Genomic DNA, 72089 nt, shown 5'->3' with positions numbered 1-72089 from the left:
GATATAATAGATAAAGGTATAAAATATAGATATAATAGACATAGGTATAAAATATAGAAATAATAGATATAATAGATATACGTATAAAATATAGATATAATTGATATAGTCATAAAATATAGATATAATAGATATAATGGATATAGGTATAAAAGATAGATATAATAGATATATGTATAAAATATAAACATAATACATGTAATCGCTACAGGAATAAGATATAGACATAACAGATATAGGTATAAAGATTTGACATAATAGATATAATAGATATAGGTATAAAATATAGACATAATACATACAATAGATACAGGTATAAAATATAGACATAATAAATATAATAGATATAGGTATAAAATATAGACATTATAGATATAGTATATGTAGGTATAAAAGATAGACATAATAGATATAATAGATACAGGTACAAAATACAGATATAATAGATGTAGGAATAAAATATATATATAATAGATATAGGCAAAAAATAAACATATAATGGATATAGGTATAAAATATGGTTACAAGAGATATAGGTATAAATTATAGATATAATAGATATAATAGATATAGGCATAAAATATAGACATAATAGGTATGATAGACATATGTATAAAATATTGACATAAGAGATATAATGGATATAGGTATCAAATATAGATATAATAGATATAGGTATAAAATATAGATATAGTGGATATAATAGATATAAGCATAAAATATAGAGATAATAGATATGATAGATATCGGTATAAAATATAGACATATGAAATATAATAGATAAAGATATACAATATAGACATAATAGATATAATAGATATAGTTATAAAATATAGACATAATAGATACGGGTATAAAAGATAAACATAATAGATATAATAGATATAGGTATAAAATATAAACATGAGAGATATAGTAGATATAGGTATAAAATATAGATATAACAAATATAATCGATACAGGCATAAAATATAGACATCATAGATATAGGTATAAAATATAGACATAATAGATATAGGTATAAAATATAGACATAATAGATATAATAGATATAGGTATAAAATATAGACTTAATAGATATAACAGATATAGGTATAAAATATAGTTATAATATATGTAGGTATAAAATATAGATATAATAGATACAGATATAAAATACAGATATAGATATAATAGATATAGGTATCAAATATAGATATCATAGGTATAGGTATAAAATATAGATATAGTGGATATAATAGATATAGGTATAAAATATAGACATAATAGTTATAGTAGATATAAGTATAAAATACAGACTTAATAGATATAATAGATATAGGTATAAAATATAGACGTAATAGATATAATAGATAAAGGTATAAAATATAGATATAATAGATATAGGTATAAAATATAGATATAATTGATATAGTCATAAAATATAGATATAATAGATATAGCTCTAAAATATAGATATAATAGATATAATTATAAAATATAAATCTAAAGGATATAATAGATATAGTTACTAAATATAGATATAATAAATATAGGTATAAAATATATTTATAATAGATATAGGTATAAAATATAGACTTAATTGATATAATAGATTTCGGTATAACATATAGATATAATAGATATAAGAGATATAGGTATAAAATACAGATATAATAGATATAATAGATATAGGTATAAAATATAGACATAATATATATAGGTATAAAATAAAGACATAATAGTTATAATAGATATAAGTATTAAATATAGACATAATAGATATTATAGATATAGTTATGAAATATAGACATTATAGATATAATAGATATCGGTATCCAATATAAACATAATAGATATAGGTACAAAATATATACATAATAGATATAATAGATATAGGTAAAAAACATAGACAAAATAGTTATAGGTATAAAATATAGACATAATAGATATAATAGATATAGGTATTAAATATAAACATAATAGATATAGGTATTAAATACAGACATAATAGATATAATAGAAATAGGTATAAAATATAGACATAACAGATATAATTGATATAGGTATAAAATATAGACATAATAGATATCGGTATAAAATATAGACATAATAGATACAATAGATATAGGAATAAAATACAGACGTAATTGAAACAGGTATAAAATATAGACATAACACATATAATAGATATAGGTATAAAATATAGACATAAGAGATATAATAGATATAGTTATAAAACATAGACATAATAGATAAAATAGATACATGTAGAAAATATAGATACAATATATACATGTAAAAAATATAGATACAATACATACAATGGATATATGTGTAAAAAAAGACATAATAGATACAGGTATAAAATGTAGACAATAGATATAATAGATATAGGAATGAAATATAGATATAATAGTTATAATTAAAAAATATCAATATATTATATATAATAGATATAGGAAAAAATATAGATATAATCAGTATAGGTATAATTATTGGTTAAAATCGATATAAGTATAAAATGTAGATATAATAGATATAATAGATATAGGCATAAAATATAGACATAATAGATATGATAGATATATGTATAAAATATAGATATAATAGATATAATGGATATAGTTATAAAAGATAGATATAATAGATATATGTATAAAATATAAACATAATACATATAATCGCTACAGGTATAAGATGTAGACATAACATATATAGGTTTAAAGATTAGACATAATAGATATAATAGATATAGGTATAAAATATAGACATAATACATAGAATAGATATACGTATAAAACATAGACATAATAAATATAATAGATATAGGTATAAAATATAGACATAATAGATATAACAAATATAGGTATAAAATAGAGACATAATAAATTTGATAGATATAGGTATAAAAAATAGACATAATGGATATAATAGATATAATTATAAAATATAGACATAATAGATATAATAGATATAGGTATACAATACAGACATAAGAGATATAATAGATATAGCTATAAAATATAGACATAATGGATATCATACAGTTATAAAATATAGATATCATAGATATAATAGATATAGGTATAAAATATAGACATAATAGATAAAACAGATATAGGCATAAAACATAGACATAATAGATATAGTTATGAAATACAGACATAATAGATATAATAGAGATAGTTATAAAATATACATGTAATAGATATAATAGATATGGGTATAAAATATAGACACAATAGATATAATAGATATAGGTGTAAAATACAGACATAATAGATATAATAGATATAGGTACAAAGTATAGACATAATAGATATGATATATAGGTATGAAATATAGACATAATAGATTTGATAGATATAGGTATAAAATATAGACATAATAGATATAATAGATATAGGTATAAAATATAGACACAATATATATAATACATATAGGTATAAAATACAGACATAATAGATATATATAGGTATAAAATATAGATATAATAGATATGATAGATACAGATATAATATATAGATGTAGATATAATAGATAGAGGTATCAAATATAGATATAATAGACATAGGTATAAAATATAGATATAGTGGACATAATAGATATAGGTATAAAATATAGACATAAAAGATATAATAGATATAGGAATAAAATATAGACATAATAGATATAATAGATAAAGATATAAAATATAGACATAATAGATATAAATGATATTGGTACAAAATATAGACATAATAGATATAGGTATAAAATATAGACATAATAGGTATAATAGATATAGCTATGAAATATATACATAAGAGGTATTATATATAGGTATAAAATAGAGACATAATAAATATCATCGATACAGGTATAAAATATAGACATAATAGATATAGGTATAAAGTATAGACATAATAGATAAAATAGATATCGGTATAAAATATAGACATAATACATACAAAAGATATAGGTATAAAATATAGACATAATAGATACAATAGATATAGGTATAAAATATAGACACAATAGATATAATAGATATAGTTATAAAATACAGACATAATAGTTATATATAGGTGTAAAATATAGGTATAATAGATATGATAGATATAGGTATAAAATAAAGACATAATAGATATAATAGATATAGATATAAAATATAGACATTATTGATATAATAGATGTAGGTATAAAACATAGACATAATACGTATAATAGATACAGGTACAAAATATAGATATAATAGATATAGGTATAAAATATGAATATAATAGATATAACAGATATAGGTAAAAAACACACATAAAATGGATATAGGTATAAAATATGGTTATAATAGATATAGGTATAAAATATAGATATAATAGATATAATTGATATAGGCATAAAATATAGACATAATAGGTATGATAGATATATGTATAAAATATTGACATGAGACATAATGGATATAGGTATCAAATATAGATATAATAGATATAGGAATAAAATATAGACAGAATCCATACAACAGATAGAGTTATACAATATAGAGTTAATAGTTATAATAGATATAGGTATAAAATATGGAGATAATAGGTATAGGTATAAAATACAGACATAAAAGATATAATACATATAGGTGTAAAATATAGACATAATAGATATAATAGATATAGGTATAACATGTAGACATAATAGATATAGGTAGAAAATATAGACAAAACTTATATAGGTATAAAATATAGACATAATGCATATAATAGATATAGGTATAAAATATAGACATAATAGGTATGGGTATAAAATATAGACATAATTGATATAATAGATATAGGTATAAAATATAGATATAATAGATAAAATAGATATAGGTATAAAATATTGACATAAAAATATAATAGATATAGATATGAAATATAGACATGATAGATATAGGTATAAAATATAGACATAATATTTATAATAGATATAGGTAGAAAATATAGACATAATTGTTATAGGTATAAAATAAAGACATAATGAATAGAGTAGATATAGGTATAAAATATAGACATAATAGGTATGGGTATAAAATATAGACATAATAGATATAATAGATATAAGTATAAAATATAGATATAATAGATATAGGTATAAAATATTGACATAATAGATATAATAGATATAGGTATAAAATATAGACATAATAGATACAATAAATACAGGTATAAAATATAGACGTAATAGATATAATAGATATAATCATAAAATGTAGATACAATAGATATAGGTATAAAATATAGATATAATAGATATGATAGATACAAGTATAAAATATAGATATATTAGATATAATGGATATAGGTATAAAATGTACATATAATAGATATAGATAAAAATATAGACATAATAGATATAATAGATATCGGTGTAAAATATAGATATAATAGATATAGGTATAAAATATAGACATAATAGATATAATAGAAAAAGTTGTAAAATATAGACATAATATACATGTATAAAATTTGGTCATAATTGATATAATAGATATAGGTATAAAACATAGACATAATAGTTATAATAGATGGAGATATAAAATATAGACATAGTAGATATAATACATTTAGGTATTAAATATAGACATAAAAATTTATTAGATATATTAATAAAATAGAAACATAATCGATATAATAGATATAGGTACAAAATATAGACATAAGAGATGTAATAGATATACTTATAAAATATATACATAATAGATATAATAGATATAGTTTTAAAATATAGACAAAATAGATATAGGTACACAATATAGACATAATAGATATAATAGAATTAGGTATAAAATATACACATAATAGATGTAATACATATAGGTATAAAATATAGACATAATAGACATAATAGATATAGGTATAAAATATAGACATAATAGATATAGTAGATATAGGTAAAAAATAAACACATAATAGATATAATATATATAGGTATAAAATATAGACATAGAAGATATAATAGATATATGTATAAAATGTAGATATAACATATAGCTATGAAATGTAGACAAAATAGATATAGATATAGGTATTCAATAAAGATATAATAGATATAGGTATAAAAAATAGATATAATAGATACAATAGATATAGGTATAAAATATAGACATAATAGATGTAATAGATATAAGTATAAAATATAGACATAATAGATATCATAGATATACGTATAAAATATAGACATAACAGATATAATAGACAAAGTTATAAAATATAGACATAGTAGATATAGTAAATATAGGTACAAAATATAGACATCAGTGATATAAAAGATATAGGTATAAAATATAGACATAACAGATATAATAGATATACGTAATAAATATAGACATAGATATAATAGATATAGTTATAAAATATAGACATAATAGATATAATAGATATAGTTATAAAATATATACATAATAGATATAAAAGATATAGTTATAAAATATACCCATAATAGATATAATAGATATCAGTATAAAATGTAGACATAATAGATATAATAGATATAGGGATAAAATACAGACATAAATGATATAATATATATAGGTATAAAATACAGACATCATGGATATAATAGATATAGGTATAAAATATAGACATAATAGATATAGTTATAAAATATGGACATATTAGAATAGAGGTACAAAATATAGACATAATAGATATAGGTATAAAATATAGACATAATAGATAGAATAGATAGAGGTATAAAATATAGACATAATAGACGTATAAAATATAATCATAATATATATAAGAGATATAGTTATAAAATATAGACATAAGAGTTATAATAGATAAAGGTATAATATATAGACATCATAGATATAATATATATAAGTATAAAATATAGACTTAATAGATATAATAGATATAGGTATAAAATGTAGACATAATAGATATAGGTATAAAATGTACACCTAATAGATGTAGATATAGTTATAAAATCTAGACATAATAGGTAGAATAGATATACGTATAAAACATAGACATAATAAATATACATATAGATATAAAATACAGACATAATAGATATAATATATATATTTATAAAAGATAGACATAATAGATATAATAGATATAGGTATGAAATACAGACGTAATAGATATAATCGATATAGGTTAAGATATAGACATAATAGATATAATAGATATAGGTATAAAATATGGACATAATAGATATATGTATAAAATATGGACATAATAGATAGAATAGAGGTATGAAATATAGACATAATAGACATAGGTATAAAATAGAGACATAATAGATATAATAGATATACGTATGAAATATAGACATAATAGATATAATAGATATAGGTATAAAATATAGACATAATAGTTATAATAGATATAGGTGTAAAATATCGACATACTAGATATAAGAGATATAGTTATAAAATATAGACATAATAGTTATAATAGATATAGCTATAAAATATAGACATAATAGATATAATATATATAGGTATAAAATATAGACTTAATAGATGTAATTGATATAGGTATAAAATGTAGACAGATACAATAGATATAGATATAAAATATAGACATAATAGATATAGGAATAAAATGTAGACCTAATAGATATAGGTATAGGTATAAAAGCTAGACGTAATAGGTATAATAGATATACGTATAAAACATAGATATAATAGATATACATATAGATATAAATAATAGACATAATAGATATAAGAGATATATTTATAAAATATAGAAAATAGATATAATAGATATAGATATGAAATATAGACATAAAAGATAAAATCGATATAGGCATAAGATATAGACATAATAGATATAATAGATATAGGTATAAAATACAGATAAAATTGATATACGTGTAAAATATAGATATAATAGTTATAATAGATATAGGAATAAAATATGGATATATTAAATATAGGTATAAAATATAGATATCATAGTTAAAATAGATATAGGTCTAAAATGTAGATATAATAGATATAGTTACAAAATATAAATATGTAACAGATACAATAGATATAGGTATAAAATATCGATACAATATTTATAGGAATAAAATATAGACATAACAAGTATCATAGATATAGGTATATAGTATAGACACAATAAATATAATAGATATAGGAATAAAATATATATATAATACATATAGGTATAAAATATTGATATAATTGATAGAGGTATAAAATATAGACATAATATATATAATAGATACTGGTAGAAAATATAGATATAATAGATATAGGTACAAAATATAGATAAAATAGATATAATAGATATACGTATAAAAAATAGATATAATAGATATAGGTATAAAATACAGATATAATAGATATAATAGATAGAGGTATAAAATATAGACATAATAGATATAGTAGATATACGTAAAAAATATGGACATAATAGGTATAATAGATATAGGTATAAAATAAATACATAACAGATATAATAGATATAGGAATAAAATATAGACATAATAGATATAATAGGTATAGGTATGAAATATAGACATAATAGATACAGGTATAACATATAGACAGAATAGATATAACAGTTATAGTTCTAAAATATAGACATAATAGTTATAATAGACATAGGTATAAAATATAGACATAAGAGATATAGCTATAAAAAATAGACAGATATAATAGATATAGGTATAAATTTTAGACATAATAGATATAATAGATATAGGTATAAAATATAGTCATAATAGATATAATAGATATAGACATAATAGATATAATAGATACTGGAAACAAATGTAGACATGATAAATATAACAGATATAGTTAAAATATAGATATAATAGATATAATAGATATAGGTATAAAATATAGATATAATAGATATGGATATAGGTAAAAAATATAAACATAAACATATAATAGATAAAGGTGTAAAATATAGATATAATAGATATACGTATAAAATATGGATATAATTGATATAATAGATACAGGTATAAAATATAAATATAATATATATAGGTATAAAACATAGATATAATGGATATGATAGATGTAGGTATAAAATATAGACATAATAGATATAAAGGATATAGGTATAAAATATAGACATAACAGTTATAATTAATATAGTCATAAAATATAGACATAATAGATACAATAGATATAGGAATAAAATATAGACATAATAGATATAGGTATAAAATATAGAAATAACTTATAATAGATATACTCATAAAAAACAGACATAATAGATATAGGTATAAAATATAGATATAACAGATATAATTGATATAGGTATAAAATATACACATAAAGGGTATAATAGATATAGGGATAAAAAATAGACATAATAGATATAATAGATATAGGTATAAAATATAGACATAATAGGTATAATAGATGTAGGTATACAATATAGACAAAATACATATAATATTTATATATATATATTATAGACATAATAGGTGTAATTGATATAGGTATAAAATATAGACATAATGGATGTAATAGATAGAGGTATAAAATATACAATTAAAAGACATAATAGAAAGAGGTATATAATATAGACATAATAGATATAGTAGATATAGGTATAAAATATAGACATAATAGACATAATAGATATAGTTATAAAACATAAACATAATAGATATAATAGATATAGGTATAAAATATAGGCATAGTAGATAAAATAGATAGAGGTATAAAATATGGACATAATAGATATAATTAATAGAGTTATAAAATATAGACGTAATAGATATAATAGATAGAGGGATCAAATATAGACATAATAGATATTATAGATATAGCTATAAAATAGAGACATAATAGATATAATAGATGTAGGTATAAAATATAGATATAATAGATATGATAGATATAGGTATAAAATAGAGACGTAATAGATACAGGTATAAAATATAGACATAATTGATATAATAGATATAGGTATATATTAAAGACATAAGAGATATTATAGTTATAGGTATAAAACATAGACATAATAGATATAGGTATAAAATACAGACAGAATAGATACAACAGATATAGTTATACAATATAGAGATAATAGGTATAATAGATATAGGTATAAAATACAGACAAAATAGGTATAGGTTTAAAATGCAAACATAATAGATACAATAGATATAGGGTAAAAAAAGACAGAATAGATTTAATAGACATAGGTATAAAATATAGACATAATAGATATAATAGAAATACGTATAAAATATAAATATAATAGATATAAAATATAGATATAAGAGATACAGGTATAAAATATAGATATAATAGATATACTTATAAAATATAAATATAATAGATATAATAGATATAGGTATAAAATATAGACATAATAGATATAATTGACCTAGGGATAAAATATAGACATAATAGATATAATGGATACAGGTACAAAATATAGATATAATAGATATAGATATAAAATATAGATATAATAGATATAATAGATATATGTATAAAAATTAGATATAATAGATACAGGTATAAAATATAGACAATAGATATAATAGATATAGGTATAAAATGTAGATATAATAGATATAAATATAAAATATAAATAAAATGGATATAATAGATACAGGTAAATAATATAGATATCATGGATATAGGTATAAAATATGGTTATAATAGATATAAGTATAAAATATTGATATAATAGATATAATAGATATAGGCATAAAATATAGACATAATAGATATGATAGACATATGTATAAAATATAGATATAGTAGATATAATGGATATAGGTATCAAACATATATATAATAGATATAGGTATAAAATATACATATAGTGGATATAATAGATATAGGCAAAAAAATAGGCATAATAGGTATAATAGAAATAGGTGTAAAATATAGACATAATATATAGTTATAAAATATAGACATAATAGATATAATAGATACAGTTATAAAATATAGACATAATAGATATAATAGATACAGGTATGAAATATAGATATAATAGATATAGGTATAAAATATAGATATAATAGATAGACATAATAGATATAATAGATATAGGTATAAAATATAGATATAATAGATATAGGTACGAAATATAGATATAATAGGTATATTAGATATAGGTATAAAATATACATATAATAGATATAGGTATAAAATATAGATATAATAGTTATAATAGATACAGGTATAAAATATAGATATAATAGATATAGTTATAAAATATAAATAAAAAAGATAAGATAGATTTAGGTATAAAATATTGATATAATAGATATAAGTATAAAATATAGACATAATAGGGATAATAGATATAGGAATAAAATATAGACATAATAGATATAATACATATACTTATAAAATATACACATAGTTTATATAATAGATATAGGTATACAATATAGACATAATTGATATAGGTATAAAATATAGACATAATAGATATAATAGATATAGGTGTGAAATATAGATATAATAGATATAGGTATAAAATATAGATATAATAGATATAGGTAGAAGATATAGACATATTAGACACAGGCATAAAACACTGACATAATAGATATGATAGATATAGGTATAAAATATATTCATCACATATATAATAGATATAGGTATGAATTATAGACCTAATAGATATAACACATAGAGGTATAAAATATAGATATAACAGATATAGGTATAAAATATAGATATAATAGATAAAATAGATATAAATATAAAATATAGATACAATAGATATCGGTAAAAAATATAGAAATAATACATATAATAGATACAGATATAAAAAATAGACATAATAGATATAATAGATATAGGTATCAAATATACACATAATGGATATAACAGATATAGTTATAAAATATAGACATAATAGATATAATATTTATAGGTATAAAATATAGTAATAAAAGATATAATACATATAGGTATGAAATATAGACATAATAGATATAACACATGTAAGAATAAAAAATAGACATAATAAATATAGGTGTAAAATATAGACATAATGCATATAATAGATATTGGTATAAAATATAGACATAATAGGTATGGGTATAAAATATAGACATAATTGATATAATAGATATAGGTATAAAATATAGATATAATAGATAAAATAGATATAGGTATAAAATATTGACATAAAAATATAATAGATATAGATATGAAATATAGACATGATAGATATAGGTATAAAATATAGACATAATATTTATAATAGATATAGGTAGAAAATATAGACATAATTGATATAGGTATAAAATAAAGACATAATGAATAGAGTAGATATAGCTATAAAATATAGACATAATAGGTATGGGTATAAAATATAGACATAATATATATAATAGATATAAGTATAAAATATAGATACAATAGATATAGGTATAAAATATTGACATAATAGATATAATAGATATAGGTATAAAATATAGACATAATAGATACAATAAATACAGGTATAAAATATAGACGTAATAGATATAATAGATATAATCATAAAATGTAGATACAATAGATATAGGTATAAAATATAGATATAATAGATATGATAGATACAAGTATAAAATATAGATATATTAGATATAATGGATATAGGTATAAAATGTACATATAATAGATATAGATAAAATATAGACATAATAGATATAATAGATATAGGTGTAAAATATAGATATAATAGATATAGGTATAAAATATAGACATAATAGATATAATAGAAAAAGTTGTAAAATATAGACATAATATACAGGTATAAAATTTGGTCATAATTGATATAATAGATACAGGTATAAAACATAGACATAATAGTTATAATAGATGTAGATATAAAATATAGACATAGTAGATATAATACATTTAGGTATTAAATATAGACATAATTTAATAGATATATTAATAAAATAGAGACATAATCGATATAATAGTTATAGGTACAAAATATAGACATAAGAGATGTAATAGATATACTTATAAAATATATACATAATAGATATAATAGATATAGATTTAAAATATAGACAAAATAGATATAGGTACACAATATAGACATAATAGATATAATAGAATTAGGAATAAAATATACACATAATAGATATAATACATATAGGTATAAAATATGGACATAATAGATATAGGTATAAAATAGAGACATAATAGATCTAGGTATAATATATAGCCATAATAGATATATCTATAAAATATAGACAATACAGATATAATAGATATAGGTATAAAATATAGACATATTAGATATAATAGATATAGCTATAAAATATAGATATAATAGATATCATAGATATACGTATAAAAAATAGATATAATAGATACAGGTATAAAATATAGACAGTAGATATAATAGATATAAGTATAAAATATAGATATAATAGTTATAGGTATAAAATATAGCTATAATAGATATACGTATAAATGATATATATAATAGATATAATAGATATAGCTATAAAATATAGACATCATAGATACAATAAATATACGTATAAACTATAGATATAATTGATATAAAGGATATAGGTATCAAATATAGATATAATAGACATATGTATAAAATATAGATATAGTGGATATAATAAATATAGGTGTGAAATATAGACATAACAGATATAATAGATATAGGTATAAAATATAGACACAATAGATGTAATAGATAACGATATGAAATATACACATAAATGATTTAATGGATATTGTTATAAAATATAGACATAATAGATATAATATATATAGGTATACAATATAGACAGAATAGATATAATAGATATAGGTATAAAATATAGACATTATAGATATAATACATATAGTTATAAAATATAGACATAATAGGTATAATAGATACAGGTATAAAATATATACATAATAGACATAGGTGTAAAATACAAACATGGAGATATAGTAGGTACAGGTATAAAATATATACATAATAGATATAATAGATATATGTATAAAATACAGACATAATAGATATAATAGATATAGTTATAAAAGATACATATAATACATATAGGCATAAAATATAGATATAGTAGATATTGGTATAAAATATAGACATAATAGATATAATAGATATAGGTATAAAATATAGACATAATAGATATAATAGGTATGGGTATAAAATATATGCATAATAGATATAGGTATAAAATATAGACATAATAGATATTATAGACATAGGTATAAAATACAGACATAATTGATATAATAGATATAGTTATAAAATATAAACATAATAGATATATATAGGTATAAAATATAGACAGAAAAGATATGATAGATACAGATATAAAATATGGACAGAATAGATATAATTGATATAGGTATAAAATATAGACATAATAGATATAGGAGTAAAATACAGACATAGTAGATATAATAGTTATAAGTATAAAATATAGATATAATAGACATAATTATAAAATATAAATATAATATCTATAATAGATATAGGTATGAAATATAGATATAAGAAATATAGGTATAAAATATAGTTGTAATAGATATAGGTAAAAAATATACATATAATAGGTGTGATAGACAGAGGTATAAAATATAGACATAATAGATATAATAGGTATAGCTATAAAATATAGACATAATAGATATATATATAAAATATACACATAGATGATATAATAGATATAGGTATAAAATGTAGACATAATAGATATCCATATAAAATATAGACATAATAGATATAGGTATAAAACATAGACATAATAGATATAATAAATGCAGTTATAAAATATTGACTTAATACATATAGGTATAAAATGTAGACATAATAGATATAGGTATAAAATATAGACATAATAGATATAATAGATATAGCTATAAAATATAGACATAATAGATATATATATAAAATATACACATAGATGTTATAATAGATATAGGTATAAAATGTAGACATAATAGATATCGTTATAAAATATAGACATAATAGATATATGTATAAAATATAGACATAATAGATATAATAAATGCAGTTATAAAATATAGACTTAATACATATAGGTATAAAATATAGACATAATAGATATAGGTATAAAATATAGACATAATAGATATAATAAATGTAGGTATAACATATAGACTTAATACATATAGGTATAAAATATAGACATAATAGATATAATAATATATAGGTATAAAATATACACATAAGAGACATAATAGATATAGTTATAAAATATCGACATGATAGATATCATAGATATAGGTATAGAATATAGACATAATAGATATAATAGATATAGGTATAAAATAAAGACATAAAAGATATAATAGATAGAGGTATAAAATATAGGCAATAGATATAATAAAAACAGGTATGAAAGTTGGATATAATAGGTATAACAGATATAGACAAAATAGATATGTTATAGGTATAATATATAGACATAATAGATATAATAGATATAGTCATAAAATATAGACATAATAGATATAACAGATATAGGTATAAAATATAGACATAATAGATATGGCTATAATATATAGACATTAGATATAAAAGATATAGGTATAAAATATAGACATAATAGGTATAATAGATATAGACAAAATAGATATAATAGATATAGGTATTAAATATAGACATAAGAAATATAATAGATATAGTTATAAAATATAGACATAATAGATATAGTAGATATAGGTATAAAATATAGACATAATAGATATCGGTACAATATTTAGACATAATATATATAATAGATATACGTATAAAATATAGACATAATAGATATAATAGATATAGGTATAAAATATAGACATAATAGATATAATAGATAAAGTTATATAATATAGACACAATAGATATAATCGATATGGGTATAAAATATAGACATAATAGATATAGGCATAAAATATAGCCATAAGAGATAAAATAGATAGAGGTATAAAATATAGTCATAATTGATATAATACAGGTAGGTATAAAATATAGACATAATAGATATAATAGATAGAGGTATAAAATATAGACATAATAAATATAATAGATATAGGTATAAAATATAGAAATAAAAGATACAGCTATGAAATCTAGACCTAATAGATACAGGTAAAAAATATAGACATAATAGTTATAATAGATATAAGTATAAAATATAGACATAATAGATATAGGAGATATAGGTATAAAATATAGACATAATACATATAATAGATAGAGGTGTAAAATATAGACATAATAGAAATAGGTATAAAATATTGATATAATATATATAGTAGATATAGGTATAAAATATAGACAGAATAGATATAATAAATATAGGTATAAAATATAGGCGTTGTACATATATGTATAAATTACAGACATAATAGATATCATAGATAAGTCGTAAATTATAGAAAAAATAGACATAATAGATAGAGGTATAAAATATAGACATAATAGATATAGGTATAAAATATAGATATAATAGATATAGTTACAAAATATAAATATTATAGATATAATAGATATAGGTGTAAAATATAGATAAAATAGATATAGGTATAAAATATAGATAAAATGGATATAATAGTTATAGGTATAAAATATAGATAAAATACACATAATAGATATAGGTAAAAAATATAGACATAGGAGATAAAATAGATATAGGTATAAAATATAGACATAATAGATATAATAGATATAGATATGAAATATACACATACTAGATATGATAGATATAGGTATAAAATACAGATATAATAGATATAAGAGATAGAGGTATAAAATATAGACATAATAGATATATTAGATTTAGGTATAAAATATAGTCGTAATAGATATCGGTATAAAATATAGACATAATAGATATAATAGATGTAGGTATGAAATAGAGACATAATAGGTACAATAGATATAGGTATAAAATATAGATATAGTGGATATAATAGATATAGGCATAAAATATAGACATAATAGATATAATAGATATAGGTAGAAAATATAGACATAAGCGATGTAATAGATATAGGCATAAAACATAGACATAATAGATATGATATATATGGGTATAAAATATAGACATAATAAGTATGATATATATAGGTATAATAGGTAGATATAATAGATATAACAGATATAGGTATAAAATATAGACATAATAGATATAGGTAAAAAATATAGACATATTAGACATAATAGATATAGGTATAAAATATAGACATAATAGATATAAGTAGAAAATATAGACATAATAGATATAATAGATATAGTTATAAACTATAGACATAATAGTTATAATAGATATAGGTATAAAATATAGATATTATATATAGCTATAAAATATAGATATAATAGATATAATAGATATACGTATAAAAAATAGATTTAATAGATACCGGTATAAAATATAGACATAATAGATATAGGTAAAAAATATAGACATAATAGAAATAATAGATATAGGTATAAAATATACACATAATAGACATAATGGATATAGGTATAAAATATAGATATAATAGATATAACAGATAGAGGGATAAAATATAGACATTATACGTATAACAGACGTAGGTATAAAATATAGACATAATAGATATAATAGATAGAGGTATAAAATATATACATTATAAATATAATAGATATAGGTATAAAACATAGACATAAATGACATAATGGATATAGGTATAAAATATAGACATAATAGATATAATAGATGTAGGTATAAAATATAGACATAATAGATATAATAGATATAGGTATAAAATACCTACATAATAGATATAGGTATCAAATACAGACATAATAGAAATAATAGATAGAGGTATAAAATATAGATATAATAGATATATTGATATAATGAATAGAGGTATAAAGTATAGACATAATAGATATAATAGAAGTATAAAAAATAGACTTAATAGATGTAATAGATAGGGGTAGAAAACATAGATATAATAGATATAATAGATAGAGGTATAAAATATAGACATAATAGATATAATAAATATAGGTACAAAATATGGACAATAGATAAAAAAGACATAGTTATAAAATATAGACATAATAGATATTGTAGATATATACATAATAGATATAATAGATATAGGTATAAAAGATAGACAAAATGGATATAATAGATATAGGTATAAAATATAGACATAATAGATATAATAGATATAGCTATAAAATATAGACATAATAGATAAAACAGACATAGTTGTAAAATATAGACATTATAGATATAATAGATAGGGGTATAAAATATAGACATAATCGATATTATTGATAGAGGTATAAAATATAGACATAAGAGACATAGGAGTAAAATACAGACATTATAGATATAATAGATATAGGTATAAAATATAGACATAATACATATTATAGATACAGCAAGAAAATACAGACAAAATAGAAATAATAGATATAGGAAAAATATAGACATAATAGATATAGGTATAAAATATAGACTTAATTGATATAATAAATATAGATATAAAATATAGACATAATCGACATAATAGAGGTATAAAATGTAGACATAATAGATAATATAGAGGTGTAAAATCTAGACATAATAGATATAATAAATACAGTTATAAAATATAGTCATAATAGATATAATAGATACAGGTATGAAATACAGATAATAGATATAATACATATAGGCTTAAAATATAGACATAAATGATATAATAGATATCGGTATAAAATATAGATATAACAGATATAATAGAGAGGCATAAAACATAAACATAATATACATAATAGATAGAGGTATAAAATATATACATAATAGATATAATTGATATAGTTATAAAATATAGACATAATAGATATAATAGAGGTATAAAATATAGACAATAATAGATATAATAGAGGTATAAAATAGAGACATAAGAGATATAAATATAAAATATAGACGTGATAGATATAAGTGATATAGGTATAAAATATAGACATAACAGATATAATAGATATAGGTATAAAATATACACTTAAAAGATATAATAGATAGAGGTATAAAATACAGACAACAGAGATAAAATAGATATAGGTATAAAATATAGACAAAATAGATATAATAGACATAGGTATAAATTATAGACATAATAGATATATGTATAATAAATAGACAATAGATATAACAGATATAGGTATAAAATTTAGACATAATAGTTATAATAGATATAAACAAAATAGATATGATAGATATAGGTATAAAATATAGACATTAGAGATATAATAGATATAGTTATAAAATATGGACATATTAGATATAATAGATATAGGTATAAAATATAGACATAATAGATATAGGCATAAAATATAGACATAGATATAATAGAAATAGGTATAAAATATAAACATAATAGATATAATAGAGATGGGTATAAAATATAGACGTAATAGATATAATAGATATATGTGTAAAATATAGACATAATAGATATAATAGATGTAGGTATCAAATATAGACATAATAACTATAATCGATATAGGTATAAAATATAGACATAATAGATATAGGTATAAAATATAGACATAATAGATATAGGTATAAAATATAGACATAGATATAATAGAAATAGGTATAAAATATAAACATAATAGATATAATAGAGATGGGTATAAAATATAGACGTAATAGATATAATAGATATAGGTGTAAAATATAGACATAATAGATATAACAGATGTAGGTATCAAATATAGACATAATAACTATAATCGATATAGGTATAAAATATAGACATAATAGATATAGGTATAAAATAGACGTAATAGTAATAGCTATAAAATATAGACATAATAGATATAATAGAAATAGGTATAACATATAGACATAATAGATATAATAGATATAGGTATAAAATATAGACATAATAGATATAATAGATATATGTATAAGATATAGACATAATAGATATAATAGATATAGGTATAAAATATAGACATAATAGATATAATAGATATAGGAATAAAATATCGACATAATTGAAATAGGTATAAAATATAGACAAAATAGATATAAAAGATATAGGTATAAAATATAGACATAATAGATATAATAGATATACGTATAAAATATAGACATAATAGATATAATAGATATATGTATAAGATATACACATAATCGATATAATAGATATAGGTATGAAATATAGACATAATAGATATAATAGATATAGGTATAAAATATAGACATAATAGATATTATAGATATAGGAATAATATATAGTCATAATTGAAATAGGTATAAAATATAGACAAAATTGATATAAAAGATATAGGTGTAAAATATAGACATAATAGATATAATCAATATAGTTATAAAATATAGACATAATAGATATAATAGATATAGATATAAAATATAGACATAATAGATATTATAGGTATAGGTATGAAATATAGACATAATAGATATAATAGATATGTGTATAAGATATAGACATTAGCTTCTTCTCCCAGAAAACACCAAATGGCGGATGACGCCGGTGAAGCGGGGTGGTCCGGAGGCCCTGGTGGCCCTGGGATGGGGAACCGCGGTGTCTTCCGCGGAGGTTTCGGCAGTGGCATCCGGGGCCGGGGTCGCGGCCGTGGACGGGGTCGGGGCCGAGGCCGTGGAGCTCGCGGAGGCAAGGCCGAGGATAAGGAGTGGATGCCCGTCACCAAGCTGGGCCGCTTGGTCAAGGACATGAAGATCAGGTCCCTGGAGGAGATCTACCTCTTCTCTCTGCCCATTAAGGAATCTGAGATCATTGACTTTTTCTTGGGGGCCTGTCTCAAAGATGAGGTTTTGAAGATTATGCCGGTGCAGAAGCAGACCCGTGCTGGTCAGCGCACCAGGTTCAAGGCGTTTGTTGCTATCGGCGACTACAATGGCCACGTCGGCCTGGGTGTTAAGTGCTCCAAGGAGGTGGCCACCGCCATCCGTGGGGCCATCATCCTGGCCAAACTCTCCATTGTCCCGGTGCGCAGAGGCTACTGGGGGAACAAGATCGGCAAGCCCCACACCGTCCCTTGCAAGGTGACAGGCCGCTGTGGCTCTGTGCTGGTGCGCCTCATCCCTGCACCCAGGGGCACTGGTATCGTCTCAGCACCTGTGCCCAAGAAGCTGCTCATGATGGCTGGTATTGATGACTGCTACACCTCAGCCCGGGGCTGCACTGCCACCCTGGGCAACTTCGCCAAGGCCACCTTTGATGCCATCTCTAAGACCTACAGCTACCTGACCCCTGACCTGTGGAAGGAGACTGTGTTTACCAAGTCTACCTATCAGGAATTCACTGACCACCTTGTCAAGACCCACACCAGAGTCTCCGTGCAGCGGACCCAGGCTCCAGCTGTGGCTACAACACAGGCTTTTTATACAAGAAAAATAAAGTGAATTAAGCTTGTTAAAAAAAAAAAAAGATATAGACATAATAGATACAATAGATATAGGTATAAAATATAGACAGATATAATAGATACAGATATAAAATATAGACATAATAGATATAGGTATAAAATATAGACATATTAGATATAATAATTATAGGCATAAAATATAGACATAATAGATATAATAGATATAGGTATAAAATATAGACATAATAGATATAGATATAAAATATAGACAAAATAGATTTAATAGATATAGGTACAAAATATAGACAGAATAGATATAATAAATATAGGTATAAAATAGAGACATAATAGATATCGGTATAAATATAGACATAATAGATTTAATAGATATAGTTATAAAATATAGACATAATAGATATAATAAATATAGGTATAAAATAGAGACATAATAGATATCGGTATAAAATATAGACATAATAGATTTAATGGATATAGTTATAAAACATAGACATAATGGATATAATAGATATAGGTATAAAATATAGACATAATAGATATAATATAGGTATAAAATATAGACATAATAGTTATAGGTATTAAATATAGACATAATAGAAATAAGTATAATATATAGACATAATAGATATAATAGATACAGGTATCAAATATAGACATAATAATTATAATAGATATAGGTATAAAATATTGACATAATAGATATAGGTACAAAGTATAGACATAATGGTTATAATAGATATAGGTACGAAATATAGACATAATAGATATAGGTATAATATTTAGACATAACAGATATAATAGATGTAGGTATAAAATATAGACATAATAGATATAATAGATATAGGCATAAAATATAGACATAGTAGATATAATACATATAGGTATAAAATATAGACATAATGGATATAAGAGATATAGGTATAAAATATAGACACAATAGATATAATAGATATAGGTAAAAAATATAGACATAATAGATATGACAGATATAGGTAACAAATATAGACATTATAGATATTGGTATAAAATATAGACATAATAAATATAATAGAAATAGGTATAAAATATAGACATAATAGATATAATGTATATACGTATCAAATATAGACATAAAAATTATAATAGATATAGGTATAAAATGTAGACATAATAGATACAGGTATAAAATATAGACATAATGGTTATAAGAGATATAGGTATGAAATATAGACATAATAGGTATGATCAATATGGGTATGAAACATAGACATAATAGATATTGGTATAAAATATACACATAGTAGATATAGGTATAAAATATAGACATAGATATAATAGATATAGGTATAAAATATAAACATAATAGATATAATAGAGATGGGTATAAAATATAGACGTAAGAGATATAATAGATATAGGTGTAAAATATAGACATAGTAGATATAATAGATATAGGTATCAAATATAGACATAATAGATATAATAGATATAGGTATAAAATACAGACATAATAGATATAATAGATATAGGAATAAAATATAGACATTATAGATATAGGTATAAAATACAGACATAATAGATAAAATAGATACACGGATCAAATATAGACATAATAATTATAATACATATAGGTATAAAATATAGACATCATAGATATAGGTAGAAAATATAGACATAATGGTTATAATAGATATAGGCATGAAATATAGACATAATAGATATAATAGATATAGCTATAAAATGTAGACATAATACACATAATCGATATAGGAATAAAATATAGACATAATTGAAATAGGAATAAAATATAGACAAAATAGATATAAAAGATATAGGTATAAAATATAGACATAATAGATATAATAGATATAAGTATAATATATGGACATAATAGATATAATAGATATAGGTATAAGATATAGACATAATCGATATAATAGATATAGGTATAAAATACAGACATAATAGATATAATAGATATAGGAATAAAATATAGACATAATAGATATAATAGATATAGGTGTAAAATATAGACAGAATAGATATAATAGATAAAGGAATAAAATATACACATAATTGAAATAGGTATAAAATACAGACAAAATAGATATAAAAGATATAGGTATAAAATATAGACATAATAGATATAATAGATATAGGTATAAGATAAAGACATAATCGATATAATAGATATAGGTATAAAATATAGACATAATAGATATAATAGATATAGGTATAAAATATAGACATAATAGATATAATAGATATAGGAATAAAATATAGATATAATTGAAATATATATAAAATATAGACAAAATAGATATAAAAGATATAGGTATAAAATATAGACATAATAGATATAATAGTTATAAGTATGAAATATAGACACAATAGACATAATAGATATATGTATAAGATATAGAAATAATAGATACAATAGATATTGGTATAAAATATAGACATAATAGATATAATAGATGTTGATAGAAAATACGGACATAATAGATATAGGTATAAAATATAGAAATATTAGATATAATAATTGTAGCTATAAAATATAGACATAATAGATATAATAGATACAGGAACAAAATATAGACATAATAGATATAGATATAAAATATAGACATAATAGATATAGGTATAAAATATAGACATATTAGATATAATAACTATAGGTATAAAATATAGACATAATAGATACAATAGATATAGGTATAAAATATAGACAAAATAGATATAATAGTTATAGGTATAAAATAAAGACATAATAGATATAGATATAAAATATAGATATAATAGATATAGGTAAAAAATATAGACATATTAGATATAATAATTATAGGTATAAAATATAAACATAATAGATATAATAGATATAGATATAAAATATAGACAAAATAGATATAATAGTTATAGGTATAAAATATAGACATAATAGATATAATATATATAGGTATAAAATACAGACATAATAGATATAAGAGATATAAGTATAAAATACAGACATAATAGATATACGTTTAAAATACAGACAAAATTGATATGACAGATATCGGTATAAAATATAGACGTAATATATATAAAAGATATAGTTATGAAATATAGACATAATAGATATAACAGATATAGGTATCAAATATAGACATAATAGATACAATAGATATAGGTATAAAATATAGATAAAATAGATATAATAGATATAGGTACAAAATACAGACATAATAGATACAATAGGTATAAGAGCTATAGGTACAAAACACAGACATAAAAGATATAGGTATAAAATATAGACATAATAGATTTAATAGATATAGGTATAAAATATAGACATAATAGATAAAATAGATATAGGTATAAAATATAGACATAGTAGATAAAATAGATATTTGTATAAAATATAGACATAATAGACATAGGTATAAAATATAGACAAAATAGGTATAGGTATAAAATATAGACATAGACATAATAGATATAGGTATAAAATATAAGCATAATAGATATAATAGAGATGGTTATAAAATATAGACGTAATAGATATAATAAATATAGGTGTAAAATATAGACATAGTAGATATAATAGATATAGGTATAAAATATAGACATAATAGATATAGGTATAAAATATAGACATAAGAGATATAACAGATAAAGGTATAAAATATAGACATAATAGATATAATAGATATAGGTATCAAATATAGACATAATAATTATAATAGATATAGGTATAAAATATTGACATAGTAGATATAGGTACAAAGAATAGACATAATGGTTATAATAGATATAGGTATGAAATATAGACATAATGGATATAATAGATAGTGGTATAAAATATAGACAATAGATATAATAGATACAGTTACAAAATATAGACATAATACATAGATATAGACAAAATAGATATAATAATTATAGGTATAAAATATAGACATAATAGATATAATACATATAGTTATAAAGTATAGACATAATAGATATAATAGATATAGGTATGAAATATACACATAATAGATATCGGTGTAAAATAGAGACAGAATAGATTTAACAGATATACTTCTAAAATATAGACATAATCGTTATAATAGATATAGGTTTAAAATATAGACATATGGGATACAGGTATAAAATATAGACATAATAGATATAGGTATAATACATAGACATAAAAGATATAATAAAAATTGGTTTAAAATATAGACTTAATAGATATAGGTATACCATATAGACATAATGGATACAATATATATAGGTATAAAATATAAACATAATAGACATAATGGATACAGATATAAAATATAGACATAATAGATATAATAGATATAGGTATGAAATATAGGCATAATAGATATAATAGAGGTATAAAATATAGACATAATAGATATAATTGATAGAGTTATGAAATATACACATAATAGATATAATAGAGGGATAAAATATAGACATAATAGATATAATAGATATAGGTATAAAATATAGACATAATAGATATAATAGATATAGGTATAAAACATAGACTTAATAGATATAATAGATATAGGTATAAATGTAAACATCATAGATACAATAGATATAGGTATAAAATATAGACATAATAAATATAATAGTTATAGGTATAAACTATAGACATAATAGATATAGGTATAATATATAGACAATAGATATAATAGATATAGGTATAAATTACAGACATAATACGTAGAATAGACATAGACAAAATAGATATACTAGATATAGGTATAAATTATAGACCTAATAGATATAATAGATATACGTATAAAATAGAGACATAATAGATATAATAGATATAGGTATTAAATAGAGACATAATAGATATAGGTATAAAATATAGACATAACAGATATAGGTATAAAATATAGACATAATAGATATAGGTATAAAATATAGACATAATAGATATAATATATATAATTATAAAATATAGACATTATAGATATAGGCATAAAATACAGATATAATAGATATAATAGACAGAAGTATAAAATATAGACATAATAGATATAAGAGATATAGGTGTAAAATATAGACATAATTGATATAATAGATACAGGTATAAAATATCTACCTAACAGATATAGGTATAAAACATAGCCATAATAGATACAATAGATGTACTTATAAAATATAGACATAAAAGATATAATACATATAGGTATATAATATAGACATAATAGATATAGGTAAAAAATATAGATATAACAGATATAATAGGGGTATAAAATACAGGCATAATATATATAATACATATAGGTATAAAATATAGACATAATAGATATAGGTATATAATATATACATAACAGATATAATAGATATAGGTATAAAATATAGATATAATAAATATAATAGATATAGATAAAATATAGATATTATCGATATAGGTATAAAATATAGACATAAGAGGTCTAATAGATATAGGTATAAAATATAGACATAATAAATATAATCGATACAGGTATAAAATATAGACATAATAGATATAGGTATAAAGTAGAGACATAATAGATATAATAGATATCGGTATAAAATATAAACATAATACATACAAAAGATATAGGTGTACAATATAGACATAATAGATATAATAGATATAGGTAAAAATACAGACATAATTGATATAACAAATATAGGTATACAATAGAGACATAATAGATTTCATAGATATAGGTATAAAATAAAGACATAATAGATATAATAGAAATAGCTATAAAACATAGACATATTAGATATAATAGATATAGGTATAAAATATAGACATAAAAGACATAGGTATAAAATGTAGACATAATAGATATAATAGATATAGGTATAAAATATAGACATAATAGATATAATAGATGTAGGTATGAAATACAGACATAATAAATATTGGTCTAAAATATAGACATAATAGATATAGTTATAATATTTAGACATAATAGATATAATATATAAATAGATATTGATATAAAATATAGACATAGTAGATATAATAGATAGAGGTATAAAATATAGACATAATAGATATAATAGATATAGGTATTAAATATAGACATAATAGATATAATAGATATAGGTATAAAATACAGACATAATAGATATAGGTATAAAATATAGACATAATATATGTAATAGATATAGGTAAAAAATATAGAAATAATAGATATAGGCATAAAATACAGATATAATAGATATAAAAGATAGAAGTATAACATATAGACATAATAGATATAAGAGATAAAGATATAAAATATGGACATAATGGATATAGGTATAAAGTATAGACACAATAGATATAATAGATGGAGGTATAAAATATAGACAGAAAAGATAAAATAGATATAGGTATAAAATATAGCCATAATAGATATAATAGATATGGGTATAAAATATATATATGATATATATAATAGATATAGGTATAAAATATACACATAATATATATGATAGATATAGGAAAAATATAGACATAATAGATATATGTATAAAATACAATCATAATAGATACAATAAATATAGTTATAAAATATCGATATAATAGACATAATAGAAGTATAAAATATAGACATAATAGATATAACAGATATAGGTATAAAATATAGACATAATAGATATAAATGATACAGACATAATATATATAATAGATAAAGGTACAAAATATAGACATAATAGATATAATAGCGGTATAAATTATCGACACAATAGATATAAGAGATAGAGGTATAAAATATAGACATAATAGATATAATAAATGGAGGTATAAAATATAGACATAATAGACATAATAGATAGATGTATAAATTATAGACATAATAGATGTAATAGAGGTAAAATATAGACATAATAGATATAATAGATATAGGTATAAAATATAGACATAATAGGTATAATAGATATAGGTATAAAATATAGACATAATAGATATAACAGATATAGGTATAAAATATCGACATAATATATATAATGCATAGAGTTACAAAAGAAGACATAATAGACATAATGGATAGATGTATAAATTATAGACATTACAGATACTATTGCTAGAGGTAAAATATAGACATAATAATCATAATAGATATAGGTATAAAATATAGACACAAAAGATATAATAGATATAGGTTTAAAACATAGACATAATAGATATAGGTAGAAAATATAGTCATAATAGATATAGATATAAGTATAAAATATAGACATAAGAGATATAATACCTATAGGTATAAAATATAGACATAATACATATATTAAACATAGGTATAAAATATAGACATAATAAATATAGGCATAAAATATAGACATAATAGATATAATAGATATAGGTATAAAATATAAACATAATTGTTATAATATTTATAGGTATAAAGTATAGACAGAATAGATATAATAGATATAGGTATACAATATAGACATAATAGATATAATACATATAGGTATAAAATATAGACATAATAGATATAGGAGTAAAATAAAGACATAATGGATATAATAGATAAAGGTATGAAATATAGATATAATAGATATAGGTATAAAATATAGATATAATAGATATACGTATAAAATATAGATATAATTGATATAGGCATAAAATATAGATATAAAAGATACAGGTTTAAAATATACACATAATTGACATAATAGATATAGGTATAAAATATAGACATAATAGATTCAATGGAGAGATGTATAAAATGTAGACATAATAGATATAATAAGTATAGGTATACATTATAGACATAATAGATATAATAGACATAGGTATAAAATATAGACATAATAGATATAATAGGCATAAGTATAAAATATAGATAAAATAGATATAGATATAAAATATACATATAATAGTTATAATAGATACAGGTATAAAATATAGATATAATAGATATAATTATAAAATATAAATATAATAAATATAATAGATATAGGTATGAAATACAGACATAATAGATATAATACATATAGGTATAAAATAGAGACATAATAGATATAATAGATATAGGTACAAAATATAGACATAATGCGTATAGGTATAAACTATGGACATAATAGATATAATAGATATAGGAATAAAATACAGATATAATAGGTATAGGTATAAAATATCGACACAATACATATAATAGATATAGGTATAAAATAGAGACATAATAGATATAATAGATATAGGTGTAAAATACAGACATAATAGATATAATAGATATAGGTATAAAATATAGATATAGTAGATATAGGTATAAAATATAGACAAAATAGATATAATAGTTATAGGTATAAAATATAGACATAATAGATATAGATATAAAATATAGACATAATAGATTTAATAGATATAGGTACAAAATATAGACAAAATAGATATAGGTATAAAATATAGACATAGATATAATAGATATAGGTATAAAATATAATCATAATAGATATAATAGGGATGGGTATAAAATATAGACGTAATAGATATAATAGATATAGGAGTAAAATATAGACACAGTAGATATAATAGATACAGGTATAAATTATAGACATAATGGATATAATAGATATAGATATAAAATATAGACATAATGGATATGATAGATATTGGTATAAAATATAGATATAATAGATATAATCGATATACATATAAAATATAGACATAATAGATATAAGAGATATAGGTATAAAATATAGACATAATAGATATAATAGATATAGGTATAAAAGATAGACAAAATAGATATAATTGATATAGGTATAAAATGTAGACATAAGAGATATAATAGATATAGGAATAAAATACAGACATAATTGAAATAGGTATAAACTATAGACAAAATCGATATAGGTATAAAATATAGACATAGATATAATAGATATAGGTATAAAATATAAACATAATAGATATAATAGAGATGGGTATAAGTAATAGACGTAATAGATATAATAGATATAGGTGTAAAATATAGACATAGTAGATATAATAGATATAGGTATAAAATATAGACATAATGGATATAATAGATATCGGTATAAAATATAGAAATAATAGATATAATAGATATAGGTATAATACATAGACATAAGTGTTATAAAAATGAAGGTATGAAATATAGACATAATAAATATAGGTATAAAATATAGATGTAATAGATAGAGGTATAAAATATAGACATAATAGACATAATAGATGTAGTTATAAAATACAGACATAATAGATATAATAGATATAGGTATACAATATAGACATAATAGACATAATAGATATAGGTACAAAATATAGACATAATAGATAAAATGGATACACGTAAATAATATAGATATAATAGATAAACTAGATATAGGTATAAAATATAGATATAATAGATATAATCGAAATAGGTGTAAAATATAGACATCATATATATAATAGATATAGGTATAAAATACAGACATAATGGTTATAATAGATATAGGTATGAAATATAGACATAATATATATAATAGGTATAGGTTTAAAATAAAGACATAATAGATATAATCGACATAGGTATAAGATATAGACATAATAGATATAATAGATATATGTATAAAATACAGACATAATAGCTTTATTGATATAGGTAAAACACATTGATATAATAAATATATTAGATATAGGTATAAAATACAGACATAGTAGATATAATAGATATTGGTATAAAATATAGACATAATTGATATAATAGATATAAGTATAAAATATAGACATAATAGATATAATACATGTAGGTATAAAATACAGACATAATAGATATAATAGATATAGGTATAAAATATAGACATAATAGATATAATAGATATATGTATAAGATGTAGACATAATAGATATAATAGATATAGGTATAAAATATAGACATAATAGATGTAATGGATATGGGTATCAAATATACATATAATTGATATAGGTATAAAATATAGATATAATTGATATAATAGATAAAGGCATGAAATATAGACATAATAGATATAATAGATATAGGTATAAAACATAGACATAATACCTAAAATAGATATAGGTAGAAAATATTGACATAATTCATATAGGTAGTAAATATAGACATAATAGATATAGGAATAAAATATAGACATAATAGGTATAATAGATAAAGTTATAAAATATAGTCAAAATAGATATACTAGATATCGGTGTAAATATAGACATAATAGTTATAATATATATAGGAATAAAACAGACATAATAGATATAATAGATACAGGTATGAAATATAGACATAATAGATATAAGAGATATATGTAAAAAACATAGACATAATAGATTTGGGTATAAAGTACAGACATAATAGATATAATAGATATAGGTATAAAATATGGGCATAAAAGATAGAGGTAGAAAATATAGACATAACAGATATAATAGATGTAGATATAAAATATAGACATAATAGATAAAGGTATAAAATACACACATAATAAGTATAAGAGAGGTATAAAATAGAGATATAATAGATATAGGTATAAAATATAGACATAAAAGATATAATAGATATAGGTATAAAATATAGGCGTATTAGATATAATAGAAATAGGTATAAAATATGGACATAATACATATAAGAGAGGTATAAAATACAGACAGAATAGATATAATAGATATAGGTATTAAATATAGACATAACAGATATAATAAAGATAGGCATAAAATATAGATATAATATATATAAAAGATAGAGGAATAAAATATAGATATTACAGATATAGATATAGGTATAAAATATAGATATAAGAGACACAGATATAGGTGTAAAAAGAGATACAATAGATATAGGTATAAAATATAGGTATAATAGATATAGGTATAAAATATAGATATAATAGATATAGTAGATATAGGTATAAAATATAGATATAATATAGGTACAAAATATAGACTTAATAGATATAATAGATAAAGGTATAAAATATAGGTATAACGGATATAATAGATATAGGTATAAAATATAGACATAATAAGTATATGTATGAAATATAGACATAATAGATATAATAAAAAAATATATAAAATATCGACATAATATATATGAGATACAGGTATAAAATATAGACATAATGGATATAACAGATAGGTATAAAATATAGACATAGTAGATATAGGTATAAAATATAGACATTATAAATATAATAGATATTGGTATAAAATATAGACATGATAGATATCATAGATATAGGTAAAAAATATAGGCATAATAGATAAAATATATAGAGGTATAAAATATAAACATAATAGATATAATTGATAGAGTTATAAATATAGATATAATAGATATAATAGAGAGAGAAAATATAGACATAGTAGATATAATGGATATAGGTATAAAATACAGACATAATTGCTATAATAGATGTATGTATCAAATATAGACATAATAGATATAATAGATATAGGTATCAAATATAGACTTAATAGATATAGGTATAAAAAATGGATATAGTGGATATAATAAATATAGGTATGAAATATAGACATAACAAATATAATAGATATAGGTATAAAATATAGACATAATAGATATAATAGATAACGATATAAAATATAGACATAATAGTTATAATGGATATTGGTATGAAATATAGACATAATAGATATAGCTATGAAGTATAGTCACAATAAATTAAATAAATATAGGTATAAAATATAGACGTAATAGGTAAAATAGATATAGGTATAAAATATAGACATAATAAATATATGTATAAAATATAATCATAATAGATATAGTAAATATAGTTATATAATATAGACATAATAGACATAATAGAGGTATAAAATATAGACATAATAGATATAATAGATAGAGGTGTAAAATATGGACATAATAGATATAATAGAGGAATAAAATATAGTCATAATAGATATAATAGATATAGTTGTACAATATAGACATAATAGATATAATAGATATAGGTATAAAATAGAGACATAATAGATATAATATATATAGGTATAAAATATAGACATAAAGATATAATAAATATAGGTATAAAATATAGACATAATAGATATAATAGATAGAGGTATAAAATATAGACATAATTGATACAGGAGTAAAATACAGACATATTAGATATAATAGATATAGGTATAAAATATAGACATAATAGATATGGGTATGAAATATAGACATAATATATATAATACATATAGGTATGAAATATAGACATAATAGATATAATAGATGTAAGCATAAAATATATACATAATAGATAAAATAGATATATGTATATAATATAGACATAATAGATATAATAGATATGGGAATAAAATACAGATATAATAGATATAATAGATATAGGTATAAAATATACACATAATGTACATGATAGATATAGTTAAAATATAGACATAATAGATATATGTATAAAATATAATCATAATAGATATAATAAATATAGTTATAAAATATAGACATAATAGACATAATAGATAGAGGTGTAAAATATAGACATAATAGATATAATGGAGGTTTAAAATATAGACATAATAGATATAATAGATAGAGGTATAAAATATAGACATAATAGATATAATAGATATAGTTGTAAAATATAGACATAATAGATATAATAGATATAGGTATAAAATATAGACATAATGGATATGTATAGGTATAAAATATAGACATAATAGATATAACAGATATAGGTATAAAGTAAAGACATAATAAATATAGTAGATATAGGTATGAAATATGCACATAATAGATACAGGAGTAAAATGCAGACATATTAGATATAATACATAAAGGTACGAAATATAGATATAATCGATATAGGTATAAAATATAGATATATTAGATATAATAGATATATGTATAAAATATAGATATAATTGATACAGGCATAAAATATAGATATAATAGATATAATATATATAAGTATAAAATATAGATATAATAGACCTAATTATAAAATATAAATATAATAGATATAATAGATATAGGTATGAAATATAGATATAAGAAATATTGGTATAAAATATAGTTATAATAGATATAGGTATAAAATATAGATATAATAGATGTAACAGATAGAGGAATAAAATATAGACATAATAGATATAATAGATATCGGTATAAAATGTAGACATAATTGATATAATATATATAGGTATGAAATATAGATATAATAGATATAATATTTATAGGTATAAAAGATAGACATAATAGATAAAATAGATATAGGTAAAACATATAGACATGATATAGTATAAAATATAGACATAATAGATATAAAAGATATAGGTATAGAATATACACATAATAGATATAGGTATACGATATAGACATCATAGGTACAGATATACAATATAGACATAATAGATATAATATATATTGGTATAAATTATAGACATAATATATATAATAGATGTAGGTACAATATATAGACCTAGTAGATATAGTAGATATAGATATAAAATATAGACATAATAGATATAATAGATACAGACATAATAGATATAATAGATATAGGTACAAAATAGAGACATAATAGATATAGTAGATATAGTTATAAAATATAGACATAATAGATATAATAGATAGAGATATAAAATATGGACATAACAGATATTATAGATAGAGGTGTGAAGTATAGACATAATAGATATAATAGACAGAGGTATGAAATATACATATAATAGATATAATAGGTAGAGGTATAAAATATGGACATAATAGATATAATTGATAGAGGTATAAAATAGAGACATAATAGATATAATATGTAGACGTATAAAATATAGACATAATATATACAATAGATATAGTTTTAAAATATAGACATAATAGACATAATCGATATAGGTATAAAATATAGACATATTTGATAAAATAGATATAGACATAATAGATGTAATAGATATAGGTATGAAATATAGATATAATAGATAAAATAGTTACAGGTGTAAAACATGGACATACTCGATATAGGTATAAAATACAGACATAATAGATCTAATAGACAGAGGTATAAATTATACACAAAATAGATACACGTACAAAATATAGACATAATGGATATAAGAGATATAGGTATAAAATACAGTTATAATAACTAGAGGTATAAAATATAGATATAATAGATATAATATATATATGTATAAAATATACATATAATAGAAATAATAGATATAGTCATAAAATATAGATAAAATGGATATAGATATATTAAAAATATAGAGGTATTATAGATATAGGTATGAAATATAGATATACTAGATATAATAGATATAGGTATAAAACATAGATATAATAGACATAGTACATAGAAATATAAAATATAGATATAATGGATATAATAGATATAGATATAAAATAAAGATATAATAGATATAGATACAGGTATAAAATATGGATATAATAGATATAGATATAAAATATAGATACAATAGATAGAATAGATACAGGTATAAAATATAGATATGGATATAAAATATGGATATAATAGATATAATAGACATAGGTATAAAATATAGATATAATAGATATAGATATAAAATATAGACATAACAGACATAATAGATATATGTATAAAATATAGACATAATAGTTATAGGTATAAAATATAGACATAATAGATATAGGTATAAAATAAAGATATAATAGATGTAGGTATAAAAAATAGATATAATAGATATAATAGATATAGTTATAAAATATAGACATAATAGATATAATAGATATAGGTATAAAATGTAGACATAATCGATATAATAGATAAAGGTAAAAAATAAGTCATAATAGATATAATATACATAGGTATATAATATAGTCATAAGAAATAAAACAGATATAGGCATAAAATATAGACATAATGGATATAATAGATATACGTATAAAATATAGACATCATAGATATAATAGATATAGGAATAATATATAGATGTAATACATACAGTTATAAAATATACATATTATTCATATAGGTATAAAATATAGACATAATAGATATAATAGACACAGGTATAAAATATAGATACAATAGATATATGTATAAAATGTAGATATAATAGATATAATAGAGATACGTATAAAATATAGATATAATAGATATAGCTATAAAATGTAGATATAATAGATATAATAGATACAGGAATAAAATATAGATATAATAGATATAATTATAAAAAATAAATATAATAGATATAATAGATATAGGTATAAAATAGCGATGCAATAGATATAGGTATAAAATATAGTTATAATAGATATAGGTATAAAATACAGATGTAATAGATATAATAGATATAGGTAGAAAATATAGACATAAAAGATAAAATAGATATACGTATTAAATATAGACATAATAGATATAATAGATATAGGTATACAATATAGACATAATAGATAAAATAGATATAGCTTTTAAATATAGACATAATAGATATAATATGTATAGGTATACAATATAGACATCATAGATATAATAGACAGTTATAAAATATAGACATCATAGATATAATATATATAGGTATAAATTGTAGACATAATAGATATAGGTATACAATATAGACATAATAGATATAACAGATACAGGTATAAAATATAGACATTATAGATATAGGTATTAAATATAGACATAATAGATATAATAGATACAGTTATAAAGTATAGACATAATAGATATAATAGATATAGGTATAAAATAAAGTCATAATAGATATAGGTATAAAATACAGACATAATAAATATAGGTATAAAATATAGACATAATAGATATACCCATAAAATGTAGACATTACAGTTATAATAGATGTAGATATAAAATATAGACATAATAGATATAATAGATGTAGGTATAAAATATAGCCATAATAGATATAATAGATATAGGAATAAAATATCTACATAATAGATATAGGTATAAAATATAGACGTAATAGATATAATAGATATAGGTATGAAATACAGACACAATAGATATAGATATAGGTATAAAATATAGACAAAATAGATGTAATAGACATAGGTATAAAATATAGACATAAGAGATATAATAGATATCGGAATAAAATATAGACATAAAAGATATAATAGATAGGGGTATAGAATAGAGATATAATAGATATAGGTATAAAATATCGATATAATAGATATAGGTATAAAATAGAGACATAATAGATATAATAGATATAGGTATAAAATATAGACATAATAGATATAATAGATATAGGTATAAACTATAGACATGAGAGATATGTTTATAAAATATACACATAATAGATATAATAGATATAGGTATAAAATATAGATATAATTGATATAGCTATAAAATATAGATATAATAGATACAGGTATAAAATATAGATATAATGGATATAATAGATATGGGCATAAAAAATAGACACAATAGATATAATAGATATAGTATAAAATATGGACCTAATAGACATAATAGGTATAGGTGTAAAATATAGACACAAAAGATATAATCGATATAGTTATAACATATAGACATAATAGATATTGTATAAAATATAGACATAATTATTATAATACATATATCTATATAAATAGACATAATAGATATAGGTATAAATTATAGATATAATAGATATAATATATAAAGGTATAAAATATTGACATAATACATAGATTTATAAAATATAGATATAATAATATAATAGATATAGGTATAAAATATAGATACAATAGTTATGAAAGATAAAGCTAGAAAATATAGACATAATAGATATAATAGATATAGATATAAAATATAGACATAATAGGTAGCATAGATATAGTTATAAAATATAGACATAATAGATATAGGTATCAAATATAGATATAATAGACATATTATATATAGGTATATAATACAAATATAATATACATAATAGATGTAGGTATAAAATATACATATGATAGATGTAAACATAGGTATAAAATACATATATAATAGATATAATAGACATAGGTATAAAACATAGATATAATAGATATAGGTATAAAATGTACATATAATAGATATAAAAGATATATGTAAAAAATATAGATATAATAGATATAATACATATAGCTATAAAATATAGATATAATCGATACAGATATAAAATACAGATATAATGCATGTAACAGATATAGGTATAAAATACATATATAATAGATGTAATAGATATAGGTATAAAATATAGGTATTATAGGTATAATAGATATAGGTATTTAATATAGACATAATATATATAATACACATACGAATAAAATATAGACATAGTAGATATAATAGATATAGATATAAAATATAGACATAATAGATATAGGTATAAAATATACTCATAATAGATATAATAGGTATAGGTATAAAATATACACATTATAGACATAATAGAAATAGGTATAAAATATAGACATAATAGATATAATAGATAGATGTATAAAATGTAGACATAATAGATATAATAAGTATAGGTATAAAATATAGACATAATAGATATAATAGACATTGATATAAAATATAGACATAATAGATATAATAGATATAGGTATCAAATATAGACATAATAGATATAGGTACAAAATATGGACATAATAGATATAATAGATATTGGTATAAAATATAGACATAATAGATATAATAGATATAGGTATCAAATAGAGACATAATAGATATAATAGATGGAGGTATAAAATATAGACATAATAGATACAGGTATAAAATATAGACATAAGAGTTATAATAGACATAGTTATAAAATATAGACATAAGCCCGGGCGCGGTGGCTCAAGCCTGTAATCCCAGCACTTTCGGAGGCCGAGACGGGTGGATCACGAGGTCCGGAAATCGAGACCCTCCTGGCTAACACGGGGAAACCTCGTCTTTACTAAAAAATACAAAAAACTAGCCGGGCGAGGTGGCAGACGCCTGTAGTCCCAGCTACTCGGGAGGCTGAGGCAGGAGAATGGCTTAAACCCGGGAGGCGGAGTTTGCAGTGAGCTGAGATCCGACCACTGCACTTCAGCCTGGGCGAAAGAGCGAGACACTGTCTCAAAAAATAAAAAATAAAAAAATAAAATGAAATATAGGCATAAGACTTATAATAGATATAGGTATAAAATATAGAAATAATAGATATACGCATGAACTATAGACATAATAGATATAATAGATATAGGTATGAAATATAGACATAATATGATAGGTATAAAATATAGACATAATAGATAAAATAGATACAGGTATAAAATATAGAAATAGTAGATATAGGTACAAAATATAGACATAAGAGATATAATAAATATAGGAATAAAATGTAGACATAATGGATATCATAGATATAGGTATAAAATATAGACATAATAGATATAGGTATAAAATATAGACATAATAGATATCATAGATATAGGTATAAAATATAGATATAATAGATATAGGTATCAAATATAGATATAGATATAATAGATATAGGTATAAAATATGGATAAAATATATATAATAGATATAGGTATAAAATATGGATAACAGATACAGATATTGGTATAAAATATAGATATAATAGATATAATAGATATAGGAATAAAATATAGATATAATAGATATCGGTATAAAATATAGTTATAATAGATATAATAGACATACATATAAAACATAGACATAGTAGATATAATAGATATAGGTATAAAATATGGTCATAATAGATATAAGACAGGTATAAAATTTAGACATAATAGATATAATAGACATAGGTATAAAATATAGACATAATAGATATACTAGATATAGGTATAAAATATAGACATAATAGATGTAGGTATAAAATATAGACATAATAGATACAGTAAATACAGGTATAAATTATAGACAAAATAGATATAATAGATATAGGCATAAAATATATATAAAATAGTTATAGGTATAAAATATAGATATAATTGATATTATAGATACAAGTATAAAATGTAGATATAATAGATATAATGCATATAGGTATAAAATGTAGATATAATAGATATAGATAAAAATATAGATTAATAGATATAATAGATATAGGTATAAAATATAGACGTAATAGATATAATACATAATAGGTATAAAATATGGACATAATAGATATAAGAGAGGTATAAAATTTAGACATAATAGATATAACAGATATAGGTATAAAATATAGACATAATAGATATAATACATAATAGCTATAAAATATAGACATAATATATATATTAGAGGTATAAAATATAGACATAATAGATATAATAGATAGAGGTGTAAAATATAGACATAATAGATATAATAGATAGAGGTATAAATTATACACTTAATAGATGTAATGGATAGAGGTATGAAATACAGACATAATAGATATAATAGATACAGGTATAAAATATACACATAATAGATATAATAGATATAGGTATAAAATATAGACATAATAGATATAGGTATGAAATATAGACATCATAGATATAATAGATACAGTGGTACAATATAGACATAATAGATATAATAGATATACGTATAAAATATAGACATAGTAAGTATAATAGATATCGGTATAAAATATAGACGTAATAGATATAATAGATATCGGTATAAAACATAGACATAATAGATATAATAGATATAGGTATTAAATATACACATAATAGATATAATAGATATAAGTATAAAATATAGACATAATAGATATAAAAGATACAGGTATAAAATAAGACATAATAGATTTGGGTATTAAGTACAAACATAATAGATATGATAGATATAGGTATAAAATATAGGCATGAAAGATAGAGGTATAAAATATAGACATAACAGATATAGTATATATAGGTATAAAATATAGACATAACAGATATAACAGATATAGGTATAAAATATAGACATAAGAGATATAATAGATATAGGTATAAAATATAAACATAATATATAAAACAGATATAGGTATAAAATGTAGTCATAATAGTTATAGGTATAAAATATAGACATAATAGATATAATAGATATAGATATAAAATACAGACATAATAGATATAATAGATACAGAAATAAAATATAGATATAATAGATATAGGTATAAAATATAGATATAATAGATATAATAGATACAAGTATAAAATATAGACATAATAGATATAATAGATATAGGTATAAAATATAGATTGATATAGATACAGGAATAAAATATAGATATAATATATATAATTTTAAAATATAAATATAATAGATATAATAAAGATATAAAATACACAGATAACAGATAAAGGTATAAAATAGAGTTATAAGAGATATAGGTGTAAAAAATAGATATAATAGATATAATAGATATAGGTATAAAATACAGAGATAATAGATATGAGATATAGTTATAAAATATAGATATAATAGATATAATAGATATAGGTATACATTATAGATATATTAGATATAATAGATGTAGCTAAATAATATAGACATAATAGATATAAGAGATATAGGTATTAAATGGAGACATAGTAGACACAGGTGTAAAATATAGACATAATAGATATAATAGATATAGGTATGAAATATAGACATAATAGGTATAGGTATAAAATATAGACATAATAGATATAATAGATATAGGTAGAAAATATAGACATGATAGATATTATATATATAGGTATAAAATATAGACATAACAGACATAATAGATATATGTATAAAATATCGACATAATAGATATAGTTTTAAAATATACACATAATAGATATAAGTAAAAAATATAGACCTAATAGATATAATAGATATAGCTATAAAATATAGATCTAATAGATATAATAGATATGGGTATAAATCATAGGCATAATAGATATAATACATATAGGTATAAAATATATATATAATAGATATAGGTATGAAATATAGATATAATAGATATAATAGGTATAGGTATAAAAAACAGATATAATGGATATTGGTACAAAATATAGATATAATACATACAGTTATAAAATATAAATATAATAGATATAATAGATATAGGAATTAAATATAGATATAAATGATATAGGTATAAAATATAGACATAATAGATATCACACATATTGGTATAAAACATAGACATAATACATATAATAGATATAGGTTTAAAATATAGACATAATAGATATAATAGATACAGGTATAAAATATAGACATAATACATATAATAGATATAGGTATAAAATACAGATATAATAGATTTGGGTATAAAGTGCAGATATAATAGGTATAATAGACATAGGTATAAAATATAGGTATAAAAGATAGAGGTATAAAGTATAGACATAACTAATATAATAGATGTAGATATAAAATACAGACATAATAGGTATAGTTATAAAATACACACATAATAAATATAATAGATATAGGTATAAAATATAGACTTAATAGATATAATAGATATAGGTATAAAATATAGACATAATAGATATAAAAGATATAGGTATTAAATATAGACACAATGGATATAATAAATATAGGCATAAAATACAGATATAATATATATAGTAGATATTGGAGTACAATATAGATATAACAGATATAGATATAGGTATAAAATATAGATTTAATAGACATAATAGATTTAGGTATATAAAGACATGCAATCGATATAGGTATAAAATATAGATATAATAAATATAAAGATATAGGTATAAAATATAGATATAATAGATAAAGGAATGAAATGTATGTATAATGGATATAAAAGATATAGGTATAAAATATAGACATAATAGATATAAGAGATATAGGTATAAAATATAGACATAGTAATTATAACAGATAGGTATAAAATATAGACATAATACATATAATACATATAGGAATAAAATATAGAGATAATAGATATAATAGATACAGGTATAAAATACAGACATAATAGATATAATACGTATAGGTTTAAAATATAGACATAATACATTTGTGTACAAAGTACAGACAAAATTGTTATAATAGATATAGGTATAAAATATAGAAATAATAGATATAGGTATAAAATATAGACATAATAGATATAATAGATACAGGTATAAAATATTGCTATAATAGATATATGTATAAAATATAGATATAATAGATATAATAGATACAGGTATAAAATATAGATATAATAGATATAATTATAAAATATAAATATAATAGATATAATAGATATGGGTGTAAAAGACAGATATAATAGATAAAGGTAAAAATATAGTTATGATGGACATAGATAAAAAATATAGACATAATAGATATAATAGATATAGGTATAAAACATAGACATAATAGATATAATAGATAGACGTATAAAATTTAGATATAATAGATATAATAGACAGAGGTATAAAATACAGACAAAATAGATATAATAGATATAATGCATAGAGGTATAAAATATAATAGGTTTAGTAGTAGACGTATAAAATATAGAAATAATAGATGTAATAGATAGAGGTATAAAATATAGAACTAATAGATATAATAGATAAAGCTATGAAATATAGGCATAAAAGATACAATAGATAGAGGCATAAAATATAGACAATAGGCATAATAGATACAGGTATAAAACATAGACATAATATGCATTATAGATATAGGCAAAATAGATATAATAAATATAGGTATAAAATATAGACATAATAGATATAGTTATAAAATATAGACATAATAGATATAATAGATATAGGTATAAAATATAAACATAATACATATAGGCATAAAATATAGGTATAATAGATATAATAAATATAGGTATAAAATATTGACATAATAGATATAATACATATAGGTATAAAATACAGACATAATACATATAATAGATATAGGTATAAAATATTGACATAATAGACGTAGGTATAAAACATAGACATAATAGATATAATAGAGGTATAAAATATAGACATAGAAGGTATAGGTATAAAATATAGACATAATAAATATAACAGATATAGGTAAAAAATATAGACAAAATAGGTATAATAGATATATGTAGAAAATAAAGACATAATAGATATAATAGAGGTAGAAAATATAGACATAATAGATATAATAGATATAGGTATAAAATATAGACATAATGGATATAATAGATACAGATATAAAATATCGATATAATTGATATAGGTATAAAATATAGATATAATAGATATAATAGATATATGTATAAAATATAGATGCAATAGACATAGGTATAAAATATAGATGTAATACATATTGGTATAAAATATACTTATAATAGATACAGGTATAAAATATAGATATAATAGATATAATAGATAAAGTTATAAAATATAGACATAATAGAAATAATAGATATACGTATCAAATATAGACATAATGGATATAATAGTTATAGGTATATAATATAGACATAATAGATGTAATCGATATAGGTATAAAATATAGACATAATAGATTCAAGAGAGGTAAAAAATATAGACATAATAGATATGGATATACGTATAAAATATAGACATAATAGATATAATAGATATAGACAGATATAATAGACATCGGTATAAAATATAGATATAACAGGTATAATAGATATATTTATAAAATATAGATATAATAGATATAATAGAGGTATGAAATACAGACATAATAGATACAATAGATATAACAGAGGTATAAAATATAGACATAATAGATATAAAAGATATAATAGATATAGGTATAAAATATAAACATAATAGATGTAACAGATAGAGGTATAAAATATAGACATAATAGATATAATAGAGGTATAAAATATAGCCATAAGAGATATAATAGATATAGGTATGAAATATAGACATAATAGATATAATAGATATATGTATGAAATATAGACATGAAAGATATAGGTATAAAATATAGACAGAATAGATATAATAGATATAGTTATAAAATATAAACATAATAAATATAATACATATAGGTATAAATATAGACATAATAGATATAGGTATAAAATGCAGATATAACAGATAATGTGGTATAAAATATAGGCATAATAGATTTAATAGATATAGGTATAAAATATAGACATAGTACATATCGGGATATAATATAGACATAGTAGATATAATAGATATAGGTATAAAATATAGACATAATAAATAGATATAGATAAAATACAGATATAATAGATATAGGTATAAAATATAGAAATAATGGATATAATACATGTAGGTATAAAATGTATTCATAATAGATATAACAGATATAGGTATATAATATAGATATAATAGATAAAATAGATATAGGTATGAAATATAGACATAATAGTTGTAATAGATACAGGTATAATATATAGACATAATGGACCTAATAGATATAGGTGTAAAAGACAGACATAATATATATAATAGATATAGGTATAAAAGATAGATATAATAATTATAGGTATAAAATATAGATATAAAAGATATAGGTATAAAATATAGATATAATAGATATACGTATAAAATATAGACATAATACATATAACAGATATAGTTATGAAATATAGACATAATACAAATAGGTATAAAATATAGACATAATAGATAAAATAGATATAAGTATAAAATATAGACATAATAGATATAATAGATATAGGTATAAAATATAGACATAATAGATATAATAGATATAGGTATAAAATATAGACATAATAGATATGATATTTATAGGTATAATATATAGACATAATAGATTTAGGTATAAAATATAGATATAATAGATATAATAGATATAAGTATAAAATATAGACATAATTGATTTAATAGATATAGGTATAAAATATAGACATAATAGATATAGGTATAAAATATAGATACATTAGATATAATAGTTATAGGTATAAAATATAGACATAATAGATATAATAGATATAGGTATTAAATATAGATACAATAGATATAATTGGTATTGGTATGAAATATAGATATAATTGATATAGGTATAAAATATAGACATAAGAATTATAATAGATATAGGTATAAAATATAGACATTATAGATATAATCGATATAGGTATAAAATATACACATAATAGATATAATAGATATGGGTATAAAATATAGACATAATAGATATTATATTTATAGGTATAATATATAGACATAATAGATATAGGTAGAAAATATAGATATAAGAGATATAATAGATATAAGTATAAAATATAGACATAATAGATTTAATAGATATAGGTATAAAATATAGACATAATAGATATAGGTATAAAATATAGATATATTAGATATAATAGTTATAGGTTTAAAATATAGACCTAATAGATATAATAGATATAGGTATTAAATATAGACACAATAGATATAATTGATATTGGTATAAAATATAGATATAATAGATACAGGTATAAAATATAGATATAAGAATTATAATAGATATAGGCATAAAATATAGACATTATCAATATAGGTATAATATTTAGACATAATAGATATAATAGATATAGCTAAAAAATATAGACATAATAGATATAATAGATATTGGTAGAAAATATAGACAAAATAGTTATAGGTATAAAATATAGACATAATAGATATAATAGATATAGGTGTAAAATATAGACAGAATAGATACAGGTTTAAAATACAGACATAATAGATATAATAGATATAGATATAAATATACACATAATAGATATAATAGATATAGTTATAAAATGTAAACATAATAGATATAATAGATATAGGTATAAAATGTAGACATAATAGATGTAATAGATATAGGAATAAAATATAGACATAATAGATATAATAGATATAGGTATAAAATAAAGACATAATAGATATTCGTATAAAATACAGACATAATAGATATCGGTAGAAAGTATAGACATAATAGATATACCGATAAAATATAGACATAACAGTTATAATCGATATAGGTATATGATATAGACATAATAGATATAATAGATATAGGTATAAAATATAGCTATAATAGATATAATATAGATATAAAATATAGACATAATAGATATAGGTATAAAATATAGACATAATAGATATAATAGATATAGGTATGAAATACAGACATAATAGATATTATAGATATAGGTATAAAATATAGACAAAATAGATGTAATAGACATAGGTATCAAATATAGACATAATAGATATAATAGATATCGGTATAAAATATGGACATCAAAGAGATAATAGATAGGGGTATAAAATATAGATATAATATATATAGGTATAAAATATCGATATAATAGATATAATAGATATAGGTATAAAATATAGATATAATAGATACAATTATAAAATATAAATATAATAGATATAATAGATAAGGGTATAAAATATAGATATAATAGATATCGGTATAAAATATGGTTAAAATAGATGTAGTTATAAAATATAGATATAAAAGATATAATAGATATAGGTATAAAATAGAGGCATACTAGATATAATAGATATAGATATCAAATATAGACATAATAGATATAATAGATATAGGTATACAATACAGACATAATTGATATAATAGATATAGGTACAATATATAGACATAATAGATATAATAGATATAGGTATAAAATATAGACATAATAGATATAATAGATACAGGTACAAAATATAGATATAATAGATATAGTTGTAAAATATAGATATGATAGATATAACAGCTACATGTATAAAAAGTTATAGTAGATACAGGTATAAAATATAGACAATAGATATAATCGATATATGTATAAAATATAGAAATAATAGATATAATGGATATACGTATAAAATATAGATATAATACGATATTGGTATAAAATATATATATAGTGGATAAAATGGGTATAGGCATAAAAAATAGACATAATATAATAGATGTAGGTATAAAACAGACATAATAGATATAATGGATAAAGATATAAAATATAGACATAATAGATATAATAGATATAGGTATAAAATATAGGCATAAGAGGTATAGTAGATAAAGGTATAAAACATAGACATAATAGATATAATAGATATAGGTATAAAATATAGACATAATAGATATGTGTATAAAATATAAACATAATAGATATAATAGATATAGGTATAAAATATCGACATAAGAGATATAATAGATATATTTATAAAATATAGACTTAATACATATAGTCGATACACGTATAAAATATAGACATAATAGATATAGGTATAAAGTATTGACATAATAAATATGACAGATATAGGTATAAAATATAGACATAATACATAAAATAGATAAATGTATAAAATATAGACATAATAGAAATAATAGATATAGGTATAAAATATAGACATAATAGATATAACAAATATAGGTATAATAGAGATATAATAGATTTGATGGATATAGGTATAAAATATAGACATAATAGATATAATAGACTCAGGTATAAAATAGAGACATAATAGACATAATAGATATAGGTAAAAATATAGACATAATAGATATAATAGATAAAGGTATAAAATATAGATATAATCGATATAGGTATAAAGTATAGATAGAATAGATATAATAGATAAACGTATAAAATATAGATATAATTGATATAGTCATAAAATAGAGATATAATAGATATAATAGATATAGGTATAAAATATATATATAATAGATATAATTATAAAATATAAATCTAATTGATATGATAGATATAGGTATTAAATATAGATATAAGAAATATAGGTATAAAATATAGTTATAATAAATATAGGTATAAAATATAGATATAATAGATATAATAGATAGAGGTATAAAATATAGACATAATAGATATAATAGATATAGGTGAAAAATATAGACAAAATAGTTATAGGTATAAAATATAGACATAATAGATATAATAGATATAGGTATAAAATATACGTATAATAGATATAATATATATAGCTACAAAATATTGTCATAATAGATATAATAGATATAGGTATAAAATATAGACATAATAGATATAATAGATATAGGTATAAAATATAGACATAATAGATATAGGTATAAAATACAGACATCATATATATAATAGATAAAGATATTAAATATAGACATAATAGATATCGGTATGAAATATAGACATAATAGATATAGATATAAACTATAGACATAATAGACATAGTTATAAAATATAGACATAATACATATAATAAATATAGGTAAAAAATATAGACTTAATAGATATAGGTATACAATATAGACATAATAGGTATAATAGATATAGGTATAAAATACAGACATAATAGATATAAGAGATATAGATATAAAATATAGACATAATAGATATAATAGATACACGTATAAAATACAGACATAGGAGATGTAATAGATACAGGTATAAAATATAGAAATAATAGATAGAGGTATAAAATATAGATATAATGGATATAATAGATATAGGTATAAAATACAGACATAATAGATATACGAGATATAGGTATAAAATATAGACATTACAGGTATAATAGATATAGGTATAAAATATAGACATAATACATAAAATAGATACAGGTATAAAATATAGATATAATAGATATACGTATAAAATATAAACCTGAAAGACAGAATAGATATAGGTATGAAAAATAGACATAATATATATAATTCATATACGAATAAAATATAGACATAGTAGATATAATAGATATAGATATAAAATATAGACATAATAGGTATAGGTATAAAATATGTATATAATAGATATAGATAGAGCTATAAAATATAGACATAATAGATATAATAGATATAGATATCAAATATAGACATAATAGATATAATAGATAGAGGTATAAAATATAGACATAATAGATATAGGTATAAAATATAGACACAAGAGATATTATAGATATAGTTATAAAATATAGGCATAAGGCCGGGCGTGGTGGCTCAAGCCTGTAATCCCAGAACTTTGGGAGGCCGAGACGGGCAGATCATGTGGTCAGGAGATCGAGTCCCTCCTGGCTAACACGGTGAAACCTCGTCTTTACTAAAAATACTAAAAACTAGCCGCGTGAGGTGGGAGGCGCCTGTCGTCCCAGCTACTCGGGAGGCTGAGGCAGGAGAATGGCTTAAACCCGGGAGGCGGAGCTTGCAGTGAGCTGAGATCCGGCCACTGCACTACAGCCTGGGCGACAGAGTGAGTCTCTGTCTCAAAAAATAAAAAATAAAAAAATAAAATAAAATATAGGCATAAGAGTTATAATAGATATAGGTATAAAATAGAGAAATAATAGATATAGGCATGAACTATAGACATAATAGATATAATAGATATAGGAATAAAATATAGACATAATATGTATAGGTATAAAATATAGACATAATAGATATAATAGACATAGGTATAAAATATAGACATAATAGATATAATAGACATAGGTATAAAATATACACATAATAGATATAATAGATATAGGTATAAAATATAGACATAAAAGATATAATATATAGAGGTATAAAATATAGACATGATTGATATAGGTATAAAATATAGACATAAGAATTACAATCGATATAGGTATAAAATATAGACATAACATATATAAAAGATATAGATATTAAATATAGACATTATAGATATAATAGATATAGACGTAATAGATATAATAGATATAGGTATAAAATATAGACATAATAGATATAATAGATATAGGTATAAAATATAGACCTAAAAGATACAGTAGATATATTCATGAAATATAAACATAGTAGATCTAGGTATGAAATAGAGATAAAATAGTTGTAACAGATATTGTGATAAAATATTGATATAACAGATGTAGGTATAAAAGATAGACATAATAGACATAATAGGTATAGGAATGAAATATAGACATAATTGAAATAGGTATAAAATATAGACAAAATAGATATAAAAGATATGGGTATAAAATATAGACATAATAGATATAACAGATATATTTATAAAACATAGGCATAAAAGATATAATATATATAAGTATAAAATACAGATATAATAGATATAATAGATATATGTATAAAATATAGACATAATAGACATAATAGATATAGGTATAAAATATAGACATAATAGATATAATAGATATAGGTATAAAATATATACATAGCAGATATAATAGATATAGGTATAAAATATAGACATAATAGATATGATAGATATAGGTATTAAATATAGACATAATAGAGATAATAGATATAGGTGAAAAATATAGACATAATAGATATAATAGATATAGGTATAACATATAGACATAATAGATATAATAAATATAGGTGTAAAATATAGGCATAATGGATATAATAGATATTGGTATAAAATACAGACATATTAGATATTAATAGATATGGGTATAAAATAAAGATATAATAGATATAGGTATAAAATATGGATGTAATAGATATAATAGGTATAGGTATAAAAAATGGATATAAAAGATATAGGTATAAAATATAGATATAATAGATATAATAGATATATGTATAAAATATAGACATGGCCGGGCGCGGTGGCTCAAGCCTGTAATCCCAGCGCTTTGGGAGGCCGAGACGGGCGGATCACGAGGTCAGAAGATCGAGACCATCCTGGCTAACATGGTGAAACCCCGTCTCTACTAAAAAATACAAAAAAAAAAAAACTAGCCGGGTGAGGTGGCGGGCGCCTGTAGTCCCAGCTACTCGGGAGGCTGAGGCAGGAGAATGGCGTAAACCCGGGAGGCGGAGCTTGCAGTGAGCTGAGATCCGGCCACTGCACTCCAGCCCGGGCGACAGAGCGAGACTCCGTCTCAAAAAAAAAAAAAAAAAAAAAAAAAAAAAAAATATAGACATAATAGATATAATAGATATAGGCAAAAAATATAGACATAACAGATATAATAGATATAGGTATAAAATACTGACATAATAGATATAATAGATATACATATAAAATATAGATATAATAGATATATGTATTAAATATAGATATAATAGATATAATAGATATAGGTTTAAAATATAGATATAATAGATATACTTATGAAATATACATATAATATATATAAAAGATATAGGTGTAAAACATAGATAAAATACCTATAGGTATAAAATATAGTTATAATAGATATAGGTATAAAATATAGATATAATAGATATTACAGATATAAGTATAAAATATAGACATAATAGATATAATAAATATAGGTATAAAATATAGACATAATAGAAATAGGTATAAAACATAGACATAATAGATATATTAGATATAGGTATATAATATCAACATAATAGATATAGGTTTAAAATATAGACATAATAGGTGGAATAGATATAGGTATAAATATAGACGTAATAGATATACAAAGTTATAAAATATAGACATAATAGATATAATAGATATAGGTATAAAATATAGACATAATAGATATAGGTATAAAATAGAGACATAATAGATATAACAGATATAGTTATAAAATATAGACATAATATTTATAATAGATATAGTTGTAAACTATAGATATAATAGATATATTTATAAAATATAGGCATAATAGATACAACAGATGTAGGTATAAAATATAGACGTAATAGTTATAATAGATATAGGTATAAAATATAGACATAATCGATATAATAGATATAGGTATAAAATATAGACATAATAGATATAGGTGTAAAATAGAGACATAATTGATATAACAGATATAGTTATAAAATATAGACATAATATTTATGATAGATAAAGATATAAAATATAGATATAATAGATATATTTATAAAATATAGGCATAATAGATATAACAGATGTAGGTATAAAATATAGACGTAATAATTATAATAGATATAGGTATAAAATATAGACATAATAGATATAATAGATATAGGTATTAAATATAGACATAATAGATATAATAGATATAGGTATAAAATATAGACAAAATAGATATAATTGACATAGGTATAAATCATAGACATAATAGATAGATACAGGTATAAAATGTAGACATAATAGATATAATATACATAGTTATAAAATATAGACATAATAGATATAGAAATAAAATATAGACATAATAGATATAATTTATATAGGTATAAAGTATAGACATAATCGATATAGGTATAAAATATAGACATAATAGATATAGTAGATACAGCTATAAGATATAGATATAATAGATAAAATGTATATAGTTATAAAATATAGTAATAATAGATATAATAGATATATGTATAAACTATAGACATAATAGATATTATAGATATAGGTATTCAACGTAGATATAATAGATATCATAGATATAGGTTTAAAATATAGATATAATAGATATAGTTTTGAAATATAATATAATAGATAAAATAGGTATAGGTATAAAATATAGATATAATACATATTAAATATAGTTATAATAGATATAGGTTAAAAATATGGATATAATAAATATTACAGATATAAGTATAAAATATAGACATAATAGATATAATACATATAGGCATTAAATATAGACATAATAGATATAATAGATATAGGGATAAAATATAGACATAATAGATATAATCGATATAGGTATAAAATATAGACATAATAGATACAGGTATAAAATAGAGACATAATAGATATAACAGATATAGTTATAAAATATAGACATAATATTTAAAATAGATATAGATATCAAATATAGATATAATAAATATATTTATAAAATATAGGCATAATAGATATAACAGATGTAGGTATAAAATATAGACATAATAGATATAATAGATATAGGTATAAAACATAGACATAATAGATATAATAGATACAGGTATAAAATACAGATATAATAGATATAGGTATAAAATAGAGATATAATAGATATAATAGACAGAGGTATAAAATATAGACATAATAGATATAATAGATATAGTTATAAAATATAGACATAATAGATGTAATAGATTAAGGTATACAATATAGACATAATAGATATAGGTACAAAATATAAACATAATAGATATAATAGATAGAGGTAGAAAATATAGACAAAATAGTTATAGGTATAAAATATAGACATAATAGACATAATAGATATAGGTATAAAATATAGATATAAAAGATATAATAGAGATAGGTATAAAATATAGACGTAATTGATATAATAGAGGTATAAAATATAGACATAATAGGTATAATAGATATAGGTAAAAAATACAGACATAATAGATATAATAAATATAGGTATAAAATATAGACAGAATAGGTATAGGTATAAAATATAGACATAATAGATATAATAGTTTTAGGTATAAAATATAGATATAATAGCTATAATTATAAAATATAAATATAATAGATATAATAGATAAAGGTATAAAATATAGATATAATAGATATCGGTATAAAATATAGTTATAATAGATATAGGTATAAAATATAGATATAATAGATATAATAGATATAGGTATAATATATAGACATAAGAGATATAATAGATATAGGTATCAAAAATAGACGTCATAGATATAATAGATATAGGTATACAATACAGACATAATAGATATAATAGATATAGGTATAAAATATAGACATAATAGATATAATAGATATAGGTGTATAATACAAACATAATAGATATACTAGATATAGGTATAAAATATAGACATAATAGATATAATAGATATAGGTATAAAATATAGACATAATAGATGTAATAGATATAGGTGTAAAATATAGACATAATAGATTTCGATATAAAGTAAAGACATAATATATATAATGGATATAGATATAAAATATAGACATAATATATAGTTATAAAATATAGACATAACAGATATAATAGATATAGGTATAAAATATAGACATAATAGATATAATAGATATAGGTATGAAATACAGACATAATAGATATAATAGATATAGGCATAAAATATAGACATAATAGATATGATATATATAGCTATAACATACAGACATAGTAGATATGATAGATATAGGTATAAAATATAGACATAATAGATAGAAATAGGTATAAAATATAGACATAATAGATATAATAGATATAGGTATAAAACATAGACATAATATATATAATAGATACAGGTATAAAATATAGATATAATAGATATAGGTATGAAATATAGATGTAATAGATATAATAGATAGACATAATAGATATAATAGATATAGGTATAAAATATAGATATAATAGATATAATAGATATAGGTATAAAAAATAGACATAATAGATATAGTAGATACAGGTATGAAATATAGATATAATAGATATAGGTATAAAATATAGATTAATAGATATAATAGATGTACGTATAAAAAATAGATATAATAGATACAGGTATAAAATATAGACAATAGATATAATAGATATAGTTATAAAATATAGATATAATAGATATAATTATAAAATATAAATATAATATATATAATCGATATTGGTATAAAATATAGATATAATAATTATAGGTATAAAATATAGTTATAATAGATTTAGGTATAAATTATAGATATAATAGATATAGATATAGTTATAAAATATAAACATAATAGATATAATAGATATAGATATAAAATATAGATATAATGGATATAGATATCAAATATAGATACAATAGATATAGGTATAAAATATAGATATAGTGGATATAATAGATATAGGTATAAAATATGGACATAATACATATAATGGATATAGGTATAAAATATAGACATAAGAGGTATAATAGATATAGGTATAAAATATAGATATAATTGATATAATCGATATAGGTATAAAATATAGACATAAGGGATATAGGTATAAAATAGAAACATAAAAGATATAATATATATAGGTAAAAAATATAGACATAAGAGATAGAATAGATATAGGTATGAAATATAGACATAATAAGTATAATCGATACAGGTAAAAAATATACACATAATAGATATAGTTATAAAGTATAGACATAATAGATATAATAGATATCGGCATAAAATATAGACATAATACATACAAAAGATATTGGTATAAAATATAGACATAAAAGATACAATAGATATAGTATAAAATATAGACATAGTAGATATAATCGATATAGGTATAAAATATAGACATAATAGATATGATATGTATAGGTATAAAATATAGACATAATAGATATGATAGATATAGGTATAAAATATAGACATAATAGATGTAAGTATAAAATATAGACACAATAAATATAATAGATATACGTATAAAATGTAGACATAATAGCTATAGGTATAAAATATAGACATAATAGATATAATAGATACAGGTATGAAATACAGACATAATAGATATAATAGATAGAGGTATAAAATATAGACATAATAGATATAATAGAGAGAGGTATAAAATATAGACATAATAGATATAGGTATAAAATATAGACATAATAGATCTCGGTATCATCTGCAGAATATGGTACTAATGCAAAGGAGTCTGTAACAGACTATACTACACCCTCTTCTTCTCTGCCTAACACTGTGGCTACTAATAACACAAAGATGGAGGATACTTTGGTTAATAATGTGCCCCTGCCTAACACCCTTCCCCTCCCTAAGAGAGAGACTATACAACAGAGCTCCAGCCTAACTTCAGTTCCTCCCACTACTTTCAGCCTCACCTTCAAGATGGAGTCTGCACGCAAGGAATGGGAGAATTCTCCAAATGTAAGGGAAAAGGGGTCTCCAGTAACTTCCACAGCACCTCCAATTGCAACTGGAGTCAGCAGTAGTGCCAGTGCACCAAGCACTGCTAATTATAATTCGTTCTCAAGTGCATCGATGCCCCAGATTCCTGTTGCTTCAGTCACTCCTACAACAACACTATCAGGAGCTGGTACATACACTACCTCTTCTTTGAGCACAAAATCTACAACCACATCAGACCCTCCAAATATTTGTAAAGTGAAACCTCAGAAGTTGCAGACAAGCAGCCTGCCTTCTGCAAGTCATTTTTCACAGTTAAGCTGTATGCCTTCCCTTATTGCCCAGCAACAACAGAGTCTGCAAGTTTATGTGTCTCAGTCTGCAGCAGCTCAAATCCCAGCCTTCTATATGGACACAAGTCATTTATTTAATACCCAGCATGCACGATTGGCTCCACCATCCTTGGCTCAACAACAGGGTTTCCAACCAGGTCTCTCTCAGCCAACTTCAGTTCAGCAGATTCCAATCCCTATTTATGCACCACTGCAAGGGCAGCATCAAGCCCAACTGAGTTTGGGGGCTGGACCTGCTGTTTCCCAGGCTCAGGAATTGTTCAGCTCTTCACTTCAACCATATAGATCTCAGCCAGCTTTTATGCAAAGCAGTTTATCCCAGCCATCTGTGGTCCTTTCTGGGACTGCTATTCACAACTTTCCAACTGTCCAACACCAAGAACTTGCCAAGGCACAATCTGGTCTTGCCTTTCAGCAAACATCAAATACCCAGCCTATTCCCATATTGTATGAACATCAACTGGGGCAGGCATCAGGACTAGGAGGTTCCCAGCTGATTGACACACATCTTCTCCAGGCTAGAGCAAATCTTACCCAGGCTTCAAATCTTTATTCTGGACAAGTACAACAGCCTGGTCAGACAAATTTTTATAACACTGCCCAGTCACCAAGTGCTCTCCAGCAGGTTACAGTACCTTTACCAGGATCCCAGCTTTCCTTGCCTAATTTTGGATCTACAGGGCAACCTCTAATTGCTTTGCCTCAGACTCTTCAGTCCCCGTTACAGCATACCACTCCCCAAGCACAGGCTCAGAGTCTGAGTCGTCCTGCACAAGGAAGCCAGCCTTTCAGAGGATTAATTCCTGCTGGAACACAGCATAGCATGATTGCAACCACAGGAAAAATGTCTGAAATGGAACTAAAAGCCTTTGGAAGTGGCATTGATATAAAACCAGGCACACCTCCAATCGCTGGTAGAAGCACCACACCAACATCTAGTCCCTTCCGGGCTACTTCTACAAGTCCGAACAGCCAGTCCAGCAAAATGAACAGTATTGTCTACCAGAAGCAGTTCCAGTCAGCCCCTGCCACTGTGAGAATGACACAACCGTTTCCTACACAGTTTGCACCCTAGAAGAGAGCTGTGGGAAGAGGACTCAGCCACAAGACATTTGGTCCTAGGTGTTGGCAAAGCAGAGAGCAGAGGTTCTTCAGTCCACGCAACGGTTCTTCTCTGAACAGCAACAGAGCAAACCGATAGGAGGCAAAGCCCAGAAAGTGGACAGTGATTCAAGTAAACCTCCTGAAACACTGACCGACCCTCCTGGTGTCTGTCAGGAAAAAGTAGAAGAAAAGCCACCCCCTGCACCCTCCATAGCCACCAAACCTGTTAGAACTGGACCAATCAAACCTCAGGCAATCAAAACCGAAGAAACAAAATCTTAAAGGCTATGGTTTATTGCAGGAGATTGGGGGTGGGGGGAGGGAAAACATGGAGAATTAAGTCAGATAATGCCAGCAGCCAAAGGGGCAAAATGGTCTGTGACATTATCCTGTTCAGAGCTTGGAGATATACAAGGGACATAGGAGCAATTTACACTGACACATAGCTGCTGTACCAGTAAAAATGAGGCTTTGCAAGCTTGTACCTACTATATAACATGCACTCGGTTGATGGCCACGCATCTTCAGTCAGAATTTATATATAAATATATGCACCCATTTTTTTGAGTGCATATAATTTAGACCTAAAAATCCTTATGATTAGATGAAACACCAAAAATATAAGAAAAATAACACGGCAGAGGAATAGCTCAGCCTGAACAGTGTGATGGTCCCAGCTAATACATCAGATGCGGTTTTTTTGCTCCCTTATGTTCCTTGGATATGGTTATGGCATTTGTAGGCTTGGAGGTGAAGAACTGAAGATAACTGGTGCTGGATAGAGGAGCCTTATTTTTTATTATGGCAGCTTGCTATTTTTATAACATGGTGATTGAGTTGAACACAATCAAAGTACAGTAGTAACTGATCTCCCCTTCTTCCTGGATGAATGAGCAGATGAGTAAATATTGATGTCAGCCATCCTATGAACCATATCATAGTGAGCAGTGGTTTGGGCATACTGCTTCTGTTTGTAATGATGCGTGTGTATTGGTTTGCGGTCCCGAAGTCTTGGAAGCGCTACTTAGCATCTTTCTTCCATGGAGCTCTAACCATTCAAACATGACAGATTTGGTAAAATGCTAGTGTTGGTTTCCTTCATAGGTTGAGTCTGGTTCGGGGTTTTCTTTTTCCTTTTCTTTTTCTTTTTTTTTTTGTTTTTTCTTTTTTTTTTTTTTTGTAAACCAGCTGGGTTAGGTGAAGACAGTACGTTTGTAATAAAGGAAATCCTGAAGGTTTCTACAGGCGGTTTTTCTTGGAAAAGTAGAATCAGTTCAATAACGCTTTTTTTGATCCTTAGTTAGTATAGACAGTACTGTATATTCGTGAATGTAAAAATCTTTGCTTTATATACCGTTTTATCAGAGTGTTTAATGTTTTTAGAATTATGATTAGAAGTAATTTAAAAAATTCTAGTACCACAACAGTAACAGACTTTTTTGGGTTTTGTTACTTGTTAGAAATGGAGTAGTGTAATGTAAATTTTTTAGAAGAAAAATGATGATACAACTGCAGATATATTATACAAAAATATAATTTAGAAAAACGGAAAAAAAGTTTCTGTGTTGAAACAGAAATAACAGCTAGTCTAGAATAAACTTACATTGACAGGGGAACTGAAACGTAGGGGGTTACAGGATTCTTAAATAAAATAAATAAAATAAATATAGAATAAACAAAGGTAAAAAATCGGTATAAAGATATAGATATAAAAATAACAAAGAGAAAGGTTAAATAAGAGAAAATATCAACAGAATAGATATAGGGTATAAATATAGACATAATAGATATAGGTAATAAAATATTGACATAATGGAGAAATAGATACATGTATAAAATATAGACATAATAGATATAGGTATAAAATATAGACGAAATAGGTATAATACATATAGGTATAAAATATAGACATAATAGATATAATAGATATATGTATAAAATATAGACATAATAGATATAGGTATAAAATATAGACATAATAGATATAATATATATAGTTATAAAGTATAGGACATAATAGTTATAATAGACATAGGTATAAAATATAGTTATAATAGATATGGGTATAAAATATAGATATAATAGATACAGGTATAAAATATGGACATAATCGATATAACAGATATAGGTATAAAATATAGACATAATAGATATAATAGATACAGGTATAAAATATAGATATAATAGATATAGGTATAAAATATAGATATAATAGATATAGATATAAAATACACATATAATAGATATAGTTATATAATATAAATATAACAGATATAATAGACATAGGTATAAAACACAGACATAATAGATACAGATATAAAATATAGTTATGATGGATATAATAGATATATGTAAAAAATATAAACATAATAGATATAGGTATAAAACATAGACATAATAGATACAATAGATACAGGTATAAAATATAGACATAAAGGATATAATAGATATAGGTATGAAATATAGACATAATAGATATAATAGATAGAGGTATAAAATATAGACATAATAGATATAATAGATATAGGTGTAAAATGTAGACATAATAGATATAATAGATATAGGTATAAAATATAGACATAATAGATATAAAAGATATAGGTATAAAAGGAGACATAATAGGTATAGGTATAAAATAGAGACATAATAGATATAATAGATATAGGTATAAAACATAGACATAATGGATATAATAGAGAGAGGTATAAAATATAGACATAATAGATATAGATATAGGTATAAAATACAGACATTATAGATATAATAGAAATAGGTATAAAATATAGACATAATAGATATAGGTATAAAATACAGACATAATAGATATAGGTAAAAAATATAGACATAATAGTTATACCTATAAAATATAGCCATAACAGTTATAACAGATATAGGTATAAAATATAGACATAATAGATATAATAGATATAGGTATAAAATATAGCCATAGTTGATATAATAGATATAGGTATAAAATATAGACATAATAGACATAGGTATAAAATATAGACATAATAGATATAATAGATATAGGTATGAAGTACAGACATAATAGTTATTATAGATATAGGTATAAAATATAGACAAAATAGATGTAATATACATAGGTATAAAATATAGACATAATAGATATAATAGATATCGTTATAAAATATAGACAGAAAAGATATAATAGGGTTATAAAATATAGACATGAGATATAGGTATAAAATATCGATACAATAGATATAATAGATATACATATAAAATATAGATATAATAGATATAAGTATAAAATATAGATATAATAGATATAGGAATAAAATATAGATATAATAGATATAATAATAAAATATAAATATAATAGGTATTATAGATAAAGGTATAAAATATAGATATAATAGATATCGGTATAAAATATAGTTATAATAGATATAGGTATAAAATATAGATATAATAGACATAGGTATAAAATATAGACATAATAGATATAATACATATAGGTATCAAATATAGACATAATAGATATAATAGATATAGGTATACAATACAGACATAATAGATATAATAGATATAGGTAGAAAATATAGACATAATCGATATAATAGATATAGGTATAAAATATAGACATAATAGATATAACAGATATAGGTATAAAATATATACATAATAAATATAGGTTTAAAACATTGACATAATATATACAACAGATATAGGTATAAAATATAGACATAATAGATATAATAGATATAGGTAGAAAATATAGACATAATAGATATAGGTATAAAATATAGACATAATAGATATAGGTATAATATTTAGACATAATAGATATAATAGATATAGGTATAAAATATAGACATAATATGTATAATAGATATAGGTATAAAATATAGAAACAATAGATATAGGTGTAAAATACAGACATAAAAAAATAATAGATATACGTATAAAATATACAGAGAATAGATATAATAGACATAGGTGTAAAATATAGACATAATAGATATAGATATAAACTATAGAGATAATATATATAATGGATATAGATAAAAAATATAGACATAATGTATAGTTATAAAATATAGACATAATAGATATAATAGATATAGGTGTAAAATATAGACATAATATATAGTTATAAAATATAGACAAAATAGTTATAATAGATATAGGTATAAAATATAGATATAAGAGACATGGGTATAAAATACAGATATAATAGATATAAGTATAAAATATGGACACAATCGATATAACAGATATAGGTATGTAATATAGACATTATAGATATAATAGATACAGATATAATACAGATATGATAGATGTAGATATAAAATATAGACATAATAGATATAATAGATGTAGATATAAAATATAGACATAATAGATATAATAGATGTAGGTATGAAATATAGACATAACAGATATAATAGATATAGGTATAAAATATAGACATAATAGATATAATAGATATAGACATAACTGATATAATAGATATTGCTAGAAAATATAGCCATAATAGATATAGGTATAAAATACAGACATAATAGATATAATAGATATAGGTAAAAAACATAGACATCATAGATATAATAGAGGTATAAAATATGGACAATACGTGTAAACGACATAGGTATGAAATATAGACATAATAGGTATAATAGATATAGGTATAAAATATAGACATAATAGATATAAGAGATATAGATATAGAATATAGTTATAATAGATATAATACTTATAGGTATAAAATATAGATATAATGGATATAGGTATAAAATATAGACATAATAGATATAATAGATATAGGTATAAAATATAGGCATAATAGATATAGGTATAAAATATAGACATAACAGATATAATAGATATAGGTGTAAAATATAGACATAATAGATATAATCGATAAAGGTAAAAATGTAGATATAATAGATACAATAGATAAAGGTATAAAATATAGACATAATAGATATAATCAATATACATATAAAATATAGACATAATAGATATAATCAATATACATATAAAATATAGACATAATAGATATAATAGATATAGCTATAAAATATAGAATTAAATGATATAATAGAAATAGGTATAAAATATAGAAGTAATAGATATCATACATATACGTATAAAATATAGAAATAATAGATATAATAGATACAGGTATAAAATAGAGACATAATAGATATAATAGATATAGTTATAAAAAAGAGACATAATAGGTATAGCTATAAAATAAAGACATAGTAGATATAATAAATATAGGTATAAAATATAGATATAATAGATACAGTAATAAAATATAGATATAATAGGAATAATAGATAAAGATATAAAAAGTAAATATAATAGATATAGGAATGAAATATAGATATATTAGATATAATAGATATAGGTATAAAATGTAGATATAATACATATAATTATAAATTAGAAATATAATAGATATAATAGATATAGGTATAAAAAATAGTTGTAAAAGCTATAGGTATAAAATATAGATATAACAGATATAATGGATATAGGTATAAAATATACCTATAACAGATATAGGTATATAATTTAGACATAATGGATATAATAGATATAGGTAAAAAATATTGACATAGTAGATATAATAGATATAGGTATCAAATATAGACATATTAGATACAGGTATAAAATATACACATAATCCATATAATAGATATAGGTATAAAATACAGACATAGCAGATATAATAGATATAGGTATAAAATAGTTTTAAAATATATTCATAATGGATATGAGAGTTATAGGTATAAAATATAGACATCATTGATATAATAGACACAGGTATAAAATATAGACATAATAGATATAGGTATAAAATATAGATATAATAGTTATAATAGATATAGTTATAAAACATAGATATAATACATATAATACATATAGGTGTAAAATATAAACATAATAGATGTAGGTATAATATATAGACATAGATATAATAGATAGAGGTATAAAATATGGACATAATAGATCTAATAGATATAGGTATAAAATACAGACATAAAACATCCAATAGATATAGGTATAAAATATAGACATAATTGATATCGGTATAAAATATAGACATAATAGATATAATAGATATAGGTATAAAATATCGACATAATAGATATAATAGATGTAGGTATAAAATATAGACATAATAGATATAATAGATATAGGTATAAAATATAGACATAATAGATATAGTAGATATAGGTATAAAATATAGACATCATTGATATACTAGATATATACATAATAGATATAATAGATATAGGTATGAAATATAGACATAATAGATATAATAGATTTACTTATAAAATATAGACATAATGGATATAATAGATATAGGTATCAAATATAGACATAATAATTATAATAGATATAGGAATAAAATATAGACATACTAGATACAGTTATACAATATAGACATAATGGTTATAATAGATATAGGTATGAAATATAGACATAATAGATATAATTACTTTAGGTATAAAATATAGACATAATAGATATCGGTATAAAATATAGACATAACAGATATAGGTATAAAATATAGACATAGATATAATAGATATAGGTATAAAATATAAACATAATAGATATAATAGAGATGGGTATAAAATATAGACGTAATAGATATAATAGATATAGGTGTAAAATATTGACATAGCAGATATAATAGTTATACGTATAAAACATAGACATAATAGATATAATACATATAGGTATAAAATATAGACATATTAGATATAATAGATATCGCTATAAAATATAGACATTATAGATATAATAGATATAGGTATCAAATATAGACATGATAATTATAATAGATATAGGTATAAAATATAGACATAATAGATATAGGTATAAAATATAGACATAATGGTTATAATAGATATAGGTATGATATATAGACATAATAGATATAATAGATATAGGTATAAAATATAGACATAATAGATACAATAGATATAGGAATAAAATATAGACCAAATTGAAATAGGTATAAAATATAGACAAAATAGTTATAAAAGATATAGGTATAAAATATAGACATAATAGATATAATAAATATAGGTATAAAATATCGACATATTATATATAATAGATATATGTATAAGATACAGACATAATAGATATAATAGATATAGATATAAAATATAGACATAATAGATATAATAGGTATAGGTATGAAATATAGACATAATAGATATAATAGATATATGTATAAGATATAGACATACTAGATACTATAGATATAGGTATAAAATATAGACATAATAGACATAGGTATAAAATACAGACAAAATTAATATACGTATATAATATAGACATAGATAGATATAGGTATAAAATATAAACATAATAGATATAATAGAGATTGGTATAAAATATAGACGTAATGGATATAATAGGTATAGGCGTAAAATATAGACAGTGGATATAATAGATACAGGTATAAAATATAGACATAATGGATATAATAGATATAGCTATAAAATATAGACATAATAGATATAATAGATATAGGTATCAAATATAGACATAATAATTATAAGAGATATAGGTACAAAATATTGACATAATAGATATAACTACAAAGTATAGACATAATGGTTATAATAGATATAGGTATGAAATATAGACATAAGAGATATAATAGGTATAGGTTTGAAATAAAGACAAAATAGATATAATAGATATAGATATAAAATATAGACATAATAGATATAATAGATATAGGTATAAAATATAGACATAATAGATTTAATAGATATAGGTAGAAAACATTGATATAAAATATATACGTATAAAATATGGACATAATAGGTATAATAGATATAGGCATAAAATATAGACAGAGTAGATATAATAGATATAGATATAAAATATAGACATAATAGATATACTGGATATAGGTATAAAATATAGACAGAGTGGATACAGTATATATAGTTATAAAATATAGACATAATAGATATAATAGATATAGGTATAAAATATAGACATAACTGGTATAAAAATATAGGTATGAAATATAGACATAATAGACATAGGTATAAAATATAGATATAATAGATATAATAGATATAGGTATAAAATACAGACATAATAGATATAAAAGATATAGGAATAAAATACAGACATAATTTAAATAGGTATAAAATATAGACAAAATAGATTTACAAGATATAGGTATCAAATATAGACATAATAGATATAATAGATATATGTTTAAGATATAGACATAATAGATATCGGTATAAAATATATACATAATAGATATACGTATTAAATAGAGACATAGATATAATAGACATAGGTATAAAATATAATCATAACAGATATAATATATATAGGTATAAAATATAGACATAGTATATATAATAGATATAGGTATCAAATATAGACATAATAATTTTAGGTATAAAATATATACATAATAGATATAATAGAAATAGGTATAAAATATAGACATAATAAATATAATAGATATAGGTATCAAATACAGACATAATAATTATAACAGATATAGGTATAAAATATAGACATAATAGATATAATAGATATAGGTATGAAATATAGACATAATAGATATAATAGGTATAGGTATAAAATATAGACATAATAGATATAGATATAAATATAGACATATTAGATATAATAGAAATAGATATAAAATATAGACATAAGAGATATAATAGATATAGGTTTAAAGTATAGACATAATGGATATAATAGTTAGAGGGATGAAATATAGACATAATAGATATAATATATAGAGGTATAAAATATAGACATAATAGATATAATAGATATATACAGGTATAAAATATAGACATAATAGAAATAATTATAAAATATAGACATAATAGATATAGGTCCAATATTTAGACATAAGAGATATGAAAGATATACGTATAAACCATAGACATAATAGATATAATAGATATAATTATAAAATATATACATAATAGATATAATAGATATAGGTATAAAATATAGGCATAATTGATAAAACAGATATAGGTATAAAATATAGACATAATAGACATAGGTATAAGATATAGACATAATAGGTATAATAGATATAGGTATAAAATATAGAAATAGTAGATATAATAGAGGTTTAAAATATAGACATAATATATATAATAGATACAATGGATAGATCTGTAAAATACAGACATAACAGACAAAATAGATAGAGGTATAAAATATAGACATAATAGATGAAATAGATAGAGGTATAAACAGAGACAATAATAGATATAACAGATATAGGGACAAAATACAGACAATAGGTGTAATAGATATAGGTATAATATATAGACATAATAGATATTATAGATATAGGTATAAAATATAGACATAATAGATATAGGTATAAAATATAGACATAATAGATATAAGAGATACAGGTATAAAATATAGACATAATAGATATAATAGAGGTATAAAATATAAACATAATAGATATAATTGATAGAGGTATGAAAATATACATAATAGATATAATAGATATAGGTATAAAATAAAGACAAAAAAGATATAATAGATATAGGTATAAAATACAGACATAATAGATATAATAAACCTAGGTATAAAATATAGACATAATAAATATAATAGATGTAGAAATAAAATATAGACATAATAGATATAATATATATAGGTATAACATATTGACATAATAGATATAATAGATACAGGAATAAAATGTAGACATAATAGATATAATAGATATAGGTAAAAAATACAGACATAATAGATATAATAGATATATGTATAAAATATAGACACAATAGATATAATAGATGTAGGTATAAAATATAGACATAATAGATATAATAGATATAGGTATAAATTATAGACATAATAGATACAATAGATATAGGGATAAAATATAGACATAATAGAGATAGTTATAAAATATAAATATAATAGATACAGGTATAAAATATAGACATAATATATATAATAGTTATAGGAATAAAATATAGACATAATAGATATAATAGATATAGGTAAAAAATATAGACAGAATAGATATAATAGACATAGGTATAAAATATAGACAACAGAGATATAATAGATACAGTTGTAAAATATAGATGTAATAGAAATAGGTATAACATACAGACATAATTGATATAATAGATATACGTATAGAATATAGATATAATAGATATAGATATAAAATATAGGTATAATAGATATAATGGATACAGGTATAAAATATGAATATAAGAATATATTAGATATAATTATAAAACCTAAATATAATAGGTATAAAATATAGACATAATAGATATAATGAATACAGGTATAAAATATAGACATAATAGATATAACAAATATAGGTATGAAATATACACATAATGGATACAGGTATAAAATATAGACAGAAGAGATATAACAGATATAGTTATAAAATATAGACATGATAGTTATAGTAGATATAGGTATAAAATATAGACATAATAGATATAGGTATAAAATATAGACATAATAGATATAATAGATATACGTATAAAATATAGACATAAAAGATATAATAGATATAGGTATAATATATACGCATAATATATATAATAGATATAGCTATAAAATATAGACATAATAGATATAATAGATATAGACCTAATAGATATAATAGGTACTAGGAATAAAATATAGACATAATAGATATAGGTATAAAGTATAGACATAATAGATTTAATAGATAGAGTTACAAAATATAGACATAAAATATATAATACATATAGATATAAAATATGGACATAATAGATATAGTTAAAATATAGATATACTAGATATAATATATATAGATATAAAATATAGATATAATAGATATAGATATAGGTATAAAATATAGATATAAAAGATATAATAGATATAGGTATGTAATATGGATATAATTGATATAATAGATATAGGTATGAAATGTAGATATAATAGATATAGGTATAAAATACAAATATAATGGATATAATAGATATAGGTATATAATATAGATATAATAGATATAATGGATATAGGTATAAAATATAGACATAATAGATATAATTGATACAGTTATAAAATATAGACATAACAGATATAATAGATATAGGTATGAAAAATAGACATAATAGATACAGGTATAAAATATAGACATAATATACATGATAGATATAGGTATAAAATATAGACATGAAAGATATAATAGATATAGGTATAAAATATAGCTTTAATAGATATAGATATAAAATATAGATATAATAGATAAAATAGATACAGGTATAAAACATAAATATAATAGATATAATTATAAAATATAAATATAATAGATATAATAGATATAGTTATAAAATATAGACATAATATATATAATAGATACAGGTATAAAATATAGATATAATAGATATAGGTATAAAATGTACACATAATACATATAATAGACATAGGTATAAAATTTAGGCATAATAGATATAATAGATACACGTATAAAATATAGACATAATATATATAATAGATAGTTATGAAATATAGATATAATAGATAAAGGTATAATATATACATATAATAGATATAATAGATATACGTATCAAATATAGATATAATTTATATAGGCATAAAACATAGATGTAATAGATATAATAGATACAGGTATAAAATATAGATAAAATAGACATAAGTATAACATATCAATATAATAGATATAAGAGATATAGGTATAAAATATACATATAAGAAATATAGGTAGAAAATACAGTTATAATAGATATATATATATAATATAGATATAATAGATATAATAGAGGTATAAAATATAGACATAATAGACATAATACATACAGTTATAAAATGTAGACATAATAGATACAATAGATATAGGTATACACTATAGACATAATAGATATAATAAATATAGGTATAAAAGATAGACATAATAGATATAATGGAAATAGGTATAAAATATAGACACAATAGATATAAAAGATATAGGTATTAAATATAGACACAATAGACATAATAGAAATTGGCATAAAATATAGACATAATAGATATAATAGATATAGGTTTAAAATATAGACATAATAGTTATAGGTATAAAATATAGACATAATAGATATAATAGATATACGTATAAAATATAGATATAATAGATATAATAGATATAGGTATAACGTATAGACATAATAGATATAATAGATATATTTATAAAATATAGACATAATAGATATAATAATTATAGGTATAACATATAGACATAATAGATACAATAGATAAAGGTATGAAATATAGATATAATAGATAAAGGTATAAAATATTGATATAATAGATATAATTGATGTACGAATAAAATATAGATATAATTGATATAGGCATATAATATAGACATAATAGATATAAGTATAAAATATAGATATAATAGACATAATTATAAAATATAAATATAATAGATATAGTAGATATAAGTATAAAATATTGATATAAGAAATATAGGTATAAAATAAAGTTATAATAGATACATATATTAAATATAGATATAATAGATATAATACATAGAGGTATAAAATATAGACATAATACTCATAATAGATATAGGTATACAATATAGACATAATAGATATAATAGATATCGCTATAAAATACAGACATAACAGATATAATATATATAGGTATAAAATATAGACATAATAGATATAATAGATGTAGGTATAAAATAGAGACATAATAGAAATAATACATATAGGTACAAATTATAGACATAATAGGTATAATTGATTTAGGTATAAAATATAGACATAATTGATATAATAGATAGAGGTATAAAATATAGACATAAAAGATATAATAGATATAGGTATAAAATATAGACATAATAGATATAATAGATGTAGGTATAAAATAGAGACATAATAAAATAATACATATAGGTATAAATTATAGACATAATAGGTATAATTGATTTAGGTATAAAATATAGACATAATTGATATAATAGATAGAGGTATAAAATATAGACATAAAAGATATAATAGATATAGGTATAAAATATAGACATAATAGATATAATAGATAGAGGTATGAAATATAGACATAATAGATACAATAGATATATGTAGAAAATATTGACATAATAGACATTATAGATATAGGTATAAAATATAAACATAATAGATATAGAAGATATAGGTATAAAATATAGACATAATAGATATAATAGATATAGGTACAAAACATAGACATAATAGATATAAGAAATATAGGTATAAAATATAGACATAATAGATAAAATAGACATAGGTATAAAATGTAGACAGAATGGATATAATAGATATCGATATAAAATATAGACATAATAAGTATAATAGATATAAGTATAAATTATAGACATAATAGATATAGGTATAAAATATAGACATAATACATATAATAGACATAGGTAAAAAATACAGACATATTAGATATAATATATAAAGATATAAAATAGAGACGTTAGATTTGATAGATATAGGTATAAAATATAGACATAATAGATATAATAGACATATGTATAAAATATAGACATAATACACAATAGATATAGGTATAAAATATAGACATAATAGATATAATACATATAGGTACAAAATATAGATATAATAGATATAGGCATAAAATATAGATATAATAGTTATAGGTATAACATATAAATATAATAGATATAATAGATATATGTATAAAATATAGATATAATAGATATAATATATAGGTAAAAATTTTGATATAATAGATATACATATAAGATACAGATATAATAGCTATAGGTATAAAACATAGACATATTAGTTATAATAGACATAGGTATAA

The 72089-nt window shown here is 20.6% G+C and overlaps 2 pseudogenes across 2 annotated transcripts; both read left to right on the top strand.

The window, feature by feature from the left end:
- Positions 1 to 20392: 20392 nt before the first annotated feature.
- Positions 20393 to 21316, top strand: LOC115895882 (annotated as a pseudogene). The gene has a single exon (XR_004055959.1). The product of XR_004055959.1 is annotated as a 40S ribosomal protein S2 pseudogene (transcript).
- A 9020-nt stretch (positions 21317 to 30336) lies between these two features.
- Positions 30337 to 59157, top strand: LOC115895881 (annotated as a pseudogene). Its single transcript, XR_004055958.1, has 3 exons — positions 30337 to 30342; positions 56536 to 58224; positions 58263 to 59157. The product of XR_004055958.1 is annotated as a protein PRRC2C pseudogene (transcript).
- The last annotated feature ends 12932 nt before the right edge of the window (positions 59158 to 72089 follow it).

This window comes from Rhinopithecus roxellana, unplaced genomic scaffold (genome assembly GCF_007565055.1).
Source record: "Rhinopithecus roxellana isolate Shanxi Qingling unplaced genomic scaffold, ASM756505v1 contig3505, whole genome shotgun sequence".
NCBI classification, from domain to species: Eukaryota; Metazoa; Chordata; class Mammalia; order Primates; family Cercopithecidae; genus Rhinopithecus; species Rhinopithecus roxellana.
Note: the sequence above shows the minus strand (reverse complement) of the source record. Positions and strands in the feature narration are given on the sequence as shown.